The sequence below is a fragment of the Moschus berezovskii genome, chromosome 3, assembly GCF_049115385.1.
Source record: "Moschus berezovskii isolate FMDL1 chromosome 3, NW_MosBer_1.0, whole genome shotgun sequence".
Classification (NCBI taxonomy): Eukaryota; Metazoa; Chordata; class Mammalia; order Artiodactyla; family Moschidae; genus Moschus; species Moschus berezovskii.
In genome coordinates, this window is record NC_142462.1 from 64,174,443 (window position 1) to 64,246,531 (window position 72,089).

General features: G+C 39.1%; 1 protein-coding gene across 2 annotated transcripts; it reads left to right on the forward strand.

Moving 5' to 3' along the window:
* Positions 1 to 557: 557 nt before the first annotated feature.
* Positions 558 to 54,033, forward strand: TMEM168 (transmembrane protein 168). 2 transcript variants are annotated; one of them, XM_055420847.2, is made up of 6 exons: positions 558 to 894; positions 2,773 to 2,818; positions 5,420 to 6,673; positions 40,486 to 40,628; positions 42,667 to 42,941; positions 49,089 to 54,033. In XM_055420847.2, exons 3-6 carry the CDS (start codon positions 5,546 to 5,548, stop codon positions 49,634 to 49,636), a joined length of 2,094 nt encoding a protein of 697 aa, XP_055276822.2. In that variant the 5' UTR covers positions 558 to 894; positions 2,773 to 2,818; positions 5,420 to 5,545; the 3' UTR covers positions 49,637 to 54,033. The 2 variants fall into 2 exon arrangements, with proteins under 2 accessions (XP_055276822.2, XP_055276821.2); XM_055420846.2 differs by lacking the exon at positions 2,773 to 2,818.
* Positions 54,034 to 72,089: the final 18,056 nt, after the last annotated feature.

Below are 72,089 nucleotides of genomic sequence, written 5' to 3' on the forward strand. Positions count from 1 at the left end.
CTCGGACTGTGGGGCGGGTGAACGTGTAAGAGACTGGGGGAGAAAGGGAATGGAGCAGGCCAGGGCTGGGGAGCTCAGCGTTGTTGGCGGAATAAAGACCTAGGCGGTGGACTAAAGGGAGGCTTTAATTAGGAGATGAAGCCAGAAGGGCTTTGAAGGGGAGAGCAAAGAACCTGGGCTTTTAGCTGGTCAGTGGACACAAAGCCGTATATTATGCGATATATACTAAAGAGCAGCAACGCCTCCTACAGTAGTCACTGTCCTTGGGTAGCAGGCCTGCCGGTCCTGCCCCAGTTTCGGTCCAACCCAAGGCGGAGGCCTAGATGCTTGAAGGACACGGCCGATCCTTCGTGCTATCCCAGGTACCAGTTCCCCGCCCATTCTAGGTCTGAGAAGGTAACGGCTTGCGCCCCAGCTGGAGCCGTTCGCGTCCGCGCAGTGCGGAGAGCACCAAGGTCCGCGGCGGTGCGGCGGCTTTGGGCGGGGCCAGGGCCCGGCTGCCGGGTCTCGCGGAGGAAGCGCGTAGCGCGGCTTGACCCCGGCGGCGTTCCGTACCGTCGCGAGTCTGGCGGCGGGAATATGGCGGCCGCAGCCGGGCCAGTAGCGGAGAAAGTTTCCGACGAGACTGGCCTGTGCTAGTGCGTGGGGCGTGGGGCCCTCGACTCCCTTGGAGTGCCGTGTCCCCGCTCCGAATCGCAGGCTCAGCCGCAAGGGCCCTTCCTTTTCCCTGCTGGCCCAAGGGCCGACTCGGAGGGCTGAGAGAGCACTGGTAGCAGCGGCCGAGTCCGGGACAAGGGGTCACCGGCGGGGCGGCGAGACCCGGGCACAGACAGCGCGCAGGGCTCGGCGTGGTGCGGGCCCCGAGCTCCGCCCGGCCGGCCTCGCGGGAAGGAGGTAGGGATACCTGCCTGGGGAGAGGTTGACGGTGTGGGGTGGAGGGTGGAAGGCAGGGCGCCTCTCCGTATCCCCCAGCGGTTCCCCCACTCAGCTGGGTGCCCACTTGTGGTTCTCGACAGCCGGGCTGCTGCTTAGGAGAAGGCAGAATGGAAGAAGAATTGCTATTGCTGCCGTATTGCTGAGGGGTTTAATATTCGAAGTGCCTTTCTCCTCGTGTGGGATGGGTCCAAAGAGGAGTTAGGAATTCATAGAACCGAAGCACTGGAATTCCCCTACCCTGGCTGCTCTGTAGATTCTTTCAGTTTTTGACACTTCCCCTAGACTGGACGTAAGTAGTTTCTGAGTCAGAAGACGATGCATGTGATAGTGTTTCTTGGGCTCAGTGAACCATTCCCTAGAAGGACGGAAAAGAGAACTTGGTTTGGAGGAATTTGGATGAGTTAAGTGAAGGCTGGAGTAAGGCTGAGAGAGAAACAAGCCAAGCATTCATGGTGTCTCCCTTAGCTCTATGACTTCGTAGTTGTGGGTTATTAGACAACTTGTTTATTCTCTTTGTATATTAATATGCGTCCTATAGCTGATTGACATTGTTATTAAATAATAGTTACTTTATATCAGTCTTCATTTCTTCAGGTATTTGTTGAATATCTATTTGGAGTCAAACTTTGTTGGAGTCAGACTTTCTGCTAAACCCTGGGTCTACAGTTTTGAAGACAAACTTTCAGAGACCTTGTGATCTAGTGGGGAATGCAGATACTAAGCAGTTTATGATCAATATTTTTCCTATTATACAGAAAGTACGTGGATCATATAAATGAGTCAAGGTGATTGCCCTAAGAAATTATTTAAGCTGAGACCTGAAGAGTAGGCGTGAGCCAGGTGTGAGGACCTGTGGTGGGGTCTGGAGGAGAGAAAGGAATACACCTGGAGAGGGAATAGCATTAGTGTAGTTCAGAATTGAAAGAGCCCTGTGGCTCGAATACAAAGATTGGTAATGGTGGCTCAGAGGTTAAAGCGTCTGCCTCCAATGCGGGAGACCTCGGTTCGATCCCTGGGTCGGGAAGATCCCCTGGAGAAGGAAACGGTAACCCACTCCAGTATTCTTGCCTGGAGAATCCCATGGACGGAGAAGCCTGGTAGGCTACAGTCCACGGGGTCGCATAGAGTCGGACACGGCTGAGCGACGGAACAGAAGAGATGAGGACAGTTATTCACATCCGATGAGGAAAGCCTCCTAAGGCATTTTAAGGAGTTTAGACTTTATTGCCTAGAGTGATGGGAAACCTTTGTAGGCTTTTACATAACAGAATGATGTGACAAGTTTTGGCTTTAAAAAGGATAGTGCTTGGAGAAGGGCAAGAGTGAAACAAGGAGACATTGAACCATGAGATAATGATGGCCAAAATTGGGGTTGTGATCTTGAGGATGGAAAGAAGTAGAAACATTTAAGAAGTGTCTAAGAAGAAGAGTGGGCAGGACTTGGTGACCATTAAATATAGGTGGTGAAAGAGAGGAGGATTAGAATAGTATATAGAATGCTATAAAACAGACCTGACAATTATTAACTTTTCCTGTATTCAGTGGACTCTTCTCTGCTCCTTTTTTATCTGCCTCTCAAGTAATTCCCACTGAATCATTTGTGCTAGCAGACCCAATGAAAAGGATTGCAGTGCTTTGTTTTACTCGCTTGATTGAGGATGTTTGTCTTTTAAAGAAGGTCAAAATCGGGAAAGACTTTTAGTGAATTAGCCATTTAAAATAATAATGTTCTGCCATGTTGATTTTGGCCCATAACAGGGTAACTGCATATATTCCATGCTATGAATGTGCTATACTTTATTATTTACATGTTTTCCTTTTCTTTTTTTTTCTAAGCTTTTACCTCAGTGCAGGACAAAGCTAGTGCTTTCATTTCTGTCAGGTAGGTTAATATATATTAATACACATTAAAGTGTATAGTGAGAGAAGGGCCTAGGCTTGGGTTTGAACATCCAAAGGATAGATTCAGAATGAAGAACCTGCAAGGAGACAGGAGAGATCAGTGAATTAGCAAGAAATTCTGAAGACTGGTCTTTGGAAGCTAAAGAAGGGCAGGTTTCAGAAGGTGAAGGAAGTCAAAAATGTCAAAGGTTGTTTGATGAATGTGCAAGATAATGAGTGTAAAGTACTTACAGGATTGGGGAATTTAGATTATTTTAGAACTTGGCAGCGGAGAAGGCAATGGCAAGCCACTCCAGTACTCTTGCCTGGAGAATCCCATGGATGGAGGAGCCTGGTAGGCTGCAGTCCGTGGGGTCGCTAGGGGTCGGACACGACTGAGCGACTTCACTTTCACTTTTCACTTTCACACATTGGAGAAGGAAATGGCAACCCACTCCAGTGTTCTTGCCTGGAGAATCCCAGGGACGGGGGAACCTGGTGGGCTTCCGTCTATGGGGTCACACAGAGTCGGACACGATTGAAGTGACACAGCAGCAGCAGCAGAACTTGGCAGAGCAGTTTGTTGTTGTGTGGTGGAAACCGTGGTTTAGTTCGTGTGAGAAGTAAAGCAATCAAATATTGGCTGTCAAGGGAACAGTTGACTGAACTTGGAGGAGATGGGGATTATTGAGTTTTAGTTTGGTTTCTGTATGTGTATATATATATATTTTTGGTATCATTTTTTAAAAGAGCTTTGCAAATGTTTAAGCACCAGTGGATAAGAGAAGAGTAGTAGGAGTTGGAAGAGAGGAGAGAGTGTGAAGTTCTGGAAGAGACCGTGAGGAAGAGTCACATGCATGGCTAAAAGATGTATCCTTCGATTGGGCAGATAGCCTTCTATTCTTAAATCAGGAGATGGTAGATATAGGTGAGTTTGTGGTGTTGAAACTCAAGTAAGCTCCCTTTTGTTGACTTCATTGGAGACAAAGTCATCTGGTAAGAATTTGGTCAGAAGTGGATATCAGAGATTTGAGAATAGGGAAGAGAGGCTTGCCTAGCCACAGAGAATGAGAGTGTTGACTAGAGAAACACAGAATTATGTCTCATGAGTTGAATTGCAACCATTTAGTCTGGTGTGTAATTTTTTTTTCTCCAACTGTGTTCAGTCATCTGAACCCAGACTGTACCATCAACCCTTAGAGGACATGTATTCCAGCATATTTATTGAATGATCATATAGCATGTATAAGTGATGTTTTTAAAATGCAGTGCATTCTAGATTGTGTCAGTTTCTCATACTTAAGTAAAAAGATAAAACCTAAATATACCAAAGGAAGATATTTTCTTTAGTGGTGTATGGTATCTTAAGGAATGGTTGAAAATGTATTTGGGGAAAATCATAATTCTTAGTTAATTAAATAAACTTAGCTTTAAAAAATATACTTGTTGAACTTGTAAGTTGGTAATAGTACTTTGAACCTCCCAGAGACCCTAAAGTTGTCACCCATTGTCATTCTTTTGCACCCGTATGGGTAATTCAGGGGTAATTGAGGTTATCTCATATGTCTCTTGGCTCTTTTAGTGTCCTGCTAAAGCAGAAATAAGCTGATTGAAAAGTAGTTACTTTTTGAGTTTTTAATCTTGTTGAGTTCTCAGTGGATATTCAGTGTGACCATAAACCTTTGCATGTATCATTTCTTCTGAAATAGCATACTAGAAAATTATCTAGTAGATAGTTAAATCGTTTTGTTTGATGGTGTCATGTTTGAAGTGCAACCTGAAGGGGTCCTTAAGATTGAAATAATTATCTGAGTCCTTTAACAAATAATTGTTGTGGTAAGTTTCTAAAAGTAAAATCATAGTTTTTAAAATATACTTTACAATAAATATTGGTCAGTATTTCAGTTTTACAGTTTTGACTAGAAAGGTCCAGAATTGGTTTGCTACAGAGATTGTATGTTTGATCATCAAAGTAACTTAATAGAGGTAAAAGTACAGGGAGAATAATGGATCAACTTTAGTGACTGAGTAACTTTTTACCGTTAAACTTCTAATAAGTTTATTAGTGAAACACTGTTGAGACTAAGGTTTTACAGCATTTTAGAAGTAACTGGTAAAAAGATGTGGAGGATTTTAGGCAGGTGGTAATGGTTGCTATTATTGGATATTGGTGCTTTTCAAATTAGAGGTAGTTAGGACGTCCCTCATTTTGTTTGAGTTGACTAGCTTTCCACTATTCCAGACCCATCTGCTACATTTAAGCTGAGTTGAATATCTCATCATTGCCCGTTGTTGAAAAACTGGATATTGGAATAAAAATAGGTTAGGTGAATTCCTTACCATCTCTGGAAAAATTTTTGTTGATGGCGACCTAGTTATACAATCCTAGAATAGGATAAGTAGAACAAATCTCCATTTTTGTTTGGATAAACTGAAGAGTTTTTAAGCCAGAGATAGTTACCATTTAGATACACGCACATCAGATTTTAAACTAGGTATCCAACAAAGTTTATTTTTCAGTCTTTTTTTTTTTTATAAGAAAGATACATGTGAAAGGTAAATTACACAAAATTAACAGTGAAATATTTTTTCTTCTTTTTAGATCACTGTAAACAAATTCCACCAGAGAAAGTGCTGAAATAGGAGTTACAGATACATTGGATTTACTGGATGAAACACAAGCAGTTAATTTTCGTAACGTGGGGAGAAAGCCCAGATTGACAGATTAATGTGTAAATCACTGCGTTACTGCTTTAGTCATTGTCTCTATTTAGCAATGACAAGACTGGAAGAAGTAAACAGAGAAGTGAACATGCATTCTTCAGTGCGTTACCTTGGCTATTTAGCCAGAATCAATTTATTGGTTGCTATATGCTTAGGTCTTTATGTAAGATGGGAAAAAACAGCAAATTCCTTAATTTTGGTCATTTTTATTCTTGGTCTTTTTGTTCTCGGAATTGCCAGCATACTCTATTATTATTTTTCAATGGAAGCAGCAAGTTTAAGTCTCTCCAATCTTTGGTTTGGATTCTTGCTTGGCCTCCTGTGTTTTCTTGATAATTCTTCCTTTAAAAATGATGTCAAAGAAGAATCAACCAAATATTTGCTTCTAACTTCCATAGTATTAAGGATATTATGCTCTTTGGTGGAGAGAATTTCTGGTTACGTCCGCCATCGGCCCACCTTACTAACCACAGTTGAATTTCTGGAACTTGTTGGATTTGCCATCGCCAGCACAACTATGTTGGTGGAAAAGTCTCTGAGTGTCATTTTACTTGTTATAGCTTTGGCCATGCTGATTATCGACCTGAGAATGAAGTCTTTTCTAGCTATTCCAAACTTAGTTATTTTTGCAGTCTTGCTGTTTTTCTCCTCATTGGAAACTCCCAAAAATCCAGTTGCCTTTGCATGTTTTTTTATTTGCCTGATAACCGATCCTTTCCTTGACATTTATTTTAGTGGACTTTCAGTGACCGAAAGGTGGAAACCCTTTTTGTACCGTGGAAGAATTTGCAGAAGACTTTCAGTTGTTTTCACTGGGATGATTGAGCTTACATTTTTCATTCTTTCAGCATTTAAACTTAGAGACACTCATCTTTGGTATTTTGTAATACCAGGGTTTTCCATTTTTGGAATTTTCTGGATGATTTGCCATATTATTTTTCTTTTAACCCTTTGGGGATTCCATACCAAATTAAATGACTGCCATAAAGTATGTTTTACCCACAGAGTAGATAACAATAGCCTTGACAGAATCATGGCATCCAAAGGGATGCGTCATTTTTGCTTAATTTCAGAGCAGTTAGTTTTTTTCAGTCTTCTTGCAACAGCAATTTTGGGAGCAGTTTCCTGGCAGGTAAGCTTACAGTTGTTTATTATGTCAATGCCTATGATATGTGATTAAATGTTTGCTTCAAGAGTTTAATTACTGGAACTGAAAGGTCAAGCTCATAATTTCAGAAGTAGATGTTGAGGGGGGGCACTTATTTAGTTTTGTTTCTGGAATTGAGTACTGAATGAATATTGACAGGATAATTTCATTTGCTTTCTAGCAAGAGATACAAAAATATTAGGAATACTCAACATGTGACATGCCTCCTATCTTCTGACTGTTGATTAATGAAACACTTCATGGGTTAAAGATTCTGAGAATATTAACATTTGAAGGGTGTTTAGAGGTTGTTCTTTAATATTTTCACTTTACACATGAGGAAACCAAAAGTCAGAAAACATATCCAGAGTCACTGGTACTAGCCAGAACGAGGTTGCCTAGCTTCAGTCTAGTCCATTGGTCTCCTCATTTCCCTGAAGGTTTTATATAGAAGTTGATTAGATATGTAATAACATATCAGATTCTCTTTTTAAAAGGATTTATTTAATTATCTGGCTGCACCGGGTCTTAGTTGTGGCATGTTAGAACTTCAGTCTTCGTTGAGACATGCAGAATCTTTAGTTGTGGCGTTTGAACTCTTAGTTGCGGCATGTGGGATCTAGTTTTCTGACCAGAGATCGAACCCAGGCTGCCTGCATTGGGAGGGAGCCCAGAGCCTTAGCCCCTGGACCACCAGGGAAGTCCCCATATCAAATTCTTAATTTCAGATTAGAGCCTTTCCTAAGAAAGGAAACATTAGTTTTATAATACATTTGCCTACAATATGTTTTAAAAAAATATTTTGTAGACAAAGACATTCAAACTAAATGGTTGGAGTTTATATATGTAGTTTATATCAGCCTTCTGTTCTCTGAACGTTTATTGACCTGTTTACTATATAACAGGTCATTGGAGAAGGAAATGGCAACCCACTCCAGTATTCTTGCCTGGAAAATCCCATCGCATACTGAGGCTGAAGATCTCAAGATGAATGAAAAATTCCTCTGTCATTAAAGAAGGCAGTCTCTAATGGAAGGCAAAAGAGGCAGGCATGTAAACCAGTAATTATTATTCCACTTTGAAAAATACTATAATCTGAGTATATCAGGTTGGGATATAGGGCAAAAATGAAGGTGAATTTTGCTTGGTGCAGTTCTCTGCTTTGTGCTAGTTAGTTGCAAAGGAGTGATTTCTAGATAGGAGTGTTTGAAGAAAAGATGTAGAGACGTGCCTGGGCATGGTGCATCTTATTAGTCATTGCAGACTAGGGCACAGAACCTGTGTGGGAGTCAATCAGATGATTTAAAAAGAAAAAAAACAATTTGCCAGTGCTCAGGACTATCAGGACGATGCTGATGGGTGAGAACTCTACCAAGAGTTCTCCTTCTGCTTCCTCTTCTCTGTCCTTCCTGCTTGCTCCTTTCCCACCCCTACTTTTTTTTTATTTCCAAATCAGCCTCATTCATTTTTGACACCTTTCCAGATGATCAAATCCTGTTAACCAAATATTTTGTAAGTCACTAAATTCTTTTCTTATGCAAATGGTCTTAAACATGGGATGTGTACTGCTGGAGGTATATAGAAGCTTTCCATTGAGTATGTCAGCAAAGATAATTTTTTAAGACAATCAGTTTCCAGATTCTTACCTTCCATTCTCCTTTCTTAAAGTTGATCTACTTGAGTATGCCCCTCAGTGTAGATGTGGAGTGGTTACTTATTGTGGTTTTAATTTGCATTTAATCAAATTTAAATGCATTTAAGCCATCTCTATTGACTGATGATGTTGAGTATCTTTTAATGTGTGTGTTAGTCATTCATTTACCTTTGCTGACTTATCTGTTTAAATCTTTTTTTGATCTAAATTGGGTTTTGTGTCTTATGATTGAATTTTAAGGGTTCGTTTTATACTCTTACTAGAAGCCTTTTATCAGGTATATGATTTGGAACTGGGTTGGGAAGATCCCTGGAGAAGGAAATGGCAACCTATTTCAGTACTCTTGCCTGGAAAATCCCATGGACAGAGGAGCCTAGTAGGCTACAGTCCATGGGGTCACAAAGAGTCGGATACAACTGAGTGACTTCACTTTCACTTTTCTCCTCCTGTGTGGCTTATCTCTTTAAAAAAATTTTAATTAATTTATTTCTTTTCTATTTGGCTGTAATGGGTCTTTGTTACTTTGCATTTATTGCTTTGCATGGACTTTCTCAGTTGCGGTGAGTGGGGGCCACCCTTTGTTGCGGTGCTTGGGCCTCTCATTGCAGTGGCCTCTCTTACTGCAGAGCACAGGCTCTAGGCACACAGGCTCAGTAGTTGGGGCTCATGGGCTCCAGAGCACAGGCTCAGCAACTGTGGTGCATGGGCTTAGCTGCTCCATGCCATTTGGGATCTTCCTGATCAGGGATTAAGCCTGTGTCCTCTGCAGTGATTCTCAGGTGGATTCTTATCCAGTGTGCCACCAGGGAAGTCTTTTTTTCTTTTTTTAAATGATATCTTTTGAAGAGTGCAAACTTTTAACTTTATGAATCCAATTTGTCAACTTTTTCTTTCATGTACTGCAGTTTTTAGGATTATGTCTAAGGAAATGTTGCTCAGGCCTGGGTCACAAAGATTTTTCTCCTATAGCTTTCTTTAGTTTTATCATTTTAGCTTTTACATTTAGGTTGTGTGATCCATTTTGAGTTAAGTTTTGTTATTGTATGAGGTGAGGAATTTTTTTTTTCTTAATGTGGCTTTCTAATTGTTCCAACACCATTTGCTGAGAAGGCTATCCTTTCTCTTGTTGAATTGCCTTGGCACCTTTGTCCGAAAACAGTTTCTGAGCTCTCTTTTTTGTTCCGTTGTTCTATATATCTTATCCTTAAAACAGTACTATGCTGTCTCACAAGATATTTTCTAATTTTCCTTGAAATTTCTTCTTTGATCTATGTTAAAGTTAAAAGTTTGTTGTCTGATACTGTAATCTTTGGGGGATTTCCCACATTTTTTCTATTCAGTTCAGCTCAGTCGTGTCCAAATCTTTGTCACCCCATGAACCACAGCACGCCAGCCCTCCCTGTCCATCACCAACTCCCGGAGTCCACCCAAATCCATGTTCACTGAGTCAGTGATGCCATCCAACCATCTTATCTTCTGTTGTCCCCTTCTCCTGCCCTTGATCTTTCCCAGCATCAGGATCTTTTCAAATGAGTCAGCTCTTCACATCAGGTGGCCAAAGTATTGGAGTTTCAGCTTCAACATCAGTCCTTCCAGTGAACACCCAGGACTGATTTTTTCTATTATTGATTTCTAATATAAGTCCAGGTGACTGGAGAACATAGTTTCTTTGATTTTAGTGTTTTGCTAAAACTTGTTTTGTAGTCTGTCATGTGTTATGTTCTGGAGAATATGTGTGTGTGCTTAGTCGCTAAGTTGGGTCTGACTCTTGCAACCCCATGGACTGTAGCCTGCCCTGCTCCTGTGTCCATGGGAATTTCCCAGGCAAGAATACTTGAGTGGGGTGGCCATTTCCTTCTCCAGGGGATCTTCCCAGCCCAGAGATCAAACCCGCATCTCCTTTGTCTCCTGCATTGCAGGCAGATTCTTTACCTGCTGAGCCATCAGGGAAGCTCCCTTCTGGGGAATACATCATGTTTAATTAAAAAGAATATATTCCTGCTGCTGTTGATTGAAGCATTCTATAAATATCAGCCAGGTTAAGTTGGTTGGTGGTGGCGTTCATTTATTTATGTCTTTGCTGATTTTCTGTTTAATTCTGAGAGTGATACTGAAAATACTGAAAATTCTGAGAGAGTGATACTGACAATCTCTGTTAAATTACTAGATTGTGTATTTCTCAATTTTGTCATTTTCTTACCTTATGTATTTTGGGGCTCTGTTTTTTCTAGGTGTATATACTTCTTTAATTATACTTTCTTGTGTATTGACCTTTTTGTCTTTATGGTAAGCAGGATAGTTGAATAGTTAAAAAAAGAGACCTAGTAGCTTGCACAATGTAACATTATCTAGCTTTTTACAGAATTTGCCAACTCTTGTTTTAGGCCAGTGCTTCTCAAACTTTGATATACATAGGAATCATATGGAGATCTTGTTAAAATTCTAAAGACTAGAATTAAGTAATTTGGGAGGAGAGCCTAAAACTCTGCAGACCTTCTAAAAGTCTTAAAAGTGATACTGATAGAAATAAACCCATTGAGTAGCAAAGTATTAATTTAGCTATTCAAGACTAATGTGTATCTGTCAAAATTGGTATTTATTCCTTTTGGCTGCACTGGGTCTTACTTGCTATGCATGGCCTTTCTCTAGTTGCTGCAAGCGGGGGCTGCTCTCTAGTTGCCGTACAGTGGCTTCTCATTGTGGTGGCTTCTCTTGTTGCAGAGAATGGGTTCTAGGGCATGTGGGTTTCAGTACTTATGGTGCACTGGCTTAGTTGCCGTCTGGCATGTGGAATCCTCCCAGATGAGGGATCAAAGTGTGTCCCCTGCATAGATGGGCGGACTGTCCACTACTGGACCACCAGGGAAGTCCTGCATCAGAGTGTTCTGTGCATTAGTTGCTGTTTGACAGCTTCTGGCCATGATACAGGCATTGTGTTTTTGATGCAGTTAACTTTTTTTAAATTGAAGTATAGTTGATTTACAGTGTTGTTAGTTTCAGGTGTACAGCAAAGTTATTCAGTTTATACACACATACACACATATAATCTTTTTCAGATTCTTTTCCCAATAGGTTATTACACAATGCTGACTATAGTTCCCTATGCTACATAGTAGGTCCTTGTTGTTTAACTATTTTTTCTGTAGTGGTTTATGTATGTTACTCCCAGATTCCTAATTTATCCCTCCCTCCCTACCTGTCCCCTTTGGTAACCATAAGTTTGTTTCTTAGGTCTGTGAGTCTGTTTCTGTATTGTAAATAAGTTCTTTCCATAATATTTTAAGATTCCACATATAAGTGATATCATATTTGTCTTTCTCTGATTTACTTCCCTTAATGTGATAATCTCTGTGTCCATCCATAATAATTGCTAAATAATGCAAGCGGCATTATTCAATTTCTTTTTATGACTGAGTAGTATTCCATTGTATATATGTGCCATATTATTTATCCATTCATCTGTCGTAGTTGGTAGGTTCCATGTCGTAGTTAGTGTAAATAGTCCTGCGGTGAACATTGGGGTGCATATATCTTATCAAGTTACGATTTTTTATGGATTTATCTCCAGGAGTGTAGTTTCTGAATCATATCGTAGTTCTCTTTTCAGTTTTCTTAGACCATAATCAGTAAGTCTACAATAATAAATACTGGAGAGGGTGTGGGAAAAGGGAACCCTCTTCCACTATAGATGGAATGTAAATTGGCACAGCCACTATGGAGAACAATATGACACAATTAACGTTTTAAACTTAATTTAATCTTTTGTGCTCTACCTAGTGTCCTGTGAGATTATCTTAAGTTCTTTCAATTCAGTTCAGTTCAGTTGCTCAGTATGTACGACTCTTTGCAACCCCAAGGCCTGTAACACACCAGGCCTCCCTGTCCATCACCAACTCCCAGAGTTTACACAAACTCATGTGCATTGAGTCAGTGATGTCATCCAACCATCTCATCCTCTGTCGTTCCCTTCTCCTCCTGTCCTCAATCATTCCCAGCATCAGGGTCTTTTCCAATGAGTCAGCTCTTCCCATCAGGTGGCCAAAGTATTGGAGTTTCAGCTTCAACATCGGTCCTTCCAATGAACAACCAGGACTGATCTCCTTTAGGATGGACTGGTTGGATCTGCTTGCTGTCCAGGAGACTCAAGAATCTTCTCCAACACCACAGTTCAAAAGCATCAATTCTTTGGCTCTCAGCTTTCTTTCCAGTCCAGCTCTCACAACCATACATGACTACTGGAAAAACCACAGCCTTGACTAGACGGACCTTTGTTAGCAAAGTAATGTCTCTCCTTTTTAATATGCTGTCTAGGTTGGTCATAACTTTCCTTCCAAGGAGTAAGCGTCTTTTAATTTCATGGCTGAAATCACTATCTGCAGTGATTCTGGAGTCCCAAAAAATAAAGTCATCCACGGTTTCCCCTTCTGTTTGCCGTGAAGTGGTAGGACCCAATGCCATGATCTTAGTTTTCTGAATGTTGAACTTTAAGCCAACTTTTTCACTCTCCTCTTTCACTTTCATCAAGAGGCTCTTTAGTTCTTCTTCACTTTCTGCCATAAGGGTGGTGTCATCTGCATATCTGACGTTATTGATATTTCTTCGAACAATGTTGATTCCAGCTTGTGCTTCATCCAGCGCAGTGTTCCTCATGATGTACTCTGCATATAAGTTTAATAAGCAGGGTGACAATATAAAGCCTTGACGTACTCCTTTTCCTATTTTCAACCAGTCTGCTGTTCCATGTCCAGTTCTAACTGTTGCTTCCTGACCTGCATAGAGATTTCTCAAGAGGCAGGTCAGGTGGTTTGGTATTCCCACCTCTTTCAGAATTTTCCAGAGTTTATTGTGATCCACACAGTCAAAGGCTTTGGCATAGTCAATGAAGCAGAAATAGATTTTTCCTGGAACTCTCTTGCTTTTTCGATGATCCAGCAGATGTTGGCAATTTGATCTCTGGTTTCTCTGCCTTTTCTAAAATCAGCTTGAACATCTGGAAGTTCACAGTTCACATATTACTGAAGCCTGGCATGGAGAATTTTGAGCATTACTTTGGTAGCATATGAGATGAGTGCAATTGTGTGGTAGTTTGAGCATTCTTTGGCATTGCCTTTCTTAGTGACTGGAATGAAAACTGACCTTTTCCAGTCTCATAGCCACTGCTGAGTTTTCCAAATTTGCTGGCATATTGAGTGCAGCACTTTCACAGCATCCTCTTTCAGGATTTGAAATAGCTCAACTGGAATTCCATCACCTCCACTAGCTTTGTTCGTAGGGATGCTTCCTAAGGCCCACTTGACTTCACATTCCAGGATGTCTGGGTCTAGTTGAGTGATCACACCATCGTGATTATCTTGGTTGTGAAGATCTTTTTTGTACAGTTCTTCTGTGTATTCTTGCCACCTCTTAAATATTATCTTCTGCTTCTGTTAGGTCCATACCATTTCCGTCCTTTATTGGGCCCATTTTTGCATGAAATGCTCCCTTGGTATCTCAGATTTTCTTGAAGAGATAGGTAGTCTTTCCCATTCTATTATTTTCCTCTGTTTCTTTGCATTGATCTCTGAGGAAGGCTTTCTTATCTCTCCTTGCTCTTCTTTGGAACTCTGCATTCAAATGAGTATATCTCTCCATTTCTCCTTTGCTTTTCATTTCCCTTCTATTCTCAGCTATTTGTAAGGCCTCCTCAGACAGCCATTTTGCTTTTTTGCATTTCTTTTCCATGGCGATGGTCTTGCTCCCTGTCTCCTGTACAGTGTCACAAACCTCTCTCTGTCGTTCATCAGGCACTCTGTCTATCAGATCTAGTCCCTTAAATCTGTTTCTCACTTCCACTGTATATTCATCCGGGATTTGATTTAGGTCAAACCTGAATGGTCTAGTGGTTTCCCCCACTTTGTTCAATTTAAGTCTGAATTTGGCAATAAGGAGTTCATGATCTGAGCCACAGTCAGCTCCCAGTATTACTTTTGCTGACTGTATAGAGCTTCTCCATCTTTGGCTGCAAAGAATATAATCAGTCTGATTTCAGTATTGGCCATCTGATGATGTCCATGTGTAGAGTCTTCTCTTGTGTTGTTGGAAGAGGATATTTACTATGACCAGTGCATTCTCTTGGCAAAATTCTATTAGCCTTTGCCCTGCTTCATTCTGTTCTCCAAGGCCAAATTTTCCTGTTACTCCAGGTGTTTCTTGACTTCCTACTTTTGCATTCCAGTCCCCTATAATGAAAAGGACATCATTTTCGGGTGTTAGTTCTAAAAGGTCTTGTAGGTCTTCATAGAACTGTTCAGCTTCTTCAGCATTACTGGCCGGGGCATAGACTTGGAGTACCATGATATTGAGTGGTTTGCCTTGGAAATGAACAGAGATCGCTCTGTCGTTTTTGAGATTGCATCCAAGTACTGCATTTTGGACTCTTTTATTGACCATGATGGCTACTCCATTTCTTCTAAGGGATTCTTGACCACAGTAGTAGATATAATGGTCATCTGAGTTAAATTCACCCATTCTAGTCCATTTTAGTTCACTGATTCCTAAAATGTCTACGTTCACTCTTGTCATCTCCTGTTTGACCACTTCCAATTTGCCTTGATTCATGGACCTAACATTCCAGGTTCCTATGCAATATTGCTCTTTCCAGCATCAGACCTTGCTTCCATCACCAGTCACTTCCACAACTGGGTGGTGTTTTTGCTTTTGCTCCGTCCCTTCATTCTTTCTGGAGTTATTTCTCCACTGACCTCCAGTAGCATATCAGGCAACTACCGACCTGGGGAGTTCATCATTCAGTGTCCTATCTTTTTACCTTTTCATACTGTTCATGGGGTTCTCAAGGCAAGAATACTGAAGTGGTTTGCCATTCCCTTCTCCAGTGGACCACATTCTGTCAGACCTCTCCACCATGACTGGCCATCTTGGGTGGCCCCACACGGTATGGCTTAGTTTCACTGAGTTAGACAAGGCTGTGGTCCATGTGATCAGATTGGCTAGTTTTCTGTGATCCTGGTTTCAGTCTGTCTGCCCTCTGATGCCTTTCTCAGCGCATACTGTCTTACTGGGGTTTCTCTTACCTTGGACATGGGGTATCTCTTCACAGCTGCTCCAGCAAAGGGCAGCCACTGCTCCTTACTTTGGCCATGGGTAACTCCTCACAGCTTCCGCTCCTGACCTTGGATGTGGGGTGTCTCCTCTCAGCTGCTCGCTGCTTTTCTTTCAATTAGATTTTTCTCAAACTGGTTTTGCTTAACATTCCTAAATGATATAGATACTAATTAAATTAAAAGTCACTCCGTCGTGTCTGACTCTGTGACCCCATGAACTGTAGTATGCCAGGCTCCTCTGTCCATGGAATTCTCCAGGCTAGAATCTTGGAGTGGGTATGTCTTTCACTTCTCCAGGGTATCTTCCCAACCCAGGGATCTAACCCATGTCTCCCACATTGCTGGCAAATTCTTTACAGTCTGAGTTACCAGGGAAGCTTTTTAATAATATAATCTAAACCCATTGTTTTCATATTTCTGTGAGAGTAATACTAAAGTGTCAAATTAATTTTCCCCTCTGTCCCATTAAAATATCCTTCAGTGGATGGATTACCACTGAAAAACAGCTCCACTGATTAAGTGGGCGCAGTCCAGGTAAAAATGAGAAACTAAAGTCTTTAGAGTAGATCACTTAGTCAGCCACAGGTAGGATGAATGAAAGCAGAGATAACACTAAAATCTGGAAGATTAGCTAGGATCAAGAGATAAGGACCTGGACTAAGGTGACAGAGAGAAATTGCTGTGGTAAGTTAAGTGGGCCATAGAGAGCATCACTACGAACAAAGCTAGTGGAGGTGATGGAATTCCAATTGAGCTATTTCAAATCCTGAAACATGATGCTGTGAAAGTGCTGCACTCAATATGCCAGCAAATTTGGAAAACTCAGCAGTGGCCACAGGACTGGAAAAGGTCAGTCTTCATCCCAGTCCCGAAGAAAGGCAATGCCAAAGAATGCTCAAACTACTGCACAATTGCACTCATCTCACACGCTAGTAAAGTCATGCTCAAAATTCTCCAAGCCAGGCTTCAGCAATATATGAACTGTGAACTTCCAGATGTTCAAGCAGGTTTTAGAAAAGGCAGAAGCACCAGAGATCAAATTGCCAACATCCGCTGGATTGTGGAGAAAGCAAGAGAGTTCCAGAAAAACATCTATTTCTGCTTCATTGACTATGCCAAAGACTTTGACTGTGTGGATCACAATAAACTGTGGAACATTCTGAAAGACATGGGAATCCCAGACGACCTGACCTATCTCTTGAGAAACCTGTATGCAGGTCAGGAAGCAACAGTTAGAACTGGTCATGGAACAACAGACTGGTTCCAAACAGGAAAAGGAGTACCTCAAGGTTGTATATTGTCACCCTGCTTATTTAACTTCTATGCAGAGTACATCATGAGGAATGCTGGGCTAGAAGAAGCACAAGCTGGAATCAAGATTGCCAGGAGAAATATCAATAACCTCAGATATGCAGATGACACTACGCTTATGGCAGAAAGTGAAGAGGAACTCAAAAGCCTCTTGAGGAGAGTGAAAAGGTTGGCTTGAAGCTCAACATTCAGAAAACGAAGATCATGGCATGTGGTCCCATCACTTCATGGGGAATAGATGGGGAAACAGTGGAAACAGTGTTATACTTTGTTTTTTTGGGCTCCAAAATCACTGCCGATGCTGATTGCAGCCACGAAATTAAAAGACGCTTACTCCTTGGAAGGAAAGTTATGACCAACCTAGATAGTATATTAAAAAGCAGAGACATTACTTTGCCAACAAAGGTCCGTCTAGTCAAGGCTATGGTTTTTCCTGTGGTATGGATGTGAGAGTTGGACTGTGAAGAAAGCTGATCGCCGAAGAATTGATGCTTTTGAACTGTGGTGCTGGAGAAGACTCTTGAGAGTCCCTTGGACTGCAAGGAGATCCAACCAGTCCATTCTAAAGGAGATCAATCCTGGGTGTTCGTTGGAAGGATTGATGCTAAAGCTGAAGCTCCAATACTTTGGCCACCTCATGCGATGACTTGACTCACTGGAAAAGACTCTGATGCTGGGAGGGATTGGGTGTGGGAGGAGACGGGGTCGACAGAGAATGAGATGGCTGGATGGCATCACCGACTCGATGGACATGAGTTTGAGTGCACTGCAGGAGTTGGTGATGGACAGCGAGGCCTGGCGTGCTGTGTTTCATGAGGTCACAAAGAGTAGGACATGACTGAGCAACTGAACTGAAGTGAACTGAACTGAATGAAATGTAGAGATGAGTGTTCTGACGGTGGATAGTCAATGTTAAAAATATGTTAACAGAATGAGGAGAGCAGTTTGGAATGTAGAGTAATCGAGGTTATTGAGTTGATGGCCTAGTGGGCATTTGTTATTAACAAAACATTTTAGAGTAGGTTTATTTTTTATAGTGTATTTTTAGACATTCAAATCTATCTCATTTTGCTGCTGCTGCTAAGTCACTTCAGTCGTGTCCGACTCTGTGTGACCCCACAGACGGAAGCCCACCAGGCTCCCCCATCCCTGGGATTCTCCAGGCAAGAACACTGGAGTGGGTTGCCATTTCCTTCTCCAGTGTGTGAAAGTGAAAAGTAAAGTGAAGTCGCTCAGTCGTGTCCTACCCTTAGCGACCCCATGGACTGCGGCCTACTAGGCTCCTCCATCCATGGGATTTTCTAGGCAAGAATACTGGAGTGGCTTGCCACTGCCTTCTCATTTTGCCACCAGAATAGTAAAACCAGACAGACGTACACATGAGACTAATCTCGTGGAGCACAATTGTGACTTAATTCCCCAAATGGACTTAGCCATTTTTTTCCTCATTTTAAGGTTTTTGGCATGTCAGTACTTTGGGGTTATTTTTTTTTTATCCAACTTAATAACAAAAAATTTTTAATAAGAAAAATTTGCATAGAGTAATATTCACCCTTTTTCATGTACAATTCTGTGACTTTTCAAGTGCACATAGTTTTATGACCAGTACACTCAAAATACGGAACAGTTCCATCACCCCAGAATTCCCTCCTGCCCCTCTCTAGTTAGGCCCGCTCCACCCATCAGCACTTGGCAGCGGAACTGTTCTATGTCTAGAGTGCCGGATATACGAAGTCATATAGTGCATATCTGTTTGAGTCTGGCTTCTTTCACTTCGCAGAATTCATATGAGATTTAGCTGTATTGTTGCTTTATATCAATTTATCCCTTATTATGGCTGAGCAGTATTCCATTATGTGGAAGTCTCACACTCAATTGAGGGACACTGAAATTAGTTTTTGGTATTTTTAAGTAGAGCTGCTCTAAGCGTTCAGACAGGGTTTTGTGTTAATATGGGTTTTCATTTTACCTGTGTGGGTTGTATGATAAACATATGAGTCATGTTTAACTTTATAAGAAAATGTCAAACTTTTTTCCGAAGTTGCTGTACCATTTTGTGTTCTCACTGGCAATATATGGGATTTATCTGTTTTTGTTTTTGAACCATTCTGATAGGTATGTAGTGGTAACTTTTTGTGGTTTTCTTTTCTATTTCCCTAGTAGCTAATGATGTTAAGGATCTTTTCATGCTATTCCTTGTCATGAAAATTTCAGATCTCTTGGCTACTTTTAAAATTGGGTTGTTTGTTTTCTTAATGTGTTGAGATGTAAGTCCCTTATTAGATATTTGACTTGCAAATATTTGCTCCCAGTGTTTGACCTTTTTTCTTGTCTTTTGAAGAGCAGAAGTTCTTAATTTTGCTACAGTCTTAATTTATCATTTTTTTCTTTTATGGATTATCTTTTGATGTCATATGTGAGGAATCTTTGACCTCATTTGAGTAGAATCTCTGACTGATCCCATGTGGATTGTTTTATTTTTTGTTAGCTTTATTGAATTTAATGAAACATTTTCAGAATGAAGACAGTAATATCATTCCAAGTCATTTACATTAAAAAGCTGGAAATTTACCATTAACCTCTGTTGTGTTTTGTTCATAATCTCATTACAGTTTTAAAATGCAACATTACAGCTGTTGTTTCCTGCAGTTCATCTTATGTTCATTGAATGTGCTATTTGCATTCCACTTTTGTACTTTTTTCCTTAAATAAGTCATTAAGAAGTATTAGTACTTAAAACAGTACCATAGCCACACATGATAGTTTTATTGCTCAGCCATAGGCTTTTCTAAAATCGATACTTGACAATTCACATAAGGATAAAAAGGGAGAAAAGTGTCCAGGTTCCCAAGGAAGCGTATTCCCCACGGCCTGCTGTTTTGTTTAGTGATTTTCTGTTGTGAAATCTCTCACATGAGATTTTATATGCCTTTCCTTGCCACCCACTGTCATTTGCAGAGTCTATGGGGTTTGAGGCAACTTTTTGGAGGAGCTCTTTGACCCAAACCAGAAAAACCGTAATCACAGTTAATTTCTCTGCAGGGGAAGCTCTAGCAATGAATGGGTTTGACAGATGTAACAAGATCAGTTTCACGCCCTAGGAAGGGAGGGAATCCACAGATGCATCACAGTTTCAATTCTAGCAAGATAGCTAGACAACCATATCATTTCACTTGGCTCGGGGAACAGAGTTTTCAATTTTGTTGCCAAAACTGGAAGTTTACGTTTCACAATTTTTTGTTTTGTCTCATTTCTCTTCCTAAAGTTTTGAGATATTTAGGTCTCAATTGGAGGGTCACTAACTTTTTTTAGCTTAGAACTTATACTTGTAATTTGATGTTTTATCTTTTCTGCAGAACACTATGAAACAGGAATAGATGCTTTTATTTCCTAAAACAATAGCAATAATCTGAGTATGATTTTATTCAGGGAATAAGAACATGAATTTGTTCTTTACTGTGATTTTTCCAGCTTTAAAAAATTAAAATAATGACTAGAGATATTTTCATTTTAATAATGACTTATTTATTAGCTGTTTTTTTTTCATGTGCTATCTACTGTTCTCTGTACTTTGAGTGTATTGAATCCTCATGCTGCTTTAAGATAGTTGTTGTTCAGTTCCTAAGTCGGATGTGACACTTTCAGACCCCATGAACTGCAGCATGCCAGACTCCCCTGTCCTGCACTATCTCCCAGTTCAGTACAGTTCAGTCGCTCAGTCGTGTCCGACTCTTTGCGACCCCATGAATCACAGCACGCCAGGCCTCCCTGTCCATCACCAACTCCCAGAGTTCACTCAAACTCATGTCCATCGAGTCGGTGATGCCATCCAGCCATCACTTTCTCTATCATCCCCTTCTCCTCCCGCCCCCAATCCCTCCGAGCATCAGAGTCTTTTCCAGTGCGTCAAGTCTTCGCATGAGGTAGCCAAAGTATTGGAGTTTCAGCTTTAGCATCAGTCCTTCCAATGAACACCCAAGACTGATCTCCTTTAGAATGGACTGGTTGGATCTCCTTGCAGTCCAAGGGACTCTCAAGAGTCTTCTCCAACACCACAGTTCAAAAGCATCAATTCTTCGGTGATCAGCGTTCTTCACAGTCCAACTCTCACATCCATACATGACCACGGGAAAAACCATAGCCTTGACTAATGGACTTTGTTGGCAAAGTAATGTCTCTGCTTTGTAATATTCTATCTAGGTTGGTCATAACTTTCCTTCCAAGGAGTAAGCATCTTTTAATTTCATGGCTGCAGTCAGCATCTGCAGTGATTTTGGAGCCCCAAAAAATAAAGTCTGACACTGTCTCCACTGTTTCCCCATCTATTTCCCATGAAGTGATGGGACCAGATGCCATGATCTTCGTTTTCTGAATGTTGAGCTTCAAGCCAACCTTTTCACTCTCCTCTTTCATTTTCCTCAAGAGGCTTTTTAGTTCCTCTTCACTTTCTTCCATAAGGATGGTGTCATCTGCATATCTGAGGTTATTGATATTTCTCCCAGCATCCAGCTTGTGCTTCTTCCAGCCCAGCGTTTCTCATGATGTACTCTGCATATAAGTTAAATAAGCAGGGTGACAATATACAACCTTGACGTACTCCTTTTCCTATTTGGAACCAGTCTGTTGTTCTGTGTCCAGTTCTAACTGTTGCTTCCTGACCTGCATACAGGTTTCTCAAGAGGCGGGTCAGGTGGTCTGGGATTCCCATGTCTTTCAGAATGTTCCACAGTTTATTGTGATCCACACAGTCAAAGACTTTGGCATAGTCAATGAAGCAGAAATAGATATTTTTCTGGAACTCTCTTGCTTTCTCCACGATCCAGCGGATGTTGGCAATTTGATCTCTGGTGCCTCTGCCTTTTCTAAAACCTGCTTGAACATCTGGAAGTTCACGGTTCATACATTGCTGAAGCCTGGCTTGGAGAATTTTGAGCATGACTTTACTAGCGTGTGAGATGAGTGCAATTGTGTGGTAGTTTGAGCATTCTTTGGCATTGCCTTTCTTTGGGATTGGAATGAAAACTGACCTCTTCCAGTCCTGTGGCCACTGCTGAGTTTTCCAAGTTTGCTGGCATATTGAGTGCAGCACTTTCACAGCATTATCTTTCAGGATTTGTAATGGCTCAACTGGAATTCCATCACCTCCACTAGCTTTGTTTGTTGCGATGCTTTCTAAGGTCCACTTGACTTCACATTCCAAGATGTCTGGCTCTAGGTCAGTGATCACGCCATTGTGATTATCTTGGTCGTGAAGACTATTCATTGTATATTGACTCTTTTTTATTTCCTCTAAATCCTTATTAAACCTTTCTAGCATCTTCTCAATCCTTTTCTCCAGGTTATTTATCTGTAACTCCGTTTTGCTTTCAAGATTTTGAATCATTTTCACAATTAAAATTCGAAATTCTTTATCAGGTAGATTCCCGATATCTTCCTCTTTTGTTTGTGTTGTTTGGCATTTATCCTGTTCCTTTACTTGCTGGGTATTTCTCTGCCTCTTCATCTTGCTTATATTGCTGTGCTTGGTGTGGCCTTTCCGTCTTCTGGCAGTTTGTGGAGTTCTCTTATGTAGTTTCCTTGCTGTGTGTGGGGTTGGACGGTTGGCTTGTCAAGGTTCCCTGGTTAGGGAAGCTTGTGTCGTTGTTCTGGTGGGTGGAGCTGGGTTTCTTCTCTCTTGAGTGCAATGAAGTGTCCAGTAATGAATTTGAGATGTCAATGGCTTTGGAGTGTCTTTGGGCAGCCTGTATATTGAAGTTCAGGGTATTCTCCTGTGTTGCTGGAGAATTTGTGTGGTATGTCTTTCTCTGAAACTTGTTGACCCTTGGGTGGTGCTTGGTTTCAGTGTATGTATGGAGGCATTTGATGAGCTCCTATCAATTAATGTTCCCTGGAACAGGAGATCTCTGGTGTTCTCAGGTTTTGGACTTAAGACTCTGCCTCTGGTTTTTGGTCTTATTCTTGCAGTAGGCTCAAGACTTCTCCATCTGTCACTTCCAAGGTAGTTCCTTCTGTTAAAGCTCCTCTGTTTGGTGGTCTCTTCAGTGTCTTAATTCCCGTCCTGACACAAGTAGGCGGTGGTGGCCACTTTTATAGGCTCACCTGTTCAGTCCTGTTGTGGGGAGGGAGGAACGCTGCTAACAAATATCCCTGGCATCTGTGGGGAGTGCTCGCAGTGTCTTGGCTACACTGGGATTGCCCCCGCTCATGGTGTGTGTGCTTTCCCTGTTTATGCTGCTCAGGCTCTAGGTTGCTTTGCTGGGAGCTGTCCGAGCCGGTGCTGGGTTGTATGCGCTTCCCAGGTCTGAGCGCCTCAGGTTCAGGTTCTCGGGTATTCCACAAAGGCGTAGACTTGGTTGGACCTGCGTTTTGTGCCTTCCCCAGTCCGAGCAGCTCAGGTGACCAGGTGTTTGGCAAGTGCAGTCGCTGCGATTTATCGCCTCCTCGGTCCCTGCCGCTGGGTTTTCTGGGTGTACAACCGGCGCACCTTCTCCAGTGGATATAGACTGGCCTGAACCCAAGAAGTCTTGGTTAGCAAGGAAACCTACCTGCCTCTTGGTATCGGAAGCCTCTCTGGGGCCGTGGTTGCCCCCTTCCGGCTCTGGCTGCCCTCCCCTGCCTGTCTCAGCGGGGGGTAGGGAGTGGGCCAACTACAGCCAGCTCGCTCTGCTCAGTCCTTTGTTCTGTGAGCGGGGCTGGCGGAATCTTCAGTTCAGTTCAGTCCTTCAGTCTTGTCTGACTCTCTGCGACCCCATGAATCACAGCACGCCAATCACCAACTCCCGGAGTTCACTCAGACTCATGTCCATAGAATCGCTGATGCCATCCAGCCATCTCATTCTCTGTCGTCCCCTTCTCCTCCCGCCCCCAACCTTTCCCAGCATCAGAGTCTTTTCCCATGAGTCAACTTGTCGCATGAGGTGGCCAGAGTATTGCAGTTTCAGCTTTAGCATCAGTCCCTCCAATGAACACCCAGGATTGATCTCCTCTAGAATGGACTAGTTGGATCTCCTTGCAGTCCAAGGGACTCTCAAGAGTCTTCTCCGGCACCACAGTTCAAAAGCATCAATTCTTCGGCGATCAGCCTTCTTCATAGTCCCAACTTTCACATCCATACATGACCACGGGAAAAACCATAGCCTTGACTAGACGGACCTTGGTTGGCAAAGTAATGTCTTTGCTTTTTAATATGCTATCTAGGTTGGTCATAACTTTCCTTCCAAGGAGTAAGCGTCTTTTAATTTCATGGCTGCAGTCAGCATCTGAGTGATTTTGGAGCCCCAAAAAATAAAGTCTGACACTGTTTCCACTGTTTCTCCATCTATTTCCCAAGAAGTGATGGGACCAGATGCCATGATCTTTGTTTTCTGAATGTTGAGCTTCAAGCCAACCTTTTCACTCTCCTCCTTCACTTTCATCAAGAGGCTTTTGAGTTCTTCTTCACTTTCTGCCATAAGGGTGGTGTCATCTGCATATCTGAGGTTATTGATATTTCTCTCAGTAATCTTGATTCCATCTTGTGCTTCTTCCAGCCCAGCATTCCTCATGATATACTCTAGGTTGGGGCTTTTCACCTTTTCGCAGGCTTTTCACCTTTTAGCTGCATAGTCTGCTTTGCTGTCTTAAGTTAGCGCCCTCAGATTGCTGTCGGGGCATTCAGGCCGGTTCCTTTTACTCTAAGCGCTGCCGCCCGCACCTGAGAATCCCAGGGACGGGGGAGCCTGGTGGGCTGCCATCTATGGGGTCACACAGAGTCGGACACGACTGAAGTGACTTAGCAGCAGCAGCAGCATGTTTGTCATAGCGTACCTTCCAAGGAGCAAGCGTCAAAAATTTCATGGCTGCAGTCACCATCCACAGTGATTTTGGAGCCCGAGAATATATAGTCTGTTACTGCTTCTACTTTTTCCCTGTCTGTTAATATTTGCCATGCAGTGGTGGGATTGTATGCCACAATCTTAGTTTTTTGTATGTTTAGTTTTAAGCCGACTTTTTCACTCTTTTCTTTCACTTTTATCAAAAAGCTCTTTAGTTCCACTTCACTTTCTGCCATTAAAGTGATATCTACATATGTGAGGTTGTTGATTTTTCTCCCAGCAGTCTTGATTCCCGGAGAAGGCAATGGCAACCCACACCTGTACTCTTGCCTGGAAAATCCCATGGACAGAGGAGCCTGGTAGGCTGCAGTCCATAGGGTCACGAAGAGTTGGACACGACTGAGCGACTTCACTTTCACTTTTCACTTTCATGCATTGGAGAAGGAAATGGCAACCCACTCCCGTGTTCTTTCTGGAGAATCTCAGGGACAGCAGAGCCTGGTGGGCTGCCATCTGTGGGGTCGCACAGAGTCAGACACGCCTGAAGCAACATAGCAGCAGCAGCAGCAGTCTTGATTCCAGCTTGTGATTCATCCAGCCCTGCATCTTTGCATGATGTATTCTGTATAGACGTTAAATAAGCAGGGTGACAATTCACAGCCTTGTACTCCTTTCCCAATTTTGAACCAGTCTGTTGTTCTATGTCTGGTTCTAACTGTTCCTTCCTGACCTGCATACAGGTTTCTCAGGAGGCAAATAAGGTGCTCTGGTATTCCCATCTCTTTAAGAATATTCCAGTTTGTTTTGATCCACACAGTCAAAAGCTTTAACATAGTCAGTGAAGCAGAAGTAGATGTTTTTCTGGAATTCTCTTGCTTTTTCTGTGATTCAATGGATGTTGGCAATTTGATCTCTGGTTCCTCTGCCTTTACTAAATCCAGTTTGTACATCTGAAAGTTCTTGGTTCACATCTTGGCAAAGAGTCCGACACAACTGAGAGATTTACACTTTCATAGTGACTTTCTTTCATTGATACGTATGTATTTATTGCCATCTCAAACCTTGTTTCCCAGGTGATTCTTTGTTTTTTCTTGTTGTTTGATGATCTCCTTTTATCTTATGCTTGTGTTCCTCTTCTTTTAGGTTTTTGTGAAACTGTTGTATGTTTTTGATTTGTCGTTGCCCTCGTTTTCAAGTATGTTTACCCTTTCCTATATTTTCTTTCTTTATAATGCTAGTCAATATATAGCATTATGCTGAGGTAAGTCCCTCTATGCCCTCTTTCTCGAGAGTTTTTATCATAAATGTGTGTTGAATATTATCAAATGCTTTTTCTGCATCTATTGTGAAGATCATATGGTTTTTATTTGTCAGTTTGTTGATGTGGTGTATAACACTGATTGATTTGTGGATATTGAAGAATCCTTGCATTCCTGGGATAAATCCCACTTGATCATGATGTGTAGCCCTGTTAATGTATTGTTGCATTTTGTTTGCTAGAATTTGTTGAGTATTTTTGCATCTATGTTCATCAGTGACGATGGCTGTAATTTTCTTTTTTTGTGGTATCTTTGTCTGGTTTTTCTGTCACGGTGATGGTCGCCTTGTAGATTGAGCTTGGGAATGTTCCTTCCTTTGCAGTTTTTTGAAAAGTCTTTCAGAAGAATAGGTGTTAACTCTTCTCTAACTGTTTGATAGTCTTCATCTGTGAAGCCATCTGGTCCTGTACTTTTGTTAAAGTTTTTAAATCATTGTTTCAATTTCAGTACTAGTGATTTTTCTGTTTTTCTGTTGTTTTAGTCAGTCATTTAGTCATGTCTGACTCTTTGCGACCCCATGGACTGCAGCATGCCAGGCTCTCCTGTCCTGCTTTCTCCCAGTTTGCTCAAATTCATGTACAATGAGTCAATGATGTCATCCAACCATCTAATCCATTGTTGCCCCTTCTCCTCTTGCCCTCAATCTTGACCAGCATCAGGGTCTTTTCCAATGAGTTGGCTCTTTGCATCAGGTGACCAAAGTATTGGAGGTCCAGCTTCAGCATCAGTCCTTCCAATGAATAGTCAGGGTTGATTTCCTTTAGGATCGACTGGTTTGATCTCTTGTAATCCAAGGGACTCTCAGGAGTATTCTCCAGCACCACAGCTTGAGCATCAATTCTTCAGCTCTCAGCCTTCTTTATGGTCCAACTCTTACATCCATACATGACTACTGGAAAAAAAGTACGTTTGACTATACAGACCTTTTGTTGGCAAAGTGACATCTCTGCTTTTTAATGTTGTCTAGTTTTGTCGTAGCTTTTCTTCCAAGGAGCAAACCTGCTTTAATTTCATGACTGCAGTCACCATCAGTAGTGGTTTTGGGGCCCAAGAAAATAAAGTCTGTCACTGTTTCCATTGTTTCCCCATCTATTTGCCATGAAGTGGCAGGTGCCTTGATCTTCATTTTTTGAGTGTTGAGTTTTAAGCCAGCTTTTTCACTCTCTTCTTTCACCCTCATCAAGAGGCTCTTTAGTTCCTCTTTGCTTTCTGCCATTAGGATGGTGTCATCTGCGTATGTGAGGTTATTGATATTTCTCCCAGCAATCTTGATTCCAGCTTGTGCTTCATCTAGCCCTGCATTTTGCCTGATATACTATACATATAAGTTAAATAAGCAGGGTGACAGTATACAGCCTTGATGTTCTCCTTTTCCAATTTTGAACCAGTCCGTTATTCCATGTTCATTTCTAACAGTTGCTTCTTGACCTGCATACTGGTTTCTGAAGAGGCAAGTAAAATGGTCTGGTATTCCCATCTCTTTAAGAGTGTTCCACAGTTTGTTGTGATCCACACATTCAAAGGTTTTAGCGTAGTCAATGAAGCAGATGTTTTTCTGGAATTCCCTTTCTTTCTCTATGATCCAATGAATGTTTGCAATTTGATCTCTGGTTCCTCGGCCTTTTGTAAACCCAGCTTGTATATCTGGAAGCTCTTGGTTCACATACTGGTGAAGCTGAACCGGAAGGATTTTGAGCATTACCTTTCTAGCATGTGAAATGAGTACAGTTGTGCAGTAGTTTGAACATCCTTTGGCACTGCCCTTCTTTGGGATCGGAATGAAACTGAAAAGTGTTCTTTTCCACTCCTGTGGCCACTGCTGAGTTCTCCAAATTTGCTGGCATATTGAGTGCAGCACTTTTAACAGCATCATCTTTAGGATTTTAAATAGCTCAGCTGGAATTCCTTCACCTCCACTAGCTTTTGTTTGTAGTAATGGTTCCTGAGGCCCTCTTGACTTCACACTCCAGGATGTCTGGCTCTAGGTGAGGGATCACACTGTCTTACTTACCTAGGTTATTAAGATCTTTTTTGTATAGTTCTCATGTGTATTCTTGCCACCTCTTCTTAATCTCTTCTGCTTCTGTTAGGTCCTTACTGTTTCTGTCCTTTATTGTGCCCATCTTTGCATGGAATGTTCTCTTGGTATCTCTGATTTTCTTGAAGCAATCTCTAGTCCTTTCTATTCTATTGTTTTCCTCTATTTCTTTGCATTGTTTACTTAGGAAGCCTTCCTTATCTCTCCTTGCTATTCTTTGGAACTCTGAATTCAGATGGATATGTCTTTCCTTTTCTCCTTTGCCTTTAGCTTCTCTTCTTTTCTCAGCTATTTGTAAGGCCGCCTCAGTTCAGTTCAGTTGTGTCCGACTCTTACCCCATGGACTGCAGCACACCAGGCTTCCCTGTCCATCACCCAACTTCCAGAGCTTGCTCAGACTCATGTCCATCGAGTCAGTGATGCCATCCAACCATCTCATCCTCTGTCATCCCCTTCTCCTCCTGCCTTCAATCTTTCCTAGCATCAGGGTCTGATCCAATGAGTCAGCACTTTGCATCAGGTGGCCAAAGTATTGGAGCTTCAGCATCAGTCCTTCCAGTGAATATTCAGGACTAATTTCCTTTAGGACTGACGGGTTTGACCTCCTTGCAGTCTAAGGGACTCTCAAGAGTTTTCTGCAACACCACAGTTCAAAAACATCAGTTCTTTGGCATTCAGCTTTCTTTATGGCCCAACTCTCACACCCATACATGACTACTGGAAAAACATAGCTTTGACTAGATGGACCTTTGTTGGCAAATGTCTCGGCTTTTTAATATGCTGTCTAGGTTTGTCATATCTTTTTGTCCAAGGAGCAGGGCTCTTTTAATTTCATGGCTGCAGTCACCATTTACAGTGATTTCCTTACATTTCTTTTTCTTGGGAATGCTTTTGGCCACTGCCTCCTGTACAGAAGTTCTTCAGGCACTCTGTCTTTCAGATCTAATCCCTTGTATCTATTTGTTGCTTCCACTGTATAATCTTAAGGGATTTGATTCAGGTCATACCTGAATAGCCTAGTGGTTTTCCCTATTTTCTTCAATTTTAGTCTGAATTTTGTAGTAAGGATTTCATGATGTGAGCCGCAGTCAGTTGCTGGTCTTGTTTTTGGTGACTTGAGCTTCTCCCTCTTCAGCTGCAAAGAATGTAATCAGTCTGATTCCTGTATTGACCTTCTGTTGATGTCCATATGTAGAGTCGTCTTTGATTCAGTCCTTGGCAATTGTACCTTTCTCTGAATTTGCCCACTTTTTCCAGATTGTCCATTTTATTGGCATATGGTTGTTTGTATTGTTTTCAGTAATCTCTTATGATTCTTTGTATTTCTTTAGTGTCAGTTGTTACTTTCCCATTTCTAATTTTACTGATTTGAGCCCTCTCCCTTTTTTTCATGATGAGCCTGGCTAAAAGTTTATCATTTTTTTCTTCTGTTTCAGAGAACCAGGTTTTAGTCATTGTTTCATTTATTTCTCCTCTGATATTTAGGTTTTCTTCAACTGACTTTGGATTTTGTCTGTTCTTGCTTTAGTTGCTTTAGATGTAAAATTAGCTTATTTGATAATTTTCTTGATTCCTGTGGTCAGATTGTATCACTCTAAACTTCATTCTTAGAATTGCTTTTGCTACATTCTGTAGGTTTTGGGTGGTCATGCTTTCATTGTCATTTGTCTCTGGGCATTTTTTGATATTCACTTCTTTCTTCAGTGATCCATTGGTTGTTTAGTAGCATATTGTTTAGCCTCCACATGTTAGTGTTTTTTACCTCTTCATCTTGTCTAATCTCATAGCATTGTGTTTGGAAAAGATGCTTGTTTATGATTTCAGTGTTCTTTAATTTACCTGTGCTTGCTTTGTGGCTCAGCATGTGATCAATTCTGGAGAGAATGTTCCATGTGCACTTGAGAAGAATGTGTGTTCTATTATTTTTGGATGAAATGATCTGTAAATATCAATAACATCATTTGGTGTGATGTGTCATTTAAAGCCTGTATTCCCTTTGTGGATGATCTGTCCACTGATGAAAGTGGGATGTTTAAGTCCTCCACTTTTACTGTGTTACTGTCAATTTCTCTTTTAATGACTGTTAGCATTTGCTTTATATGTTGAGCTGCTTCTTCATTGGGTATACTTATATTTGTAATTGTTACATCTTCTTGAATTGGTCCTTGGATCATTATATTGCGTCCTTGTTTGCCTCTTGTAACAGTCTTTATTTTAAAGTCTATAACTTTGATTTCCATTTACATGGAATACCTTTGTCCATCTCATCAATTTCAGTCAGTATGTGTTCATTGTAGCGTGTCTCTTGTATGTAGCATGTCTCTTGTGTTCCATGACTCTTGTAGCATATATTTGGGTCTTGTTTTGTATCCATTCGTGGGATTGTGTCAAGGGGTGTGTTTAAAGGTGACTATGAGCTTAGTACAACTCTAGGCAGCCTGTCTGTTAATGGGTGGGGCTGTGTTACTACCCTGCTGGTTGTTTGGCTTGAGGCATTCCAGCACTGGAGCCTGTAGACTATTGGGTTCAGACCTGGTTTTGATGCTAAACTGGCAGCCTCTGGGAGAGCCCATGCTGATCAATATTCTCTGGGGCCTCTGCCACCAGTGTTCTTGCCTCCTGCCTCTTTGAACCACAGCCGGCCCCCATATCCCTACTAGATCCTCCAAGACTCGTATGTAGGTCCAGCCCATGCTCCTGTGGAGTTACTGCTCTGTACTCAGCCCCAGCATACATGGCTTCTTATTGAACCTTCTAAGAATGGAATCTCTGTTTCCCCACTCCTGCACTGAAGCCCCACTGGCCTTCAAGGCCAAATACTCTGGGTGTTCCTCATCCCAGTGCCAGACCCTCAGACTGGGGAGCCTGACATGGGGCTCAGGATTTTTAGTCTTGTGGGAGAACTGCAATATAATTATTCCAGTTTGTGGATTGTCTACTCACTGGGTATGGGATTTAATTATGTCACATAAGCACCCCTCATATCATATTATTTGTGGGTTTTTCTTTGGCTATGATTATTGTTGTTGTTCAGTCACTCAGTTATATCCGGCAAACCACCCCATGGACTACAGCATGCCAGGTTTCCCTGTTCTTCACTGTTTCCCTGAGTTTGCTCAAACTCATGTCCGTTGAGTCGATAATATCATCCAACGACCTCATCCTCTGTCATTCCCTTCTCCTCCTGCCTTCAGTCTTTCCCAACATCCCTGCATCAGGGTGTTTTGCAGTGAGTCAACTCTTTGCATCAGGTGACCAAAGTATTGGAACTTCAGCATCAGTCCTTCCAGTGAATATTCAGGGTTGATTTCCGTTAGAATTAGCTTTTTGGATCTCCTTGCAGTCCAAGGAACTCTTCAAGAGTCTTCTCCATCACCACAGTTCAAAAGCATCAATTCTTTGGTGCTCAGCCTTCTTTATGGTCCAAATCTCACATCTTTACATGACTACTGGAAAAACCATAGCTTTGACTATATAGACCTTTGTCGGCAAAGTGATGTCTCTGCTTTTTAATATGCCGTCTAGGAAAACGTCAATTTTCATTCCAATCCCAAAGAAAGGCAGTGCCAAAGAATGTTCAGGCTACCAAACAATTGCACTCATTTCACATGCTAGCAAAATAATGCTCAAAATTCTCCAAGCTAGGCTTCAACGGTACTGAAGTATGTATACTGAAAATGGCCAGAAGTTCAAGTTGGATTTAGAAAAGGCAGATGAACCAGAGGTCAATTACCAGAATCCACTGGGTCATAGAAAAAGCAAGAGAATTCCAGCAAAACATCTATTTCTGCTTCATTGACTATGCTAAAGCCTTTGACTGTGTGGATCCCAACATGGACTGCAGCATGCCAGGCTTTCCTGGCCTTCACAATCTCTCAGAGTTGTCTCTGCTTTTTAATATGCTGTCTAGGTTTGTCAGAGCTTTTCTTCCAAGGAGCAAGCGTCTTTGGCTGCAGTCACCATCTGCAGTGGTTTTGGAGACCTAGAAAATAAAGTTTGTCACTGTTTCCCCATCTATTTGCCATGAAGTGATGGGACCAGATGCCATGATCTGAGTTTTTTGAATGTTGAGTTTTAAGCTAGCTTTTTTGCTCTCCTCTTTGACCTTCATCAAGAGGCTCTTTAGTTCCTCTTTGCTTTCGGCTATTAGGATGGTGTCATCTGCACATCTGAGGTTATGGATATTTCTCCCAGCAGTCTTGATTCCAGCTTGTGATTCATCCAGCCTGGTATTTTGCATGATGAACTCTATACAGAAGTTAGATAAGCAGGGTGACAATATACAGCCTTATTGTAATCCTTTCCCAATTTTGAACCAGTCTGTTGTTCCATGTCCAGTTCTGTTGCTTCTTGACTACATGCAGGTTTCTCAGGAGACAGGTAAGGTGGTCTGGTATTCCCATCTCTTTAAGAATTTCCCACAGTTTGTGGTGATCCAAACAAAGGCTTTAGCGTTGTCAGTGAAGCAGAAGTAGATATTTTTCTGGAATTCTCTTGCTTTTTCTACGATCCAACAGATGTTGGCATTTTGACCCTAATTTCTCTGCCTTTTCTAAACCCAGCTTGTCCATCTGGATGTTCTCCATTAACGTACTGTTGAAGCCTAGCTTGGAGGATTTTGAACATTACCTTGCTAGCATGTGAAATGAGTATGGTTGTGCAGTAGTTTGAACATTCTTTGGCATTTTCCTTATTTGGGATTGGAATGAAAACCTTTTGTACTTCTGTGGCCACTGCTGAGTTTTCCAAATTTGCTGGCATATTGAGTGCAGCACTTTCACAGCATCATCTTTTAGGATTTGAAATAGCTCAGCTGGAATTTCATCACCTCCACTAGCTTTGTTCATAGTAATGCTGCCTAAGGCCCACTTGAGTTCACACTCCAGAATGTTTGGCTCTGGATGTATGATCACACCTTCGTGTTTATCTGAGTCTTGTATAGTTGTCCTGTGTATTCTTGCCAGCTATTGTTAATCTCTTCTGCTTCTGTTAGATCCCATACCTTTTCTGTCCTTTATTGTGCCTATCTTTGCATTAAATGTTCTCTTGGTATCTTTAATTTTCTTGAAGCAATCTCTAGTCCTTCCCATTCTATTGTTTTCCTCTGTTTCTTTGCATTCTTCACTTAAGGTTTTCTTAGCTTTCCTTGCTATTCTTTGTAACTCTACATTCAGATGGGTTTATCTTTCCTTTTCTCCTTTGCCTTCACTTCTCTTCTCAGCTATTTGTAAGGCTGTTTGTCTATTTGTCAGACAACAGTTTTGCCTTGTTGCATTTTTTCTTGGGGGTGATTTTGGTCACTGCCTCATTTACAGTGTTGCAAACCTCTGTTCATTGGTCTTCTGGCACTCATGTATCAGGTCTAATCCCTTGCATCTATTTGTCACTTCCACTATATAATCATAAGGGATCTTCTTTAGCTTATAACTGAATGGCCTAGTGGTTTCCCCTACTTTCTTCAGTTTAAACCTGAATTTTGCAATATGGAGTTCATGATCTGAGCCACAGTAAGCTCCTGATCTTGTTTTTGCTGACTGTATAGAGCTCCTTCACCTACGCTGCAAAGAATATAATCAGTCTCATTTTGGTACTGACCATCTGGTGATGTCCATGTGTAGAGTCGTCTGTTGTGTTGTTGGAAGAGGGTGTTTGCTATGACCCATGCATTCATTTGGCAGAGCTCTGTTAGCCTGTGCCCTGCTTCATTTTGTACTCCAAGACTAAACTTGCCTGTTATTCCACGTATGTCTTGACTTCCTGCTTTTGCATTCCAGTCTTCTATGATGAAAAGGACTTTTTTTTTTTTTTAATTTTTTTGGTGCTAGTTCTAGCAAGTCTTGTAGGTCGTCATAGAACCGTTCAGCTTCTTCAGCATTAGTGGTTGGGGCTTAAACTTGGCTTACTGTGATATTGATTGGTTTGCCTTGGAAATGAACTGAGATTTTCTTGTCATTTTTGAGAGTGGACCCAGTACTGCATTATGAACTCATTTGTTGACTGTGCAGGCTACTCCATTTCTTCTAATGGATTTTGCCCACAGTAGTAGATATAATAGTCATCTGAATTAAATTCACCCATTTTCATCCATTTTAGCTCAATGATTGCTAAATTGTCGATGTTCACTCTTGCCATCTCCTGTTTGACTACTTCCAATTCACCTTAATTCATGGACCTAACATTCCAGGTTCCTACTTTCACCACCAGACATATCCACAACTGGACTTTGTTTCTGGTTTGGCTCAGCCTCTTCATTCCTTCTGGAGCTATTTTTCTACTCTTCTCTGGTAGCATATTGGACACCTACTGACCTGGGGGTTTATCTTTCAGTGCCATATCTTTTTGCCTTTTCATACTGTTCTTGGGGTTCTCAAGATAAGAATGCTGAAGTGGTTTGCCATTCCCTCCTCCAGTGGGCCACGTTTTGTCAGAACTCTCCACCATCAGTCTTGGGTGTTCCTACACTGTATGGCTCATAGTTTGATTAAGTTAACAAAGCTGTGATCCATGTGATCATTTTGTTTAGTTTTCTGGGATTTTGGTTTTTTTCTGTCTACCCTCTGATAGATGTGGTTAAGAGGCCTGTGCAAACTTCCTGGTGGGAGGGACTTGCTGTGGAGAAAACTGGGTCTTCCTCTGGTGGGCAAGGCCCTGCTCAGTAAGTCTTTAATCCAGTTTTCTGCTCATGGGTGGGGCTGTGCTTCCTACCTGTAGTTTGGCCTTAATCTGTGGTAGGGGTAATGGTGGTAATGGCGACCTCCTTTAGAAGACTTATGCCACACAGTGAGCCTCTCAGGACTGCTGCCATCAATGTCCCTGACCCCACGGCAGGCCTCAGTCAACCCACGTCTCCACCAGAGACTCCTGGTCACGCACAGGCAAATCTGGATCAGTCTCTTGTGGGGTTACTGCTCCTTTCTCCTGGGTCCTGGTGCACACAAGGTTTTGTTCGTGCCCTCCAAGAGTCTCTGTTTCCCCAGACCTGTGGAAGTTCTGTAATCAAATCCCACTGGCCTTCAAAGTAAAATTCCTTGAGGATTCTCAGTCCCTTTGACGAACCCCAGGTTGGGAAGTCTGTTGTGGAGCCTAGAACTTCGGCAGCAGCCCGAGAACTTCTTTGGTATAATTGTTCTCCGGTTTGTGTATTGCCCACCTGGCAGCTCTTCCCAGGTGGGGATGGCACTGGTGGTAAAGGACCTGCCTGCTGACACAGGAGACATAAGAGATATGGATTCAGTCTCTGGGTTGGGAATTTTCCCTGGAGGAGGAAATGGCAACCCACTCCAGTATTCTTGCCTGAAGAATCCCCATGAACAGAGAAGTCTGGAGGGCTACAGTCCATAGGGTAACAAAGAGTCGGATATGACTGAAGTGACTTAGCATGCAGTGGCAGCCTCCTCCAAAGGATTTATGCCACACACACCTCCTAGGACTGCTGCTGTCAGTGTTCCTGACCCCACAGCAGGCCACTGCTGACTCGTGCCTCCACGGGAGACCCTCACACAGTCACAGGCAGGTCTGGCTCAGTCTCTTGTGGGGAATCACTGTTCCTTTCCCTGCATCTTGATGTACAAAAGGTTTTCTTTGTGCCCTCCAGGCATCTCTGATGGGTATGAAGTTTGATTTTAAACACGATTGCACCCCTCCTGATGTCTTGCTGCAGCTTCTCCTTTGCTCTTGGATGTGGAGTATCTTTTTTTCGTCACTTCCAACATTCTCCTGTCAATGATTGTTCATCAGCTAATTATGATTTTGGTGTTCTTGCAGGAGAAGATGAGTGCATGTCCTTCTACTCCACCATCTTTTTGACCTGATTGTAAAATACCTTTTTTGGTAGGTTCCAGTGTTTTGTAGATGATTGTTCAGCAGTTGTGATTTTGGTGTTTTCATGAGACATGTAAGTGTTAGTCGCTCAGTCATGCCCAACTCTTTGCAACCCTGTGGTCTGTGGCCTGCTAGACTTCTCTGTCGATGATATTCTCCAGGCGTGAACACTGGAGTGGATAGCCTTTCCCTTCTCCAGGGGATCTTCCCAACCGAGGAATCAGGCCCTGGCCTTGTACATTTCAGGCAGGATCTTTATCATCTGAGACACCACGGAAGCCACTTCATGAGAAGAGGCGAGCTCACGGCTTTCTACTCTGCCATCTTTTCCAGAGTCAAGGGGCTGCTTTTAGTTTGGATGCTGTCTGTCTCCTCAGTGTGTGCTGGCCATTACCCCCTTGATACGTGGTATGCAGGTTCAGAGGTCCTTGCACACATGTAGGACAGAGGGGGCTGTCTTCGACACCTCTTCTTGGGTCCCCTGGGGGTGGTGGCTGTCTGTACACTCCTGGGACAGCAGGGGCAGGGCTTGACACTGCTCATGGGTCTCCTGTGGGCAGATGCTGTCCACATTCCCAGGATGGCGGTGGCAGTGCTTGGCACCTGCTGTTAGGTCTTGTAGTGGCAGTTCGTAGCCACTTCTGGGGCCTAGGATGGCCGCAATGACTTGTGCCTGCCCCAGAACTCTGTGGGCAGTGTCCTGTTGCCAAATGGTCACAGGGAAAGGAGCTCTTCAGTGCTCTCCCCCCTCTTCCCATGCACCCCCTCGACAGTGGCACTTGGTATCTCTCATCAGCCCCAGCTTCTGCTGAGTACCTGCTCTGTTGCTACCGTCCAGGCTCCTCGGGCTGTCTCCATGCAGCCAACCCTGGTCTTCTCCCTGGCTCTGACCTCTGAAGCCTTGACTTTAGTACCTAGCCCCCAACTTCACCAACACATGAGCGTCTTAGGTGGGGGAGTGCAGGGTGGCAGTGCCAACCTGCTGTTCACGTTCCTCTGTTTTGCCCTCCACAAACGCTGTGCTCTACTCCAGCCTCTGAAGCTCCCCTCCGTCTAGGCTGACCTCCCTGCCAGGGTGTGGGAAACTTGCCTCCACAGCTCCTCTCTGGGTGCGGGCTTCGTCTCTGTCTTTCGTGTCCTGCCCAGTCACGCGGAGGTTTTCTCACCCCTGAGAAGTCTGGGGTCTGCTGGCTCAGAAGATGCTCTGTGTCAGTCATTCCACTCGTGGTCGTGTTCTTAACGTTTTTGTTAGGGAAGGTGAGCTTCCTGTCCTACTCCTCCACCATTTTGATCCCCCCCCACCGTAATTCTGTTCTGTTCTGTTCAGTCACTCAGTCGTGTCCGACTCTTTGCGACCCCATGGACTATAGCCTACCAGGCTTCTCCGTCCATGGGATTCTCCAGGCAAGAATACTGGAGTGGGTTACCATTTCCTTCTCCAGGGGATCTTCCCGACCCAGGGATTATTTTAAGTAAATGACTGACATAATTTGAGTGTACAGTGATCCTTAGGTATCTACAATGGATTGATTCCAGTACCTCCTCTGAATACCAAAATTTGCAGTTGCTGGAGTCCTTTATATTTATGGTGTAGTACAGTTAGCCATCCGTATCTAAAAGTTCCCCATCCACTTTTATGTGGATAAGGGTTTAATTGATCAAAGTATTTCCTATTATAATGGAACAATATATGCAATAGAAGGTATAGAAATTGAAAAGAAAATAATGAAATTATCAATATTTTTACATAGGATGATTACCTATTAAACCTAAGAGTTAAACAAGTAATGTTTAAAAACAGCCATTTAAATTGCTGTAGTAATAGTTGTGAGAATTGTTGCATCTTTTCAATTTTTTTGCATCTTTTAAATTTTAATCTATGTCATAAAAGAGTGATTTTTCTCACTGATATAGTTAATAAAAGAGTGATTTTTCTCACTGATATAGTTATTAACCTAAGTACAAAAAGTATGTAAATTCTCTTGGACATAAGTTGTATAAGAAGTTGGTGTTTATAGTAGAAATGTATTTTTTAATAAATACAGTACACCCTCTAATGAATTTGCACCCTGATACTGTATCCTGTTAGTGATACAACCTGGATCAAGATATATAAACTGTTAATGCCCACAGCCCCCTAGAAGAAACAGAAATCCTCTTGTAAAAGGTATAATTATCCTAGGTCTGAAATTAGTCATATAATATTTTTTTTGCATACAGTGTTCAACTCATAAATATAACCGGATTCTCCCTCTCCCCCCTCTCTCTCACTCACGTGGCATCAAGCGCAAGGAGCAATAGAACCAGCAGACAATAGGCAGACCAAAATGTCTTGGTTTATTGGAATTGTCAAACACAGAAAGCCATCATACTTATTTAGCAAGTTGAAAAACAAAAGCAAAGATAGTAAAAACAAAAGCAAAGATAGTAAATAATGGTGGGAAGCTGGAAGCTATTAATATAAAAAAGTGACAAGGCAGATTTGAAAAAGAACTGGACAGGCTTTTTTTTTTCTTTTTAGACATGTTTTTGAATCAGAAAATAAAATACCTGAAATTCACTCAGTGTGCAAGTTTAACAGATTATAAAAATGAGAAATGAGCATTAGTGAGCTGGAAAATATACTTCAGAGAAAGCTATGAAAGTAGAAGCTTGAAGAGGAAAAATAGAGGAAATACTGTACAAAGGATAAGACTCATGGAAGATACAGAGAAATCTCATTTGTGTTTTACTGGAGTCCCAGAAAGAAAGGAGGAAATGTGGGCAAAAGGAGCTATTTGAAAAAATAGATAGGCCAGTGGAACATAAGAGTAAAAAAGCAGGTATCAGAATGCCTGATTTATGACAAAAATAGCACAGTAATATGGAATGGTTGAGATTTTCAGTAATTGGTAAATAGTTGAGTGCTCATATAAAAAAAGTTAATTTGAACTGTTCTTATAAAAATCAACTATATTTGGATTATAGACCTAAAAGCAAAGTACAGAAAAATAAAACCTTTAGAGGATAATGTAAAATACTTCCTTGACCTTTAGGTAGATGGAGAAGATTTAGCAAGACACAGCATGGGTACATTACACATATATTGATAGCAAAACAAAACTCTGAATCATCAATAGAAAGACAGCCCCGTGGCAAAATATTTCACCAAAGTTGAACCCAAATGATCAAAGATGTTTAATATAATCATCAGAGAACTCAGTACTTATTCTGGTTTTGTTTATCACAGAGGAAAAATATAAGGAATCTAAATACACAAATAGGAAATTAGCTAATTAAAATTTCATAAATAGGATAATAATGCCATTTGGTATTTACAAATGATTTAGAATTACATTAATAGGCTTATAGTGTATTAGAAAGTTTGCAGAACATTATATATCATCCCACTTTGGTAAAAGACTAAATATTTGTGATTACATATATTGCATGAAGTTTGAACATATTTTAAACAGCTGTGTATGGTAATGGTACTCAGAATGAATCTAATCATATCTTTTTCTATTGTTTCTAAATTGAGCATGTATTGTATTATTTATGTAATTGATAACACAGAATATACCAAAAGTGGGCTTCCCTGGTGGCAGTAAGGAATCCACTGGCAATGCAGGAGACTGCCTGCAATACAGGAGACATGGGTTCAATCCTTGGGTGAGGAAGATCCCCTGGAGAAGGAAATGGCAACCCTCTCTATTATTCTTGCCTGGGAAATCCCATGGACAGAGGGATCCTGGCAAGCTCCAGTCCATGAAGTCTCGAGAGTCAGACATGACTTAGCAACTAAACCACCACCACCAGTATACCAAAAATAGGGCATTATATCCATTTTTCCATTATGGGATTCAACTTTTTTTTACTAAAATTCTGATCGAATGAACCATTTGTTAGTGTTGGGAAAATGTGTATTCATTCACGCACATACACACCTAACTGTGTAATATGTGCAGTAGCAACAGAGAACATGAAATACTATCCATATTGTAAGAGTACAGGTTGGTATTGAGTGAATCATCCTTTCATTTTCTTTTCATTAAATGGGTCATTTTTTAATTGCAAATACTACCTAAATCTGCCTTCTCATAATATTTCGCCTGCCTCCCTTTTTCCATTGTTTTTAGGCTGCTTAAATGTCCTTAATGTATAGATAAATATATTTTAGTTTTGATTTAGTTACAAAGAGTCTAGATATTTTCAAAGGAAAGCTGTATTATAGGTTTAAGAATGGAATTCATTTTTATAGTTTTAACGAGTTTATGTTTTAAAATTTTCTCTTAATTTCTGGACTTTTCACAGGGGAAAAAAAAGACACTTTCTACACTCTGATAAATGAGTGTGTTATTTGAAAAATGATTTAAAGCATGTGGGTATTAACAGGAAAGGATTTGTTTTCTGGCTTTTTTCTCTGTCATATTAAAGATGTTACATATATGTATATTATATATGTTTTTAGTTTGGGATATTATTTGACAAATTTTAAAAATACAATATGCATATTACATTTGTTTTACCATAATGTCCAGGAGCTTATAGATAAATTTAGGCTCTGTTGTTTATCCATGTGTTCTTACTTGTGTCTTTCAACTTATAATGAATTTTAGATCATTAATTATCCTTTCAATCCTTTTTGGAAGTAGGGGCAAAAAATGAATAAATATGGATTTATAAATATATATGCATATGCACATACATAAGTTTAATCACACATGCTATGGTAAACATACTGTTTTAATTTTTTTTTAGCCAACAAATGGAATCTTCTTGAGCATGTTTCTAATTGTTTTGCCTTTGGAATCTATGGCTCATGGCCTCTTCCATGAATTGGGTAGCTGTTTAGGAGGAACATCTGTTGGATATGCTATTGTGATTCCCACCAACTTTTGCAGGTACAGTAACCTAGTGTAATTAGTCATAGCACCTTGAATCTTAACATTCTTCTAATATTTGTATGAATATAAGATGATAGCTCATTTTTTCAAAGCTATAATATTCTGAAAATATAATACTCTTGCATTTTTTTCATTTATCCCAAATGTTTAAAAACCTTTATCTACTCTGAGTAGTAATCTTAAGGGTTCAATTAAAGTTTTGTTTTTGGTAAACATGATTAGAGTATGTTTTAGTTAAAAATCATAAAAATGTGAGTAGATTTTCTTTGTGAAGTTATTCCATTTTCTTAGGAGAGGAATATATCTTGTTTAAGGAAATGTGAAACCGCATGGTGAAGTGTAATAGGATATACACTGGACCTGAGCATCCTAAATCCTAGTTCTGTGTTCCTTTAGGCAAATCATAACCTCTCTGAACCTCAGTGTCTTAATTTAAAATGCAGACAGAGGAATGTCATGAAGAGGTAGTGAGAATATGAATGTAAAAATACTATCTATTTGAAAATGTAGTACACATACCGGGAATTCAGAAACATTCGCAATAAAATCAAATATCTCGTGGCAGTTTTATTAAAATAATTTTGACTCCAATATGTGGCTAATCTGTTTCAATTTATAATCATTACCAAATTTTAGTTTTTCTTTTATAGTTTAAGTACCTTTGAAATAGGAAAAAAAAAAGTTCCTTGCCAGTAATGAATTATGCTGACAAAGTAGTCATCATATTTTCCTTGGTAGAGGGGGGATAAAACTGAACATAAAGTTTTTATTGGATTTTAAATATTAGACATAAAAGCACAAAGTTGACTATTTGTAGTAAATATTTTCCTCCATATTAAAGATTTGATAAATAAGGTGAAGATTCTTCTGAGAAGTAAAAGAAATATATTTCAAAAAATTCCATAAAGTAAGATGTGACAACTCTCTAGGAAGAATATGTGAAAGTAGTAATTTACACAGATTTTTGTTATAATTTTTGATTACATATTGTTTACTCTTACTGTTTTGTGGCTGTTAAATGCTAAAATATGGGACAAAATGTTTTGTTTTTTAATGAAAGCTTTTGTAGAATTATCAGAATAGTATGGATAAATACATGAAGCAAATGTAAAGTTTTCAAAATTCCTACTTAGAAATCCAGTTTCTGGGTGGGAGTGATGATTTTTTTTCTCCCTGAATATTGATTTGATCCTGCTAGTTTTAAGAATTGGTTTATCACCTTTACCAACGTACCATTTTACAGTATTCCAGGATCAAGCCTGTCTTCAATTAGTGTTCAGTAATATAAGGCAATGGACCTAAATTATAATAATTGTTTTAAAATGTCATTTATTAAAAGGTAAGTTGTTCTGTCATTTGTGTACTTCAAGTTAGTAAAACTTGAACACTTTATAAAGAGTATTTTTCAATATGGAAATTAATTTAAAATACTGTTTCCATACTGTGTTTTTTCTCAAGAAAAAAAGTACTTTCATTATTGTTCCCCAGTCCAGTGTTCTTGAAACATTTTGGGGGTAAAATTAGTACAATCTTGCTTTTTAAAGTCTCGTTTAATATCTCATTTGGTAAGAAGATGCCAAATTCTTGGTAAAAGAATGAAGAGTAGTACAATCCACATTTGGAGATATCCTCCCAGCTTTCAGTTTTATTTATTTTTTATGTGGAGGATAATTGGTTTACAACGTTGTGTTGGTTTCTGCTGTATAACACTATGAATCAGTCATCAGTATACATATATTCCTTTCCTCTAGAACCTCCCTCCCATAGACTGGCCCCATCCCACCCCTCTCAGTTGTCACAGCACCAGATCTTATTGATAAGAGGTATAATTTTTAGAAACTAGGCTTTGATTTTCCAAGCGTAATTCTTAGCACTATGGAAAATTTAGAAAAGATGGGTTTTTTTAAAAAAAAGATTATGCCATTTAGTTATTACTTAGGAGTCTTAGATAATTATTATAAATGAAAAATAGGAATGTGACATAGAATGAACACTTCATGAACACCAAAATTATGGTTTTTTTCTCCTTTTTCAGTCCTGATGGTCAGCCAACGCTTCTTCCACCAGAACATGTACAGGAGTTAAATTTGAGGTCTACTGGCATGCTCAACGCTATCCAAAGATTTTTTGCGTATCACATGATTGAGACCTATGGGTGTGACTATTCTACAAGTGGACTGTCTTTTGATACTCTACATTCCAAACTGAAAGCTTTCCTTGAACTTCGAACTGTGGATGGGCCTAGGCATGATACGTATGTTTTATATTACAGTGGACACACCCATGGTACAGGAGAGTGGGCTCTTGCAGGTAAGTCCACCTCTGGCAATTTCACTATTGTGAAGATACACATGTTTGTGGAAATCTGTCCTTTACACTGAAACAGGGTTTCCAAATTCTCAATTTTCTACTTTACCAAGTATACATATGACTGTTTTGTTTACCTTTTCTCTGGCATACTTGTTTAGCATAATTTTAGTGATCTCTAAAGGTTTCGAAAATTTGTGTTGATTGGAAGAAAAAAAAAATCTGACTGCTTGATGTGAGACTTATAATTAGTTTCCCTTTAAACTATTTTCAGAATTATTAAATAGTTACATTTTTCAGAAGCTGATTAACTTATTTGACTAATACTTCTAAGTCTTTAAGATTATAGATGCTGATTTCAATAGTTCTTCACATGTTCAATTTTATTTGTTAGAAAGCGCACCACAATTTTAAGCAGCAGGTGATATGATGTGCTTGGAGTGGTGTTTAGGTCAGGAGACCTTAGCGCTCTCCTAATTTGCCCCAGCACTGCTGTTTGAAGCATATTACTCTCTCCATTTCAGTTCTCTCATCTGAAAATAGAAGGGGTAATATTAAACCTCCTTGCTAAGGGAGAAATGAGATTTAGGTGTAAATTTGTTTGTTGGTCTTCCCAACTAGAGAGGAGACTGTAAATCGAAGGCTTTGTGTGAGAACTTGCTTAGTGCTGGAAGAGAGTCTGGCAAATAGTAGGAGATCCTTAAGTAGTAGATAGATGGATAAAATCATTGACTGAATCGACAAAACGGGTAATTTTCTTATTTTAGATTAGGAATAATTCATTTAGACTTAATTATACGTTTTATTTCTAAAAATTTCTTAGATGTTTTACACTGTGAACACAATAAAATAGTCATAAAATATAAGTAGGAAAAGATTCACAGAAAAATATAAAGAGAAGTATTATGGAAGGACAGAGATAGAGGGCCAATACAAGAATTACAGAAGAAACGAAATAAACTCAAGGTTAAAGTAGACATGATTTCAGACCATCATGGTCTCACTAATTTAGTGCCAGATTGGTTTCCAGGGTTTTATTATAAATAGATTTTTGTAATTTTTTGGTCTAACAAATACTGAATAATTCAATGACTGTCTAGAAGGAGTAAAGTCAAACTAATAAGAGATCGAACCCAGGTCTCCTGCATTGCAGGCAGATACCATCTGAGCCACTAAGCCTCAATACTTACTGAGCATGTTTGAAGCATAGCTTCTATGCTTGGTACTTTATGCACATTATTAAATTTAATCTTCACTTGAAATTCTCTGAGATACTGTCACCTCTATTTTTCAAAGGATGAAATGAAAGCTGAAAGTGGTTACATAACTTACCTATGGTCATACTGTTACTAAGTGATGGAACCACGATTCAAGTCCAGATTTGCCTGATGCCTAAAATCCCCCCTCCCCACCACTGTACTACATTGCTGCCAAAGGTAAAAACCACAAAGGCACAGAAATGGCATGTTCTGGTTCAGAAGATACTTTTGTTAGCATGGTTCATCCATTTTTGAAATACTGTAATATGAAAGAAACTAGTCAACTTAAAATTTCTTCAGCATAAGGTTATAAAATCATTTACTCAACTTGTGACTTTTTAATAACACAACATATAAAATAACTTTTTAACATTTACAGCTATTTCAAATTGAGGTAAAGTACAGCATTCTGTGTACTTCAGAGCCCAAGAGAAAAAGTTTTAGTCAATTCAAACGTTTTGACAGAAATATATTCAAACCTAAAAGCGGGGATTGATTATTTGAAAACTACTACTGAAATGCGTATAATAACTCAAATGCAAAGGGAGGGGCATAATTTTGGTGGCCATGCATATATCCTTCATTATTTTTTATAAGAAAGTAATTTCATTTTTTTAATTTCTATTTCATTTAATTACTGCATGAATTATAGTTTTTTCCTAAGCATGTGATTGTAGTAAAGAGAAATAATGAATTCTACCCAGTGGCTTGACTTTTGAATAGTTAGTAAAGCATACTGTCCTCTACATAAATATCAAACATGTTTCATTGGAACAATAACAAAAATGATTGATATTAGATCAGCAGTGGTGGCTATTATCTTAGACTTAACCTGGAAAATTTTTCATTATTGGTGATGTCAGATGTGTAGGTTGGAGTGTCAGGTTGAAACAGGAAGGCTGAGAGGCAGTGGGGAGAGCATGCTAACTGACAAGCTTATCCCGAACAAGTCCAAGCAAACCATATCCTGGTATGGGCTTTGAGATCATTGCTATGTCTAGACTTTTTGAAATATTGTTTCTTTTTATATGCTAAATACTAAACATTCAAAGCTTAGAGAATGCTTTAGTGAAGAATAAAGCAGCCAGGGACAAATCATAGCTTCACAGTGAAATGCAGCTTTTCCATTACAAGACAAATACTTCATTTCCAAAGGTTAAATTGGTTAATACTTAAAGAATTCCACTGAAGAAAAAGAATCTAATCCATACTGTTCTCTGGCACTGTGCTTATATTTGATTATCTGTGTGTACATTTTTTTTTATTGGAGTATAGTTGCCTTACCGTGTTGCTAGTTTCTGCTGTACAGCAAAGTAGATCAGTTATATGTATACCTCTATCCCCTCTCTTTTGGATTTCCTTTCCATTTAGGTTGGGCTTCCCTAGTGGCTCAGCTGGTAAAGAATCCTCCTGCAATGTAGGAGACCTGGGTTCGATCCCTGGGTTGGGAAGATCTCCTGGAGAAGGGATACCCATTCCAGTACCCTGACCTGGAGAATTCCATGGACTGTATAGTCTATGGGGTCACAAAGAGTCAGACACAACTGTGTGACTTTCATTTCGCTTCCCATTTAGGTCACCACAGAGCACTGAGTAGAGTTTCCTCAGCATACAGTTGGTTCTCATTAGTTATCTGCTTTATGCACAGTAGTGTTGATATGTCAATCCCAGTCCCCCCTTGGTATCCATACATTTTTTTCCTCTATGTTTATGTTTGTATTTCTTCTTTGCAAATAAATTTATCCATAGCATTTTCCTGGATTCCACATACATGCATTAATACACAGTTTGTTTTTCTGACTTATTTCACCCTGTATGACAGTCTCTAGGTCTAATAATTTTTAAAGCAAGCTTAATGTTTACATGAAGTATTTATTATTTAATATAAACATTTTCCCCAAAGTTTGTATTTTTAACTCTTAAAAATTTATCTCAAATATTTTTTAAAAGATGGCTTTAGAAATAAATTCTAGGTGTTCAAATATACTGATATTTATAGTCGTTTTTTCTTAGAAAATGTAATAGACACCAAGATGAATAGCAGTAGCATAAATGTCAGTGTTCTTATGTTTTTCTTCACTGTAAGTTGAGAATTTATGAAGACATTTTAAAGTAGGGTTATAGTTTAGGTAAATAAATGTCTAGTAGTTTACCTTCTCCTATGTTATACAGTAAAAAACATTATAAAGATGGCATAAGTAGACCATTACAGAATTCTATTAGCCAAGAAGACTTGTTCCTGTATGTATAATTTTCTCTGTGAGACGCTTTATTGTAAAAGTAGAACAAAACAATGGAGAAAGCATAGGTTGACAAGAGACTTTCCCCAAGAGGGCTAGGCTTTGCCTCATAATTCAGCAACCATGTACTCCCCGCTGGCCTGAAGCACCTGGCTCACTTGCAGGTTAAACCAGGCCCAGAGAATGAATCCTGTTTTCAATCAGTTCCTTCCCTTGGCCTGCCTGAAACAGCCCCAGATGTTGATTCTTTCTCAGAAATGTTATTGAATACCTCTGCTCTGTGGAAGATGCTTTCCATTCTAGTCTAAGTAACAAAACACTCTAAACTCTGTGTGCATGCTAAGTCTGAAAATTTATTAATAAATAGTTTTAAAACTTTTTTTTTCTTAAAACCTTTGGAAGCATCAAGATTCGATTTCACTTGAGGTTAAGAGTAGGTCCAGAACTCACTGTGAGAAAAAATCTGTGTGTGCGCCTTAAACCATATCTTTACTCACAGTACTTCTTAGAATATGTAGTCTTCTTACACTTACAGGACTTCATAATGTGGAACCTGGGATCTTTGCCTCTTTGCTTGAGGGTAGAAAACAATTTGGTAACTACAAGAGAGACAAATTAAACAATCTATTTAACCTATGAAGCAGTTTATCACAGATAAAGTCTTTAATAACAGTTTCAATTACTTGAACAGCATCAGATAAATGTTACTGAGATAAATGTAAGTACTTTACATCTGGGCCAAAAGCCAAATTTGACATAGAACCTCTTCATAGGAGAAAGCAGAGCAAAACAAGAGAATTAGTATAAAGGGCTTTAATGCTGCTTTAAATTTCTTGCTAATATCTAAAGAGCATGTGTATAAGAATTAGTGTAGCATGTCCTACAGAATATTTATTGAAATAGTTGTAGAAGGCAAGTTAGACAGTGTTTTATGGAAGATGGAATTTGTATAATAACTCTTAAAATCTATGTTGTCCTCTCCAGAGAAGTTTAATAAAAGTGGAAATAATAAAAAGTGAGCTTGATCCTTTTAAAAAGGTACCTTATAGAGGTCTCTGTGAAGCAATATATTAGTAATACGTGAAAAATAAATTTTGCATAGTCACAGTCTGGTGAATAAAAGAATATTTATTATTCATAAAGGATGTGATATATGCTTTGTTTTTATGGATCATATTATTGATAGAATCCAAATTCTAAAAGATTTTCTGTCTCTCCAGTATTGTCATTTTGATAGTTTAGCAAAGAAGATGGTTGCTCTTGGTAGAAATACCTATTCTGGAGCTAGGTTGTTGGAGCTTGTATTAGTAAACTGTAACATGTTAAAACTTTCTTCTAATTATAAAAATAACAGTGTAAAAATTTTGGAAGATACAGAAAAGTATAACAAAAACCACCTGAAATACAAATACCCAGACAGTAACTATTGCTATTATTTTTGTAGATACACTTTTATGTCATGCTTTTTCTCTTAATATCATAGATATTTTGTCATTAAAATTTCTTTATGATTTATGATAAAACTCTCTCATAAGCTTATAATTATTTCCGCTCCCTCGGTTGTTTCAGATTTTACACTATCTGAGGTAGCAGTGAGAAGATGATCTTTATATGTGATTTTTGTCCACATCCCTGCCCTTTCTTAGGATAAATTCCTAGAATTGGAAGGATTGGATTAGTGTACCATTTGAGACAGAGCCAGAACTAGAGTGAGGTGAGAATGGCAGATGCCTGGGGCACAAAATTTAGTGGAGTACTAAAAATTAAATGATCAAATTTTAATACAGTATATTTAAAATTTTAATGCAAAAAAACCCATACAATATGAACAAAATGTATAATGAGTAGCTGTAAAACAGCTTTCTAGGTCAGAAATATTTTTACCTTAGACATTTCTGGTATATGTTTTTTTTAATCCTTTGTTGTTTTGGGGTATAAAACTGATTTAAAAATAAACCAATTCCAAACTCTTGTTACTAGGAAGAAGAGTGTTTTTTATCTAGTAGGTACCCACATATGAGCATAAGTTAACAGTTTATCAGGGATGTAGAAGAGGGGTAAGCAAACTTTTTCTGTAAGGATCAAGTATTTTTGACTTGGTAGGCCATAAAATCCCTCTTGCAACTATACTTAGCTTTTTGTAGAATAAAAGTGGTCATAGACATTTATAGAAACATGAAATTTAAATTTCCTGTAATTTTTACATCACAAACTTCTCTTAAAAATTTTTTTTACACCATTTAAAAATGTAAAATCAGTTCTTACCTCCCAGGCCATGCAAAACTAGCGGCAGGCTAGATATGACCACAAGTCATAATTTGCTGCCCAATGTAGAATATTAGCTTTGCTATATAATTTCTTTTTACCAAATTTACCTTTATAAAATAATTTTATTTTATCATAGCATATCTCTTTATTGTAAAAAACAGGATGATTGGATTTTTTAGTTTTTTTAGTTTGGTTTTTACTTGAAATTGAAAATCTATTTTCTGTTTCTGAAAATTCTTCTGAAAAGATACTTTGAAAAGAAGGCACTCTTTTTTTCTTATATATTTAACTTTAAAACCTTTAAGACAATACACTCAAGACAAAAGAGTGTTGTTAGTAAGACACTTACATTCTTGCTCTACTGAACTTTCTTTTGTTCACAGGTGGCGACATACTACGCCTTGACACACTTTTAGAATGGTGGCGAGAAAAGAATGGTTCCTTCTGTTCCCGACTTATTATCATATTAGACAGTGAGAATTCAACTCCTTGGGTGAAAGAAGTAAGAAAAATCAACGACCAGTATATTGCAGTGCAAGGAGCAGAGATGACAAAGACAATAGATATCGAAGAAGCTGACCCACCTCAGCTGGGTGACTTCACCAAAGACTGGGTAGAGTATAACTGCAACACCACCAATAACATCTGCTGGACTGAAAAGGGACGCACGGTGAAAGCAGTATATGGTGTGTCAAAACGGTGGAGTGACTACACACTACACCTGCCAACAGGAAGCGATGTGGCCAAGCACTGGATGCTATACTTTCCTCGTATAACATATCCACTAGTGCATTTGGCAAATTGGCTGTGTGGTCTGAATCTTTTTTGGATCTGCAAGACTTGTTTTAGGTGCTTGAAAAGATTAAAAATGAGTTGGTTTCTTCCTGCTGTGCTGGATACAGGACAAGGCTTCAAACTCGTCAAATCTTAATTTGGAACCCAAAGTGGAATATTATTGAGAGTTTATTCTACTGCTTATCACTAACTTGCCATTTTTTGTATATTGTATTTTTATTTGTAAAAAATATCTTGCTACTTCTGTAGCTGATCTTATTTTGTCTTTTCTCAAGTAATTATGGTATGTGTAAGGAGTTGTGAGTAAGCATTTTATACTAAAAGTACATAGGCAGTCAAATTGTTGACTTTGTCAATGCATAAGAGATGTTAAAAAATAATAACAATGCACTTTGAGGAATCTTTGCATATGCCTCTGATTAGAAAGAAGACTTGTCTCTGCTCTGCAGTGGCCAGTGAAGAATTATCAATGCCTTATTTTCTAGGCATAGATTAGAGAATGTAAACCAGACAATTTGTTTACTGTTATAAGAAAACTACCAATTTGCTTACAGAAGATTATTTTTGTGAACAATAGGTTTGAGTCCAAAACCATTTGAAGAATTTCAGACTCACTCTCAGAAAAGGGAAAAGAAAGAAGTCTGCTTAAAATGAATATGTAAAATTTGCTTATCGTCCGTCACATTTAGACACTTGGCTATGACCTGTTACCAGTATCGCAGAGAAGCCCAAATCACTGTTTAGTGAACATTCTTGATATAGGTAACTGTAAGAAGTTAGAGCCTACAACTTGCTCCTTCATGCCTTGCTGGGAGCCTCTGAAAGCACTGGCAATTTTAAGAGTCTTTCTCAGGGTGACAATGTTTTCTTAATAAAAATGTTTTCAGCTACAAATTCCTTCCAAATGTCTTCCCTTTCAAAATGTAATTTTATGAAAGAAATGTAGCTATTTGTCATTGATTTAGGCTATTTTCAGTATTGAGAAATGATTTTGATGTCTGTAGAGTTAGTGCTCTGTCATGAAAACAGTTTTTCAGATCCCCATTAGTGGTAACACTTTTTTCTACTTGAGGTCAAAGGATTGGAAACAGGGTCATTTTTTTTTTTTTTCTTGTATACCTGTAATGTATTATGTAAAAAAGTATTCATACTGGCAATTTTAGTTAAGCATAATGGTGTGGTTGTAATTTTTAAAACTTCAGTGTTTTATCTAATTAAAGCAGGCATGGATCGGGCTATCTCCTAAAAGGTAATTTACCTCCTATTCCTTTCTAATAATCCTAACATTCTAAGTTTTCATCTCTGAGAAATAACATGAAGGGAATAGATTTAAACTGGAGGATACTCTAATCTTTGCTGTTTAAATGGTGTAATTTCTCACCACATAAGCCATTTTTTCCAGCCTCAGAGAGAAGAAATAATGCCTCTACCATTTTCTACCTGTGACTTGAAAATAGCAGTTCTAGTTAGGAAGAAGTCACTTAGCGTCAGGGAACTTGTATACCACTATCTATGCAGCGTTGTTATATAGTCTGATTATTTCTGTGTTTTGAGTATGATTTTCCTAATGCTATGAATAAAATTTTGTCAGAAATTAATTTTTCACATAATTTGCAAACAGTAGTTATTGAATATTTTAGTATATTAAAAGGGATAGTCAAAAAGTATGCAAATATTATTAGAGTTTATGGTTAGTAGGTCAATTTGAAATTTTCTAATATTTGGTTACATATTTATATCAACATCATCCAAATGAAATAGTATAGTGTTTCACTACTAAGAAATAGCGTAGCAGACAAGCCAAGTGTTAAAATTATGAGCTTACAGCTACAAAAGTTTAATCAACGTTAAGTAAAACCATCTTTTAAATTCCGAGCCAGTGTTGAGCAAGTGAGCTTTAACTAAAGCATATCCCTTTACTCTGAGAAAGCCAAATATAAAAGTATATCCTGCATTCTTTATAAAGTGAAACTAAGATTTTACTAAAAATCACATTCAAAAGGTAGCAGACATTTTTACAGCCACAAAGCTAATACTTTGATATATATTTTCTATAAAGTACAGCTGGAAAAGGTCTGGGCTAAAAATGTGATTTGAGCCTACTTACTAACTTTGGTGAAACAAAGTGACAGTTTGGAGAAGGAATATTACAGGAAAGATAATTGCTTACTTTTACCTAAGGATTCAAAAACAGATGTGACAATGAGACTAATTTTCTTATGGCCTCTGTTTTATACATCGTATGTTTAGGAAGGAGTTATTTAAAGTGATAGAAATTATGAAAGGGCAAAATTTTACCATGCCACTAAAAGAAATAGATAACATGGAGATGTTTTTCAACATACTGTTGACTTGTTTCCTTGTGTAGTACCTTGTTAAAAACCACCAAAAAAAAAATGTCTAAAAACATCTTTTTTTAAAAAAAAAAACTATTATTTCATTCAAAATTTTGTTTTAATTTGCTCTGACTAAACTCTTCTGGGACATTTGGATTTGTCTTTTTTTGTATAGCTTTCTATCTCCCTCTTAATATGAAATTCTAGAGAAAAGACCTTTTTCAGGAAACAATTTTTATGAACAGTGTTTTCATAAGTTATACACTTTTTAAAAGCTACATTGCTAATTAAAATGCATTTATATTTAATGCATTGGTGGGTAGAATTTTTTTGAACTAGAATCTTCATTAAAGTCTATTTGTAACTGTACATTTCGTTTGTAAATTTTGGCTTAAATATGTTTACTGTTTGGGGTACCACATTTTTTATAGGTATTTTTTTCGCATTTAGAGCCTAATCTCTTTCAAGGCAGTGTTCTACATTACCTTTCCACAGGTGATGTGTTAATATTATATATGTCAGAAGAAAATGGCTTAATTTTAAGCATGCGATTAAGTATATTTGATAGTAAATGCTCAAAGGAGTTAAATCTGTGAGCACTTTTTAACATCTATATTGAAAGATACTAGACTGTCATCTCTTTTCAAGCAAAGACTTACACATCTTGATATTTCTCATAGAGTTACCCAGAAGAGTGCCTTGCTTATTATAGGAGATATTTTTAAAATAATTTTAACTGAGTGAATTTAGATTCCTAAGGAGAAATTGGAATAATCTAATTGTAAATTTTACATTTTCTTAACAGTCCTACCTTAAGTGGGTCTCATTGTTAACAATTATCAAAGACAATTACAGCATCAGTGAAAGGAAAACAAATATCGCATGTGTAGTTAAAGAGCGATAAGGATCAAGATTAGTGAAGGAAAAACTTTAAGATAGGTTTGATGGAAAACATACTTGATTATCACCAAAAAGTAGCTCTTTCAAGGTTGAGTCCCTTTTCATCATGTCCTCCAGTATAATTGAATCTTTCATTGATATCCCATTAGAAACATATAGACAGATTGTAGATTTATCACAAATGGAAATTATTAGAATGATGAACAAAGAAAGCATTTGCCTGTGCCTATCAGTAACTACTAGATTGTAAAATCAGAATAAAAAAGAAAAAAATGGGCCTCTGAACATAAGCAGTTTCATGACAAGCTAAGAAAACTAAAATCATCTCCTCGTTGGCATATCCGCACTAGTTGCAACACATAGGTAATAAAGTATGAAAGAATGAAATTTAACCAGCAATTATTTTGAGCAGCAATTCTGTTGATAAAATTTATGTTTTTTAGAAACTATTACTTAGACCATAGCTGATTCAAAACTGAATACTATAGACTGATTGCAAATCTTTTTTAATATTAATATGTAAAAAACCCTTTTGATTGATTTAAAAAATTGAATTGGCCAGTCATCTTGTGTGATGACCTCACAATATTATTTTTTTTAAACTGTGAACTTAATTAAGAGCAAGTGGACAAGTTTAGTAAACTTTTGTTGTTGCTGTTTGGCCTGGACCTAGAACTCTTGATCAATTTTAAATCGGTGTGGCAGGGTAAGTGAGGAACATGGCATATGCAATGTTTACTCCATGTGAATTAAAAATATTTTTATATTAAAGCATACCAACATACTGAGCAATATTTGATTAATTCTTAGTATAAATCACAAGACTTGAAAGCAGTTTTAATCTTGCACTAGGTTCTTTGGGCACAATTTTCAATGTTAATGGTATTCTATACAGAATATTTTTAAAAAGTCCTTTGTCATGTCTTGGAAATGCAAACAACACAGTGGATTTTCTCTAAATAAATAATCTTGTTTGAATACTGATGGAATTTCAGGTGGGTACCATCTTAATGCAATTTTAAAATAGGTATTTTAGGTTCTTTGGAATCCTAATGCATATTGATTTCTTGTTCTACACAATTAGGTATTGGTGAGGAAAGTGGGGTGGGGATTTTGACTTGTAATCTGTTATACATCCACATGCATTCATACCCATTCTCAAATATTTCTCTCCTACCTAATTAGAAGAGATACTGCTATATTTTTTCTAAAACCTAACCTCTGGTTTCTTTTGCCCCTTTCCACATAAAACAACTAATTCATCAGTAACAATAAAAATATCAATGGCTATCATCTATTGAATGTTTATTATGTTCTAGTCACTGTGCTAAGCACCTCTGTATACATGATTTTATTAAATTCTCACAACCACTTTTTATGATGGATATACTTTTATGAATAAAAGGAAGCTGAGGAAATGAACTTAAGTAACTCTCTGCAAATGACACAGCTATGGCTGGCTAAGAAACTGCGTCTCAAACTGAGCTTTAAGCTAGATTTTATACTGTGGGGCTCCCACATACCAAAACAAGGTTTTACTCAGGTATAAATACCTACATGCCCTTGGAGAACTGTTTGCATATTTTGTCAAGGGGGTAAACACCTGCCTATAAGCACATAGGACTTTCCTGGTGGTTCAGCAATAAATAACCTGCCTGCAAGGCAGGAGACATGGGTTCGATCCCTGGGCCAGAAAGATCCCCTGAAGAAGGAAATGGTAACCTAGATCCATTATTCTTGCCTGGGAAATCCCATGGACAGAGGAGCCTGGCAGGCTCCAGTCCATGGGATCACAGGAGTTGGACACAACTTAGTGACTACACCATCACCACTGTAAGAATATAAGTATAGAGAAAATAGGCAATTAGTCGACGTAAAGACCTTCAGTTATTAATTATGCTAATACCAACTCCATTTCTCAGCTTCTTCCTTAATTTTCCAGCAGTCTCTGATGCTGAAGCCTTTGTGGAGTTGTACTGGGCTGCTCAGACACACCTCCCCAGGGGCATCTTCTGCGAGGCTGCTAGACTACTGCTTGCTTTTCTCTGCCACCTAGTTCATACTCTTGTATCCATTGTGTCTTCTGGAGGTGTGCTGAAATCTCTGGTCTGGCAGTCAGTTCAGGTCAGTGGCTCAGTCGTGTCCAACTCTTTGCGACCCCATGAATCACAGCACGCCAGGCCTCCCTGTTCATCACCAACTCCCGGAGTTTACCCAAACTCATGTCCATCGAGTCAGTGATGCCATCCAGCCTTCTCATCCTCTGTTGTCCCCTTCTCCTCATGCCCCCAATCCCTCCCAGCATCAGGGTTTTTTCCAATGAGTCAGCTCTTAACATGAGGTGGCCAAAGTATTGGAGTTTCAGCTTCAGCATAAGTCCTTCCAGTGAACACCCAGGATTGATCTCCTTTAGGATGGACTGGTTGGATCTCCTTGCAGTCCAAGGGACTCTCTCAAGAGTCTTCTCCAGCACCACAGTTCAAAAGCATCAACTCTGGCGCTCAGCTTTAGATCCCCCCTATTCCCCACATCTTGATGGTATGTGTTAGAATTGGAGCTGCCATGGAGTGGGAGATTTTGCAGGAAAGCGGAAACCAGCCAAACTTTTGACAACACTATGGGCTTGTGAGACGGGCCTGCAAGGGCAGTAACTGCTTGCATAATGCTGCCCCCCTTCCCTGGAATTTTGTCAAGGAAGTAGCAGTGGAGGAGGGCCTTGTAAGCAAAGAGAATTCATGCAGCTTTGCCCATCACACTTAATTGCCACGGTTGGAACCAAATTTGAATCCAAACTATGTAAAATGGACTTATTTTCAAACACTTTTCAGTTCAAACACTAAAAAGATGAAATCGCCTGCTATCTCAGCAGATGAGGCTTGGGAGTTTACGAACTGGGCTAACTGGAGTTGAACTCAATTTAATTAAACCTTTGGCTCATCTCTGGCTCAGTTCAACTTGTGGGGGATTCTGAAGGGTAAGTCTTTCACACTAACCACCTACAATCTTTGTGATCCTATGGACTATACAGTCCATGGAATTCTCCAGGCCAGAATATTGGAGTAGGTAGCCATTCTCTTCTCCCGGGGATCTTTCCAACCCAGGTCTCCCACATTGCAGGCGGATTCTCTACCAGCTGAGCCATAAAGGAAGCCCAAGAATACCGGAGTGGGTAGCCCATCCATTCTCCGACGGATATCTTCCTGACCCAGGAATCGAACCAGGGTCTCCTGCATTGCAGGTGGAACTTAGAATGAAAGGCATGCTATGTCTGCACAGACACCAATTACACTTTACACTGTTCTTATATACATAATACAGACCAAAAGAGGGAAGGCACTGGACCCTTTATCAAGAGTAAGCAGTCAAGACAGACTTGTAGATTACTAACACACATGAATTTTCAAGCCAAACATGATTCTAGGACTACTAATAAATACACCAGAAAAATTTAAATCACTGGATGGTACTTGGGGGGGTGGGGATCAGTCCCTAGCAGGAGGTGTCAGAATGTACAGCAGGAACCACAAAGAGGACCGATGTGGCATAGGCTAAGGAGGGCATCCACACCAGGGACTGGGAGAGATGATGATGGGAGACTGGTTACATAAGGATTTATCAAATATGAAAATATTTTTAAGATGATGGGAGCAGATTCTCCTGTTGAAGGAAATTGCAAACATGGAAATGGAGAGAACTAGAATTGTCAAAGTTGTTGGAGAGAGGAAGTATTAGATATAGAAATTAATGTAGAGGTAATACATGTAAGGAAATTTGTGTTTTTATATGTATAGCCCCTAGCTTTGTTTACTATGAAGGTCTGAGATTACTAGTGCCCACGTAGCAATGAACACACTTAGATCCCAGATCTGAACGTTATTCTGAGTAGTAGTCTCCACTGAAAAGGATCCAAGGCTCTCTGGAGAAATAACTAATTACTTCTGCTGAGGCAGCAAAAGAACATGATGAGCCTGGAATATATTAGTTCCAGAGAGCTTAGACAACTTGAGCATAGGGAAATAAGTGCTCCTACTGATATATATATAGTGTAGTATATTAAGTCACACAGTTGTGTCTGACTCTGCGACCCCATGGACTCTAGCCTACCAGGCTCCCGCGTCCATCCGTGGGATTTACATATACATATATATGAATATCTATGTGTGTGTATATACACACATACATACATATGTATTTCATGATTGGTGAAAAGGATAATACAGTTCTATGAAGACCTACAAGAACTTCTAGAACTTAACATCCAAAAAAGATGTCCTTTTCATTATAGGGGACTGGAATGCAAAAGTAGGAAGTTGAAATGCCTGGAGTAACAGGCAAATTTGGCCTTGGAGTACAAAATGAAGCAGGGCAAAAGCTAATAGAGTTTTGCCGAGAGAACGCACTGGTCATAGCAAACACCCTCCTTCAACAACACAAGAGAAGACTGCACATGGACATCACCAGATGGTCGACACTGAAATCAGATTGATTATATTCTTTGCAGCCAAAGATGGAGAAGCTCTATACAGTCAGCAAAAACAAGACCAGGAGCTGACTGTGGCTCAGATCATGAACTCCTTATTGCCAAATTCAGACTGAAATTGAAGAAAGTGGAGAAAACCACTAGACCATTCAGGAATGACCTGAAATCAAATCCCTTATGACTATACAGTGGAAGTGAGAAATAGATTTAAGGGACTAGATCTGATAGAATGCCTGATGAACTATGGATGGAGGTTTGTGACATTGTACAGGAGACAGGAATCAAGACCATCCCCAAGAAAAAGGAATGCAAAAAATCAAAATGGCTGACTAAGTAGGCCTTACAAATAGCTATGAAAAGAAAAGTGAAAAGCAAAGGAGAAAAGGAAAGATAAACCCATTTGAATGCAGAGTTCCAAAGAAGAGCAAGGAGAGATAAGAAAGTCTTCCTCAGTGATCAACGCAAAGAAATAGAGGAAAACAGTAGAATGGGAAAGACTAGAGATCTCTTCAAGAAAATTAGAGATACCAAGGGAACATTTCCTGCAAAGATGGGCTCGATAAAGGACAGAAATGGTATGAGCCTAACAGAAGCAGAAGATGTTAAGAAGAGGTGGCAAGAATACACAGAAGATCTGTACAAAAAAGATGTTCACGACCAAGATAATCACGATGGTGTGATCAGTCACCTAGAGCCAGACATCCTGGAATGTGAAGTCAAGTGGGCCTTAGGAAGCATCACTACGAACAAAGCTAGTGGAGGTGATGGAATTCCAGTTGAGCTATTTCAAATCCTGAAAGATGATGCTGTGAAAGTGCTGCACTCAATATGCCCGCAAATATGGAAAACTCAGCAGTAGTCACAGGACTGGAAAAGGTCAGTTTTCATTCCAATACCAAAGAAAGGCAGTGCCAAAGAATGCTCAAACTACTGCACAATTGCAGTCATTTCACACACTAGTAAAGTCATGCTCAAAATGCTCCAAGCCAGGCTTCAGCAATACGTGAACTGTGAACTTTCAGATGTTCAAGCTGGTTTTAGAAAAGGCAGAGGAACCAGAAATCAAATTGCCAGCATCCACTGGATCATTGAAAAAACAAGATAGTTCCGGAAAAACATCTATTTCTGCTTTACTGACTATGCCAAAGCCTTTGACTGTGTGGATCACAATAACCTGTGTAAAATTCTGAAAGAGATGGGAATACCAGACTACCTGACCTGCCTCTTGAGAAACCTGTATGCAGGTCAGGAAGCAACAGTTAAAACTAGACATAGAACAACATACTGGTTCCAAATAGGAAAAGGAGTACGTCAGGGCTGTATATTGTCACCCTGCTAATTTAACTTATATGCAGAGTACATCATGAGAAATGCTGGGCTGGAAGAAGCACAAGCTAGAATCAAGATTGTGGGGAGAAATATCAATAACCTCAGATATGCAGATGACATCACCCTTATGGCAGAAAGTGAAGAGGAACTAAAGAGCCTCTTGATGAAAGTGAAAGAGGAGAGTGTAAAAGTTGGTTTAAAGCTCAACATTATGAAAATCTAAGATCATGGCATTCGGTCCCATTACTTCATGGCAGATAGATGGGGAAACAGTGGGAACAGTGGCTGACTTTATTTTTCTGGGCTCCAAAATCTTGAGAAAGAATCATGGAGTTGAAGGAATCAACCTGCCTGACTTCAGACTACACTACAAATCTACAGTCATCAAGACAGTATGATACTGGCACAAAGACAGACATATATATCAATGGAACAAAATAGAAAGCCCGGAGATAAATCCACGCACCTATGGACACCTTATCTTTCACAAAGGAGGCAAAAATATACAGTGGAGAAAACACAATCTCTTTAACAAGTGTGCTGGGAAAACTGGTCAACCACCATGAAGAATGATACTAGAATACTTTCTAACACCATACACAAAAATAAACTCAAAATGTTTTAAAGATCTAAATTTAAGACCAGAAACTATAAAACTCCTAGAGGAAGACATAGGCAAAACACTCTCTGACATAAATCACAGCAAGATCCTATATGACCCCACCTCCCAGAAAATGGAAGTAAAAGCAAAAATAAACAAATGGGACCTAATTAAACTTAAAAGCTTTTGCACAACGAAGGAAACTATAAGCAAGGTGAAAAGACAGTCTTCAGAATGCGAGAAAATAATAGCAAATGAAGCAACTGACAATGAATTAAGCTGCAGCTCATGCAGCTCAATACCAGAAAAATAAATGACCCAATCAAAAAATGGGCCAAGGAACTAAACAGACATTTCTCCAAAGAAGACATACAGATGGCTAACAAACACATGAAAAGATGCTCAACATTACTCATTATCAAAGAAATGCAAATCAAAACTACAATGAGGTACCATCTCACACTGCTCAGAATGGCTGCTATTAAAAGTCTACACACAATAAATGCTGGAGAGTGTACAGAGAACCCTCTTACACTGTTGGTGGGAATGCAAACCAGTACAGTCACTATGGAGAACAATGTGGAGAGTCCTTAAAAAACTGAAAACAGAACTGCCATATGACCCAGCAATCCCACTGCTGGGCATATACACCAAGGAAACCAGAATTTAAAGAGACACATGTACCCCAATGTTCTTTGCAGCACTGTTTACAATAGCTAGTTCATGGAAGCAACGTATTCATCCATCAGCAGACAAATAGATAAGAAAGATGTGGTACTCTTTAATTAATTGCTAGCATAACTAGATGAAGATCAGGGAGGTTATATTAGATTTGAACAATGAATTTAACCAACTTGACCTAAATGATACTTCCAGTATTCTAGAAGTGTTCTTAGTATTCTAGAGTACATTCAACAACTGCAGAGTATACATTCTTTTCAAGTGCACTTGGAATGTTTACCAAGATAGACCATATGCTGGGTCAAAATGTAAGTCTCATTAAATTACAAATGACTGCAATCAAACAAAATATTTTCTATTATAAATACATTAAAAGTCAATAATGAAAAGGCATCCACAGCAGTCTTCAAATTTTTAGAAAAATAACATATTTCTAAGTAACTGCTGAGTCAAAACCAAATCACAGGATAATTTTAAAATATTTAAAATTAAACTTCAAAGTTCTTCAAAACAATTTGTTTTCATACCCCTCTTTCTCAGGACCAACTAGTCTTAGATAGTCCCCCCGAAAAAGCTTCATTAAAATCATTCAATTGGTTTTGAATCCTTGTGCAGTCGCCCTTTGTTTTTAATCTCATACCTATAGGATGGGAAAACCTAAAACAAAGTAGCAAATGTTAAACTTGCAGTTTATTATTCAGAGATAGGTGTAAAATAAATACAGATTTCCATTTTCCCTTATTTTATAAGCCCAGAAATCATTTTTAGTGTAGAGGATATTAGGGTTGCAGAAAATTATGGTTATAATTAGCTTTTTGCAAGTCATGTATTTGCAACTAGGAATGATCTTATAATGTTAACAATGTTGTGAAAAGGAATTATTTTAGTCTTAATTTTGATCAAGCTAAAATTTAAAAAAATCTGTAGACATGTGAGTGAAATTGCGGGAAAAAAAAAACTCTAAAGCAACCAGTAACTTTTTAAAGGATAGGTTATCTTCAAAGAAGCAAAATGTATACTAATAACATCATTTAAGCAACAGCAGCAAGAAAAATCAACAGGCAATAGAATTATGCAATCAACATGCAGAAAGAAAATAATGACTAACATAGGAAGTCTACACCCAGGTCTTTCTATGACAGAGTGGATAAGAATCCACGTGGCAATGCAGGGGACATGGGTTTGATCCCTGGTCCAGGAAGAGTCCACGTGGAACAACTAAGCCTGTGTATCATAATTAATGAGCCTGTGCTGTGGAGTCCAGGAACCACTGTTACTGAGCCTGCACGCTGCAGTTTCTGAAGCGTGTTCACCTGTGGCCTGTCCTCCTCGACAAAAGAAGCCACTACAGTGAGAAGCCTGCACACTGCAATGAAAACCCAGCAGAATCAAAACCAAATAGAATTTTTTTAAAACGTCTACACCCAGCACAAATATCCTTCAGAAACGAACATGAAATAAACACACTGTTAGGCAGCAACCCAATGGACATGAATTTGAGCAGACTCCAGGAGAGAGCAGAGGACAGAGAAGCCTGGTGTGCTGTAGTCCATGGGGTCGCAAAGAGTTGGACACTGAACAACAAGGTAAAAATTTAGAGAATTTGCTACCAGTAGACCTTCAGTTAGGAATTAAGTATATTCTTTGGGCAGAAGCAAATGATACTTGTAAAAAGATTAGCTATGCAGGAAGCAAAAAATTCCCAAGAAAACCGTAAATACATGGTAAATCAAAAGGGTTGCCATTTCCTTCTCCAAATCTAAATGAACATTGACTATATAAAGTAATAATAACCTGTGGTTTAAAGTGTCGTGACAGTCACTCAGTCATGTTTGACTCATTGCAACCCCATAGACTGTAGCCTGCCAGGCTCCTCTGTCCACGGGATTCTCCAGGCAAGAATACTGGAGTGGGTTGCCATTCCCTCTCCAAGGGTTTAAAGTATAGAGAGTATTAAAAGCATAGGTAAATAACTGCATATTGATTGTATTTTCCTGTTGGAATATTAAAGGTTCTAATTAACATAATTTCTAGGGTTAAAAAATACCTAACTTTCAGACTAACAGAGGAAAAACTAGAATTAAAACTTGGTGACTTTCATTAAAAAAGCAAAAAGAGGTGAAAATAGAACGTAGAACAGGCAGGATAAATAGAAGTAATGTAAGATGATAGATTTAAATCCACATTTACTGTTTTAAGACTTGGAGCACAGTAGTACATGGGAGTCTGACAGAAAAGAGTAACTGACTTAATCACTTTGTCCTAGTGAAAGTGAAAGTCGTTCAGCCGTGTTGAACTCTTTGGAATTCTCCAGGCCAGAATACTGGAGTTGGCAGCCTTTTCCTTCAGGGGATCTTCCCAACCCAGGGATTGAATCCAGGTCCCCCACATTGCAGATGGATTCTTTACCAGCTGAGTCACCAGGGAGGCCCAAGAATACTAGAGTGGGTAGCCTATCCCTCCTCCAGCAGATCTTCCTGACCCAGGAATCAAATGGGGGTCTCTGGCATTGCAGGTGGATTCTTTACCAACTGAGATAGTAGGAAAGCTAAGTCCTCTTTCAGTTCAGTTCAGTTCAGTCGCTCAGTCATGTCTGACTCTTTGTGATCCCATGAATCACAGCACGCCAGGCCTCCCTGTCCATCACCAACTCCCGGAGTTCACGCAAACTCATGTCCATTGAGTCGGTGATGCCATCCAACCATCTCATTCTCTGTCGTCCCCATCTCCTCCTGCCTCCAATCCCTCCCAGCATGAGTCTTTTCCAGTGAGTCAACTCGTCGCATGAGGTGGCCAAAGTATTGGAGTTTCAGCTTTAGCATCAGTCCCTCCAATGAACACCCAGGACTGATCTCCTTTAGAATGGACTGATTAGGATTCTTTAAAATGGAAGTTTTAAAATGCTACTTTGTGAACACTTCAGGTATCAGAGCAGCAACAAGGCACTCTGCATCCATTCTATCTTTTTATCCTCACAGTGAACTCCCTACTTGGAGGTGAGGCTTGCCAGAGGGTGCTCAGTCAGTAAGCGACCAAACAGGATTAAAAACAGTTCAAACTCATCCCAACCTGAGCATACATCCCACCATGACACAATTCCTACCATTTTATAAATCTAGTTTGGTCATGTTGTTTAAATATATCTTAAGCTTTTAACTCGCAGAAGGCAATGGCAACCCACTCCAGTACTCTTGCCTGGAAAATCCCTTGGATGGAGGAGCCTGGTAGGTTGCAGTCCATGGGGTCGCTGGGAGTCGGACATGACTGAGCGACTTCACTTTCACTTTTCACTTTCATGCATTGGAGAAGGAAATGGCAGCCCACTCCAGTGTTCTTGCCTGGAGAATCCCAGAGACGGCGGAGCCTGGTGGGCTGCCATCTATGGGGTCACACAGAGTCAGACACGACTGAAGCGACTTAGCAGCAGCAGCAGTAGCAGCAAGCTTTTAACTGCTCAGAAGAAACAGATGGACAAACATTTTGCAACAAACCCAACTTTTAAAAATTAAAATTCCTAAGATTCCTCTAAGTTAAATAAAAAGATTTTTAAGACAAACATACCAACTTAGCCTATAGTCATGTGCACAGCTACTCATATTCAAAGCAAGCATTTACAGAGATGCTATGCATACTGTATTTTTGCATTTTATGGACCACACTGCATATGCATTTCAGTTTCTACTTGGATATCCATTTAATTCTGCCAAGAATACGCATTCATTTCTTGTTAAAAGTAGAGTTTTCATTTCTGAAATGATTTATACAGGAGGACAATGTAATTACATTAGAAGACATTTTAATTTGCAAATTCATTTCCAGCCAAGATTTGTGCAAAATAAAATCTAATTTATGCCAAAGAATATCAAACTTGCTAATCAATTTTTTTAATGACTTCCCAAGAAGAAACTGATGTTGGTTATGATTTTTTACACAGCATTGTTATCTTCCAACCATACTGCTTTTTAAAAGTATTCAATTTATTTTTATGCTCTTTCAGTAATGAGGATTGTGTTATCTATTTACCACAAAATGACAACTTTGTTGCTCAAATGATAAAAAAAGGAAGATTTTGATTGTTTTCCTCCAAGTCATTTATTTCCAGGTACGTTCACTTTTATTTCTGTCACTTTTTTTTTTCCTTATTGCTTCATCCCTAGTGCCTTCTATACTAATCTGTTAATCTTATATTATTCATACTGTTCATGGAAGAATTGATGCTTTTGAACTTAGTGTTGGAGAAGATTCCTGAGAGTCCCTTGTACTCCAGGGAGATCAAACCAGTCAATCCTAAAGGAAATCAGTCCTGAATATTCATTGAAAGGACTGATGCTGAAGCTGAAACTCCAATACTTTGGCCACCTGATATGAAGAACTGACTCATTGGAAAAGACCCTGATGCTGGGAAAGATTGAAGGCAGGAGGAAAAAGGAAGGATAGAGGATGAGATGGTTGGATGGCATCACCAACTCGATGGACATGAGTTTGAGCAAGCTCTAGTAGTTGGTGATGTGTAGGGAAGCCTGGCATGGTGCAGTCCATGGTGTCGCAAAGAGTTGGACATGATTGAGCGACTGAACTGAACTATTATTCAATATAATGCTAAAGTGACTATAGCTTGTCCCAAGACCATTACAAGAGAACAAGTTGGAGAAAGAAAAATTGTCACTAGAAAAGATAAATGGATGACACACTGGACCTTAAGCTCTGTTTCTAATGGAAATCCTCATGCAGCAGATGAAAAGTTACCAGGAAACATGAACTGCCTCATTAACTTTACGTCCTAGTTCTATCAGCAATAGATTTTTAATGCCTATGTTCATCATTTATGAGCTCTTGCCAGTCTTTATACACATTTACAATTAAGCTTTATAAGGTGAACTAGTCACACAGTGATGCTCACTGCATCATCAGTGAGAATAATTAAGAATAATTCACAAAGAGGAAACAGAGCTGCTGGGCCAGTACTGTTTTGTGATGCAAATTACTAATGATTAAATGTCAAATGTGGCAGCTATAATTGCCACTGTATGTATTTGAATTGAGCTTAAAAATCACCAACATATCATGAAGATACTTTTGGAAAATTGAGGTAACATTGCTTTCTTTTTTTCATATTTCCACAGCATCTTTCAGCCAAGATTTCTGACAATACTGCAGTGAGGCCATCTGCATCACCAACATATTTGTCACGGACCGAAAGATAACAGATTTGGAAATTGTTGCACATCAAAACAAAGCAGATTACAGTGAGCCAAAAACATTAGTTTTCCAAATGGGTTTTAAAATGCCAATTCCACAGTCTCAGTAAATAATCCATTGAGCTTTTTAGAGTTGTTTGGAATAGCTCTTTTTTTCTTTTAATAGAGAGCCATATTTTTTAAAAGTAGAAAACTAGGTTTCAAACATGCTTTTGAATTTGTTTATAGTTTGGAGGTGGGACAAAACTGTTAAGGCTAGCTTTGCCATTACTGCAACTAAGTTAAAAATAAATGTCCAGAAACCAGATTGACTTGGGAGATATTTTTGACTTTACCCCTAGAGGATAGCCAATCTCTGTTGTAAGCCTTGGTATATGTTAACTCATTGATTTCTTTCAACAATCATGTGAAGGAGGTACTGTTGTTATCAATATTTCAGGAAAGAGAAAATGAGGCAGAGGGCTATGATAAATCACTAGGATCCTTCAGTAGGAAACAAGGATCCCATCTAGGTGGTCCGGCTGAGAAATCTAATTTCTAACCAACGTGCTTCTCGCTTCAGTTGTTCAAATTGAGGGCAAAAAGTTTTCTTTCATCAAAGGCACAGAAGCACATTTGGAGGAATTCTAGTATATGCAGGAAGTCTTGAAGAATCTTTACAATGGAGCTAATCATTAATTCAATTAATGGATCCCGTCACTGGGTTCTTCCCTAATAGAAGACTGAACTGCAGACTTTCAGCCTCTGACATTTACAGTCTTGCTCAGTATATCATTTAATCTTCACAATAACTTTATAGATGGCAGTGCATTTATTATCTTAATTTAAACCCACATGATGTGGACTTTTGTGAAAATGAATGCAGAGAATACCATAAATATTCTGAAAATGCCAAGGGTTTAATATAGTTCTACACCCCTTTTATATACTTGTAAAAAGTTTTGCCATAAAAATTTGAGACCAAAAATATCAAAGTTATTCTGATAGTCTGTTCTATAATGAGTTTTCCTAACTGAAGTATAGTGGATTTACAATATTGAGTTAGTTTTAGATGTACAGCAAAGTGAATAGGTGTGTATATATATATATATATATTCAATATATATATTCAGATTCTTTTCTCTTGAGTTAGTTTTAGATGTACAGCAAAGTGAATAGGTGTGTGTGTATATATATATAGATTCAATATATATATATTTAGATTCTTTTCCAGTATAGGGTATTATATCAAATATAGTTCCCTATGTTATACAATAAATCCTTGTTGTTTATCTATTTCATATATAGTGGTATGTATCTGTTAATCCCATACTCCTAATTTGTCCCTTCTGCACCCCTTTACCCTTTCGTAAGTTTGTGTTCTATGCCTATGAGACTATTTCTGCTTTGTGATATCACGTGTATTATTTTTTAGATTCTGCATATAAGTGATATCATGCAATATTTGTCTTTCTCTGTCTGGCTTTCTTCACTGTGATAATCTCTAGTTTTTCTAACATAAATAAGTTAATTCAGGAGACGTATGAGGCAATGATGTTAAAATAATGTGGAAATAATATTGACTGTTTCATAGACTGTTTTTCTAAGTCCAAGGGATTCAAAACTGCAGAAATAGGAAAAGAAAAGAAAAAGCCCTCAGATGGGCTGGTGACCTGGCAACATGAGCCTTTTGGACTGTATTTTAGAAAAACTACCAATGAAAGCCTGTTCACAGGGCTATCTCCCCAGAGAGGTGCCCCAGCCTGGGGCAGTTCTTGGCTGCTTGGCAGGTCCACTACCTCCTGTGAGTATTAAGAGTGCAGCCCCATAAGCTCTGATTTCCATGTCCTTTGGCTCTATCTCAGCTAAGATTAGCCCTCACCTGATAAAAATTTGTCCTCATTCCTATTCTATTGTTTTGTGCAATCTAATATTCTTTGTCGCAGATTCCAGCTACTCTGTGGAGAAGGAAATGGCAACCCACTACAGTATTATTGCCTGGAGAATCCCATGGACAGAGGAGTCTGACGGGTTACAGTCCATGGGGTTACAAAGACTTAGACACAACCGAAGCGACTGAGCAGGCACCAGCTTGCCTTGATGAGCCATTTTAATTCCCAGCTATGAATGAGGATATTTGGGGGCGGGGGGATGGCTGTTAGTGCTCTGGTTATCATTATGTAAGGTAGCTTATAATGCAAGACAATAATCATAAACCATCAGATGAAAATATTTTAAAAATATTTTCAGATATTACAATTCTTTACCTTCATGTTTGCATTTTCCCACCAGATTCTAAGCCTGCTGTGTGGGAGGGGAGGATATCAAAGTCACCAAGGAAAAATTTTATATAACCCATACCTTTCCACCCTTCCCTTCTGCAAGACTATGTTATGTTGAAAACTACCATTGTTAGCAGGGGAGTGGAGGGGATGGAGTATAACCTATATTTCCCTAATTCCTCAAAACGTTTAAACTCAAGAGTTTCAGGATCCTTAGGAATTTATAGACCTTTTTTTGATGACAGGGAGGACAGTTCTATGTTTAAATGAACTTATGTAACAAGCTTTCCAAAGGGTAAAGGCGTTCTGTTTTATGTTAAGTTCTATCATGTAAGATATCAGTATGTTTTTTTGCAGCAATTTTAATGATTCTTTCATATCTAGACTGATAAAGATGATGTTAGTTTTAGAAATATCAGTTAAAGGGAAAAACACTAAAGACTCCTCCTAATTCTCTGAAGATTTCAGAGTAAAATTATTTGTATCTGGCTTCTAATCTAAAGAAATCTTGGTCTTTTACTTTAAATATGTATGTACTTTGTCATTTTCTGTATCTCCCAAGAGACTTTTCTATCCTGAAATCAGAAGGCATCCCTTTAGGTTGGTGGCCCTCAGGTGAATGAGAAATGCAGTTGAGATTGAAGAAATGATGAATCTGCTCAAACTATCTCCTCTTCCTTCCATCATGTCCAGCTATCTAGCTTGAAATATTCACCATTAAAACTGCACAGCCCCATACCCAGGTTAGACAATTTGGAATTGTTGAGAATCTCTTTCATTAGTTGGCACTACTGATTTTATTAAATAAATTTAATAAATTTTACTTATTTACAATTTATATTCCACATATCTTTGGCATATTTGAGATGATCAACAGTAAAACTATATCCATTATGGAAATAAAAAGTAATTCTTCCCCTCTTTTCTACTTATCCTTCCCAACAATAAAAAAGTGAAAGTCAACTTTGAATTCAAGATTTGTTAAAATTATAGGAAAAACAATAAGCCAAAATAATATTTGATTATTTCATATCAGAATATTCTGGTAACCTTAGGCAAAGGGGAAACTGGATAGGTTGGGAAAAGGTTTTGTTTAGGATTAAGAAAATGTGCCAGTTACTAGGTTTTTGTCTCCCCTTCTAACGTGTTATGTGATGCTGGAGTGGGGACTTTGCAAACCACTTTGCCAACTGGCTCCCTATTAAGCTCTGCCAATTATGGGTGTGTGTGTGAGAGAGAGAGGTTTTAAGTACATCCAACATCTTTCCCTTGTTTTTCCAGTTCTAAGGGAGTCAACTTTTACCTCATTTTCTCTTTTTTTGCCTTTTCAGTAACCAAATTAACTTTACACCTAATTGATAGTTACTTACTGGAGAAGGAAATGGCAACCCACTCCAGTGTTCTTGCCTGGAGAATCCCAGGGATGGGGGAGCCTGGTGGGCTTCTATCTATAGGGTCGCACAGAGTCGGACACGACTGAAGTGACTTAGCAGGATAGTTACTTACATTCTATTTTCTGTTAAATAAATAGTCTGACTTAGTCTTATGACCAGATCTCAATGGATACAATGATGGACACCAGGTCATGTCTCCTAACATGTTTACTTCCATGAAGCAGCATGCCTCCTAAGATAGTCACACACTCCTCCTGAGTTCTTAATTCAAAAGTCTTCCCATGAGATCAAGCTTTTGTTAAATATAATGTTTCTTTTAACAAAGAAGCATGTAAAGCATTGTTTTATTCCATTTTTAATTTTTGGTAAAATTTTTATCGTTGAGATTGTCATTTGCTTCCTTTGGATGTGTAAATGGACTGTTAGTCAGACCCATGACTGCATGAATTACACATGAGTAGGAAAGCTCCATTAGCTCCTCCCCGGGGCTAATTTTTCTATTTGAAAATGGTAAATAAAGTGAGGATGGTGGTCCTAGAAGGTTAAAAACTAAACCCAGTTAGAAGTCTGGTTTATTTAATGCTATCACAATATTAAAAAATTAAAATAAAGTTGGTAGAAAGACTGCTAGTTCTATACAGAAAGATATTATATTGAGAGTCAGCAATTATTTTCTGCATAAAGTTTAATTTTCAACTTTCTGACAAGCCACCATTGCCTTCTCAACATTGTTGTTGTCATGGAAAGGTAAAGTTCACTTTTTCTTCCACAGATTAGTCCATTCATAATGCACAATAACCAAGACTCAGGGGTTTTCAGGACTATAAGGAAACATATGGCCAAGACAGTCCAAAAAAACAGACAATATAAAAAACAGATCATGAAGCAGGAAGGACGTGGATTTTGAGTTTAAAAAGAATGTGGTAGCCAAATTTACTTAGGATTACCTTAACAGTGGAGCACAGAAGACAGAGGAATAGCATATTTAAAATACGGGAAGAAAAAACTGTCAACCAAGAAATCTAAATGCTGCAAACTTCGAGAGAACTTAGATCTGCCTAACAAGAAATACTCAGTAAAGTCCTTCAGACTAATAAGAAATGACTCAGGATGGTAACTTGAATCCACAGGAAGAAACAAAGAGCACCAGAAATGGTAAATATGTGAATAACTATAAACATGTATAAATATTCTTATTTTTCTTATAATTACTCTAAGAGATAAAAGATTGTATAAAACAATAATTATATTGCTGGGTTTACAATATAAATTGATAATATACAGCACAAAAAAGAGGGAGGCTACCCTAGAGTAAAGCTGCTATTTTACCAGAATTAGTTCTGTTTTAACCTGATGTACATTGTGATAAATTTTGATGGAGAGTGGCATTGAGACATGTATGTTGTCATATGTGAAACGAATCACCAGTTCAGGGTCAATGCATGTTACAGGATGCTTGGGACTGGTGTGCAGGGATGACCCAGAGGGAGGATAAAAGGAGGAGGGAGGTAAAAGGAGGAGGGAGGTGGGAGGGGGGTTCAGGAGGGGGAACTCATGTACACCCGGGGAGGATGCATGTCAATGTATGGCAAAACCAACCAATAAAATATTGTAAAATAATTAGCCTCCAATAAAAAATAAATAAATTAAAAAAAAATAAAAAGTTATAGTAAAGAAAAAAAATTTTTGATGTAAAAATAATGCCTAGCATAATCACTAACAAAATAACTAAAAAAATGTACTTAAAAATTTGGCAGAGGAATTAAAATAATACATTGTTTGACACAAAAGAAGGCTGTAGAGAAGGAACAGATAAACACAAAATGTGACTCATACAACTTAATAGAAAGAAATGTAAACAATCTGATTTAAAAATGGGCAGAGAATCTGAATTTAAATTTTTCCAAAGAAGATATACAAATGGCCAACATGTACATGAAAAGATCCTCAACATCACTAATCAGGGAAATTCAAATTGAAACCCACAATGAGATAGTACCTCATACCTGTTAGAATGACTATCATCAAAATGACAAAAAACAACAAGTGTTGGTGAAAAAAAGGGGACACTTGTGCACTGTTGGTGTGAATATATTGGTGCAGCCTTATGGAAAACAGTCAGGAAGATTCTCAAAAAGTTAAAAATAGAACTACCATATATGATCCAGCAATTTCACTTCTGGATATTTATCTAAAGGAAACAAAAACACTAACTTGAAAAGATACATGTACCACTATGTTCATTGCAGTATTACTTACAACAGCCAAGATATGGAAGCAACCAATGTATCCATCATAGATGAATGAACACAGGCGATGTGATACACACACAGGTGGAATATTATTTGACCATAAAAAAGAAGGAAATCTTGCCATTCATAACAACCAGAATGAACCTTAAGGGCCTTATACTAAGTGCAGTAGGTCAAAGACAACTACTATATGATTTTACTTACATGTGGAACATTAGAAACAAAACCAAGCACTAAGCTCATAGCTAGAGAGAATAGGTTGATGTTGCCAGAGGTGGGATTAGAGGCAGACAAAAATAGGTGAAGGGGGTAAAAAGATAAAAACTTCCAGTTATAAAATAAATAAGTCAGGCTGATGTAGTGTACAACAGGGTGACTAGAATTAATAATACTGTATTGCATATCTGAAAGTTGCTAAGAGAGTAGATCTTTAAATTTCTCATTCAGTTCAGTTCAGTTCAGTCGCTCAGTCGTGTCTGACTCTCCGCGACCCCATGAATCACAGCACGCCAGGCCTCCCTGTCCATCACCAACTCCCGGAGTTCACTCAAACTCATGTCCACAGAGTCGGTGATGCCATCCAGCCATCTCATTCTCTGTCGTCCCCTTCTCCTCCCGCCCCCAACCTTTCCCAGCGTCAGAGTCTTTTCCAGTGAGTCAACTCGTCACATGAGGTGGCCAAAGTATTGCAGTTTCAGCTTTAGCATCAGTCCTTCCAATGAACACCCAGGGTTGATCTCCTTTAGAATGGATTTGTAACAATGGTGACAAATGTTAACTATTAACTTACTGTGATCATTTTGCAATAAAATTATCAAATCATTGCACTGTACACCTGAAATTAATAAAGTGTTAAGTCAATTACATCTCAACTTTTTAACAAGACATCTAGAAGATAATAGCAAAATGCAGACATTTTCAATGAAATCAATACTTGCATTAATGTGATTATACTCTAATTGAAAGGCAGATATGGTCAGACTGGATAAAAAAAGCAATTATCCAATTATATGCTGTCTAAATACTTTGGCCACCTCATGCGACGAGTTGACTCACTGGAAAAGACTCTGATGCTGGGAAAGGTTGGGGACAGGAGGAGAAGGGGACGACAGAGAATGAGATGGCTGGATGGCGTCACCGACTCTGTGGACATGAGT

Bases quoted from the DNA above. Each gene is read 5' to 3' on its own strand.
- TMEM168 (XM_055420847.2), top strand. From the start codon at position 5,546: ATGTGTAAATCACTGCGTTACTGCTTTAGTCATTGTCTCTATTTAGCA. The intron at 6,674-40,485 runs GTAAGCTTACAG...ATTTTTTTTTAG, and splicing joins TGGGAGCAGTTTCCTGGCAG to CCAACAAATGGAATCTTCTT. The intron at 42,942-49,088 runs GTAAGTCCACCT...TTTTGTTCACAG, and splicing joins AGGAGAGTGGGCTCTTGCAG to GTGGCGACATACTACGCCTT.